This window comes from Heteronotia binoei, chromosome 6, assembly GCF_032191835.1.
Source record: "Heteronotia binoei isolate CCM8104 ecotype False Entrance Well chromosome 6, APGP_CSIRO_Hbin_v1, whole genome shotgun sequence".
NCBI lineage: Eukaryota > Metazoa > Chordata > Lepidosauria > Squamata > Gekkonidae > Heteronotia > Heteronotia binoei.
Window position 1 is genome coordinate 147,200,659 of NC_083228.1, and position 51,459 is coordinate 147,252,117.

At 49.9% G+C, this 51,459-nt stretch overlaps 3 protein-coding genes across 3 annotated transcripts; all 3 read right to left on the reverse strand.

Annotated features, from left to right (window-relative positions):
• Positions 1 to 11,014: 11,014 nt before the first annotated feature.
• Positions 11,015 to 17,515, reverse strand: LOC132574503 (oocyte zinc finger protein XlCOF6-like). The gene is made up of 3 exons (XM_060242862.1): positions 17,390 to 17,515; positions 15,127 to 15,201; positions 11,015 to 14,182 (listed from the first exon to the last, which is right to left on the reverse strand). Exons 1-3 carry the CDS (start codon positions 17,460 to 17,462, stop codon positions 12,564 to 12,566), a joined length of 1,767 nt encoding a protein of 588 aa, XP_060098845.1. The 5' UTR covers positions 17,463 to 17,515; the 3' UTR covers positions 11,015 to 12,563.
• Positions 17,516 to 17,647: 132 nt separating this feature from the next.
• Positions 17,648 to 25,012, reverse strand: LOC132574423 (zinc finger and SCAN domain-containing protein 30-like). The gene is made up of 4 exons (XM_060242778.1): positions 24,876 to 25,012; positions 23,216 to 23,696; positions 22,822 to 22,936; positions 17,648 to 17,802 (listed from the first exon to the last, which is right to left on the reverse strand). Exons 2-4 carry the CDS (start codon positions 23,636 to 23,638, stop codon positions 17,648 to 17,650), a joined length of 693 nt encoding a protein of 230 aa, XP_060098761.1. The 5' UTR covers positions 23,639 to 23,696; positions 24,876 to 25,012.
• An 8,282-nt stretch (positions 25,013 to 33,294) lies between these two features.
• On the reverse strand, positions 33,295 to 36,578 carry LOC132574424 (zinc finger protein 658B-like). The gene is made up of 3 exons (XM_060242780.1): positions 36,565 to 36,578; positions 33,966 to 35,394; positions 33,295 to 33,720 (listed from the first exon to the last, which is right to left on the reverse strand). Exons 1-3 carry the CDS (start codon positions 36,576 to 36,578, stop codon positions 33,418 to 33,420), a joined length of 1,746 nt encoding a protein of 581 aa, XP_060098763.1. The 3' UTR covers positions 33,295 to 33,417.
• Between the last annotated feature and the right edge of the window lie 14,881 nt (positions 36,579 to 51,459).

Here is a 51,459-nt window from a genome sequence, read left to right on the forward strand (position 1 = left end):
TCAACATTAAGTAATGCAATCGGTCTAAAATTTTTAATTTCATCGCAATCACCCTCTGTTTTCGGTATTAGGGCTATATTCGCATACCTCCAAGAGCATGGTATTTCTGCGGTTTGCCACACTTCCTCTATCATTTTTTTGAATTGGTAAATTAAGCTTTCCCTAAATGCAATATAGTACTCGGCGGGAAGACCGTCTGGGCCTGCCGCCTTATTCTTTTTTTGCTTGCACCAGGCTTCGTCCACCTCAAACATTGTAATTGGACTATTTAATATTCTTTTCTGTTCATCCATTAATTTGAAAAAAGATCTGTTCAGAAGATAGTCCCTCTGCTTTTTCTGGTCTATTTCTACCGAATTGTATAACTGAGCATGGAGAGATTTTGAACTCCCAAAAGCAACGCTCTCTGGGGAACACATAAGGAAAGGCAGTCCCATAGATAACGAGGCCCCTGACCATGTAGGGCTTAAAAGGTCAATACCAGCACCCTGAAAGGGATTCGGAACACGATAGGCAGCCAGTGCAGCTCTTTCAGCAGTGGTCGAATGTGCTCCTGTTGAGGGAGCCCCATTAACAACCGCACTGCAGCATTCTGCACTAGCTGCAATTTCTGGATCAGAGTCAAGGGCAGCCCCATGTCAAGGGCATTACAGTAGTCTATCCTTGAGGTGACCGTGGCCATGGACCACCATTGCTAAGTCGCTATGCTCCAGAAAAGGGGCCAACAGCCATACCCGCTGCAGATAGAATGCGGCGGATTTGGTAGTGGATGCTACCTAAGCCTCCATGGTCAGAGAGGACTCCAGGAGAACTGCCGGGCTCCTGACCTTCAGGGCCGGTATCAATGGCACCCCGTCAAAAGCCAGCAAAGAGATCTCCCTTCCCAGGCCACTGCAACTTAAGACAGAGAACCTCCATCTTTGTCAGATTCCGCTTCAGTTGACTCAGCCTGAGCTATGCTACCACGGTTTGTAATGCCAGGTCCCAATTGTCCAGGATGTAGATTCTAAGACCAGTTCACCGCTCTCACCTGCACCGTTTGAGTATCTGAGACAGAAGCTTAGATGGGAGCTGCAAGCAAGGAGGCAGAGTGCACGTCTCCTGGCCCACTGCCAGCTCCTTCCTGGCGAAAGCCTGCAGTCACTGCAGCAGGACTCCCAAGCAGCTGGCTGCTGACAAGGGCTTGTTAGGAAAGGCCTATAAAACCTACTGCTGGGAGCCTGCATGTTATGGAAGCGACACGTTATTCTACTAAACTCTGCAACCACAACTCCAAATCGAGCATTCTTTGTGTGACCTTGGACTGGCTTTGGACTTTGACTTTGTGACTCTCTACCTTGTGGATGACCCTTGGACCTCCAGGCTACACTCTCTGTCTTCCCCCTTCTGGAAATGACCCTTTGGTTTGTGCACTTTCAGTTTGTGGACTTCTGAAACAGAACTCTAGAATTTGTGTGAGCACCTAAGTGCATCTGGCTTGCTGTCTTGTGCCTGCTACACAACAGTCGCTCATTCTCACCTTTGCCTCTGGCCAGGACACCTTCTCTAGCTTGGTGATGGCCACAACACTGGTCTCAGCTGCCTCTCAGCAAGTACCTGGAGAGGCCTCAGAACGATGTGTTGCTGTTCAATACTTTGCATCATGCATCATCCCATGTGGAGCAATTCACATCTCTGGCACTTGTGGGAGATCCTCCTTACCCAGAGAGATGACGCTCAGATAGTTCTCCCGCATGACTTCCCTGTAGATAGTTTTCTGGTCTGGATCCAGCAGGTCCCATTCTGCTACAGTGAAACAGACAGACACCTCCTCAAAGGAAAAGGGGCACTGGAAGAAAAAGCAGATTCCCTCATCAGAGATTATGCTAGGCAGAGACTGCACTCCGGAAGGGAGCAGTCTGGGATGGAACAGGATGTATGTCTTGGCAGAGGTCGAGGGAGTGGTATTCAGAGCCTCTCTCACCTGGACCACTGTAGAAACTGCAGGAGCAAAAGTCCCCCTGAGAAAGGAGGGGGGAACCCAGGCTGACCCCTGCTCATTTCCCCTACCTGGACTGGAGGTGAAGCAGCTGTTTCCACACCTCCAAAAAGATGATGGCTCAACAGCATCTCTCCAGTGCCTGTTAGGAAGAGAAAGGAGGAAGGGTGTTTGCTGTGACTTCCTGTTCCATTTGCTTGTTTGTTCCTCGCTTCACACACTCCCTTCCCAGAAGCTGGAAACCTTGCCCCGTGTACACTCCACACAACCTTTTACTAAATTGTGGGAGAGGCAGAAGAGAAGTACCCATGAGCCTCAGGGGGTGATAAAAGCTGCCAACATGTTTCAGGCTTCTGTGGGACCTGAGATAGATAGATAGATAGATAGATGAATTTATTGTCATTGTTCTCAACAAAAAGAGAGCAACGAAATGAGGTGCTCTTCCACAAACATACCAACACATCAAACACACATATTCATAAACCATTTAAATACATCTGAAACCATTAAACCATTTAAACCATTAAAACCATTTAAATACATCTAAAACGGATAAACATTCATAAAACCATTAAAACCATTTAAACCATTAAATAAACATTCATAAAACCATTAAACATTCATAAAACCATTAAAACCATTTAAACCATTAAATACATCTAAAACAGATAATCCTTCATAACCCTGCATTTAACCTAACCACAGCACTTGGATAGAAACTGTCCTTAAATCTGTTTGTCCTAGCCTTCAACACTCTATATCGTCTACCTGACGGTAAGATCTCAAAAAGCAAATGGCCCAGATGTGTATGGTCCCTTAGGATCATTTGTTCCCTGTGAACTCTGAAGTTCCAAAGGACACAGCATCCCTGCTGGATCAGACCAAACGCCCAGGAATCCCCTTCTCCTGCCAGCTGGCAGTGGGCCCTTCAGTCTGGACTGGGGGTGGGAAAAGAGGGGAGTGGATATGAGATCACATTCACATCACGTGTCACCATCACATTCAGCCCAAAACCCAGAAGTCACTTGAGCGCTTCTGAAGAATCTAGGGTAATATCTGTTCCAAACTTCAACCTAAGGCCCTCCTCCAAATCTCCTGGGGTTTGAGGCGACAGCCGGTCATCCCTCCTGCAGAACCCGATTTCCTACAGTGACCTCCCAGGTGCCCCTATAAGAACAGGCACAGAAGCTGAATTTTCCCATGATTCTTGGCCCCCTACAAACTGGTTTTCAGTGCTCAGTGCTGCCAGAAGACAGAGGCTCCCTGTATTCATCCGGGTGAATAGCTCTGCCCACATTTATCTAACTTTAGTTTTCTTTTTTGAGCCACCCTGAGTTCCTACTATGGAAGGAAGGTGAGACTTGAATGTTCTAATTCATGGGAGGAACTGCCCTCTATAATTCTGTCTAATTCACAGTGAGTGGACATTCAGTGCTGTGTGTTATGTGCTGAATGTTTTAGCTGACCTGAACTCTCCGTCCATTACATCCACAGGGTTCCCCAAGTATAAGCAGAGCAAGGAGCCCTTACCACAAGAGTGGGCATCTTGGGCACCCTCCTGGGCCTGCGCCATCTGCCCTTCCTCCAAGGAACCTCGTTCTGCCTCAGGGAATGGAGCTTCTCTCTCCAAGGATGGTCCCCACATCTGAAAGAGCAGCGAGTGAGAAGGGGAAGAGATGGAACGGAAAAGAGACCAAGCAATGGATCCTTCCCCACTCCCAGACTCTGCACTCTTCCATCAGCAGACCCAGTGAGACATCTGGAGTGATAAGAAATTTTCTAGTAGAGGAGGCTGCTGAAGGAGGCTGTTAAATCTCCCATTTGAATGATTAACACTTGGACAAATATCTATCAGGAAAACTTTAGAATTAGCTCCAATATCCTTGCTTGAATTGGACACCGCTGGAAGAAACCCCCTCACCTGCTCTGCCTGCCTCTTCTCCTCGGCCTGACTCAGGAGGAAGCCTTCGGCCAAGGCCACCGCCTGGGAACTGGTCTCCGGCCCACATTCCCTGACCCAGCGCTGCATTTCCTGGGGCAGGAGGGCTAGGAACCTCTCCAGGATCACCAGGTCCACCATCTGCTTCTTGGAGTTCCTCTCTGGCTTCAGCCAGTGGCTGCAGAGTCGGTGGAGCCGGCTGCAAACCTCTCGGGGCCCATCAGCCTCACGGTACTGGAACTGCCGGAAGTGTTGGCCATGCACCTCTGAGATCTCCGTGACCTGAGAAGGTGTCTCTGGCACGGGGCTTTCCCAGCCTTCACCACCACCCCCAGCTTGGGTGGGAGGGGGGCCTTTGCTTGCTGTCTTGCCAGCTGCAGCTCCTTCTGGGTCCTGCTCTTCCATCTCCCTCCCCTTCTCTTGAGTCACCTCTGACTGGATAGAGATGCCTTTCGTCACTTGACTGTAAAGAAATACAGAGACAGTCACATGTCACAAGGAAAGCGAATGAGAATTGACCTGGTAGATCAGAAATAAAATGATCTTGTGGTTTGTAGACCTGGTTTAATATAATTTTGTTATATGAGATAATAAGGTGTTTTAGATATGCCTGCTTCATTCTTTGGAAAAGTTAACTGTCTCTGTTGGGCTCTTTAAGGATGTTACAAGCTTAGCCTCTCATTCCATAAGTTCAGTCTGTCCAAGGGGCTAATTCTTAAGTGAAGCTGAGGCCCCAAAAGCACCAGAGGGACTGGTGAGCCCCCTTAATCGTTGTCTGCATCTCTTCAATAGACCTGAAGGGTTAGGCTAAAGCACCTCTTTCAAAAGCCATGGGTGTCCCCCTTTGAACTGTGGGGTTCTCCTGTTAGATCTCCAGCAAACATGTCTTTTGGGGAGCTGAAAACCAGCTCCTCATGGCTCTCGTCACAACTAGACGGAAACTCTCAAGGCAGTTTGCAGGTCTGGGTATCATGATAACGTAACCACAGGGGCTCAGTTAATTACTCACAACATTCCACAGTTAAGAAGACACATTTACATATCCATCTCCAATTCTGATATTTGTGTCTCTATGATTCTCCCCAGAATTAAATTCAAACAAATGGTGACCAGGTATACTGAGCTTGCTATCCCGGTTCAGTCCTTGAAACTCTCTTAAGCATCTTCATTAGGTTGTATGCCAGTTTGCTGGTCAGCGGGAACGGGCCATTTCCAGCAACCACTCTGGTTTGGGATTCAACCCAGGCAGGGCCCAGAATAGCCCCCTCTTCACCTTCCCAACCCTCCCCCCACCCGCCCACACACCAGGGGGGCACTGACGGGTGACCCCTCAAGCCTGAAGTGTCAGAAGGACCCAGGCCCATAAAGGCTTCCGTGGAGGAGGGGGGGATCGAACCCGGCTCTCCCAGATAAGAGTCCCTGCATTAACCACAGGACCCCCCACTGGCTCTCAGCTGGTCCCGGGCAGTTCAGGTGTGCGGGGAAAGCGGGCGGGGGGGCGGGGGGTGCAGCAGAAGACGGGCGGGAGGAAGGGGAAGGAGTCCGGGGAATGGCCGGGGGGCCCTCGACGCTCTTGGCCGCAGCAGCATCCAGGGGGCTCCAGGCGCGCCTCCTCCCCCCCCCCCCCCCGTCTCCCTTGGGTGCTGCAAGGCCCCCTTCCCCACCTGGCCGCCTCGCCTTCCCCTCTCCGGCCCTGGTGGCTCTCAGAGCTGCTGCAGCCTTTGCAACCGGGGGAGGGTCGCAGGAGGCCCGGCTGCTGCTCTTCCCTTCGGCCCCTCCTGCCCCACCGGCGCAGCCCCCCACCCCCGGCAGCAGAGCTTGCGCGTCCTCCGTTCCAGGGCTCCCTTTGCAAAGGCCGGGCCTGGGCATGCACGCCTTCCTCCCCTCCCCTTCCTGGTTTCCGGGCTAGGAAAGGGGCTCCAGCGCCCCCTGGGTCCGGCCTCTGCTCTGCCGGGACTGCAGCTCTCCCGGACGCCTCTCCGTGGGGCGGGACCGCTTTGGGTTGCAGAACAACAACAAAATAATCCTGCCGCTTTTGCAGGGAGAGCTCAGCCTTGCAGCCTTCCTGCCTCGTTGCAGACGCCTGGGAGGGGCCTCCTTGCACCGGGGGCAGAAGGAAGGAGGGTTCTTCTCTTGCAAAACGGGGGGGGGGGGGGGAGCACGATCAGGCTTTGAAATGGAGGGGGGGGATGAGGGCCTCTGGGATGCCCCCGCAAGCATCACATCCCTGCCCAGAATCCTAGGCAGGCAGCCCGGCAGCTGTTTTCCCCTTGCATTCTGAGAAATGCCTTCCACTAAATCAGAGCCCCCCCCCCCTTCCTCCCCATCCATCCAGGCCAGTGTCCACTCAACCTGGCAGGGCCCCCCCAGGACCTCACGAGTCTTTCACATCACTTCCTCCCCCCAGCCTGGACAGGAGACCTTCTGCACGCCCAGCGGATGCTCTGCCCCTGAGCCACAGCCCCCCCTCTCCTAATCCCAGCTTTCCTTTCAGCCTACAGACGGTGCTAGTCCTCAGTGCTCTCAGGCAGCTGCCCAGCCCTGGGGCCCATCACAGCCAGTGTTGTCTGCTCAGACCGGCAGCGGCTCCGCAGGGTCTCAGGCCGAGGTCTTTCTCATCACCCACTGCCTGCTCTGTTTAACTGGAGCTGCCAGGATTGAACCAAGCATGCTCTACTACCACTGAGCCATGAGCCTCTGGGCCACGGAAGCAGGAAGGGGCGCTCTGCCTCATGCTGAAGGACCATTCATCTCTCAAGTGCCCATCGTTGTGACTGGCAGCTGCTCTCTTGCATGTTCCTGACCTTTAAAACTGGCGACAGGACTGGGGCTCTTGTGCAGGCTAATCAGATTCTCTGTTGCTGAGCCCCCCCTCCCCCAAGTGATTCCTGTCTATAACATTGACAAGATCACCTCATTACTTGACCGAATGGGCCAGAGGGCAACAGGAAATGACCTCCTGCGTCCTTTGCAGGGAAGTCTTTGTGTCTGGGGCTTGCTGGTCTCCCCACTGCCGTTTGGAGCACTGTCTCCTTTCCTCGAAGGCTGGAAGTGGACTGGAAAAGTCTCAGCTGATGTGGTGAACAGGACTGGCAAAGGTGGAATTTTTTATTTTAAAAAATCCTCTCCATAAGTGGGTGTGGGAATATGCAGACTGGCCTACTTCACAGGGTTGTTCTGGTTGCTTTTTTCACCAAGCCTCCCAGTGGAGCACTGAGACTTACAAGCACAGGCTGCATTGGAGGGGGGGGGGGCTCTCTTTACCCTTAGTGGAGCGACAGTCCCTTTCATAAGCAGGTAATTGGCCTCAGCAATTCACGCATGGTCAAATCCTTAAGAAATCTAGGAAGGCCCATGTTCAGTGGCAGCTTTCCTCCTTGATTCTTGTTTGGGGGCCGCAAAGAGGGCTGCCTGGTCCTAATTTTGCAAACAAACAAGAAATAAGGCTGAACAATCACAAATAAAACACTTTGTGATGTTATAAATTCACAACACGATGCCAAACACTTCAGAGCTAAAATATATTATTTCACTTCAAATGAAAATTGAATCAATGTGCGTAAAATATGCAGAAATGGGATGATCCTAAAGTGTTTATACCAGTTCACAGATAAACTGAAGATGTGATGACATGCACCCTTGGATGATACTTCTGCATGTTTCAACAGAATCTCTCCTGGTCACGGAAACAGGAAGGGGCGCTCTGCCTTATGCTGAAGGACCATTCATCTCAAAAGTGCCCGTCATTCTGATCGGCAGCCACTCTCTTGCATGTACCTGACCTTTGAAACAGGCGACTGGGGCTCTTCTGCAGGCAAATCAGAGTCTCTGTTGCTGAACCCCCCCCCAAGTTGGGTTTTCTCTCCCACCCCCAAAGCGATCCCTATTTACAAGGCTGCCTCATTACGTGAGGGCAGAGGGCAACAGGAGCTGACCTGCGTCCTTCGCAGGGAAGTCTTTGTGTCTTCTATGTATGTGAGTGTTGGAACATGCAGACTGGCCTACTTCACAGGGGTGTTCTAGTTTTTTTTTTTTACAAGCCTCCCAGTGGGGCACTGAGACATAGTAGCACAGGCTGCATTAGGGGGAGGGGGGCCTCTCTGTACCCTTACAATGGAGCGGCAGTCACTTGGGTCGTAAGGAAATAGGACTCAGGTAATTCACGTGTGGTCCAATCTTTATGGAAGCTGGGAAGGCCCATGTCTCAGGGGCAGCTTTCTACCTTAATTCGGATTTGGGGGCAGAAAAGAGGGCTGCCTGGTCCTAATCTTGTAAACAAAAAGGAATGAAAGCTGACAAAGCACAAACAAAACACTGTGCAGTGTTATAAATTCACAACATGGCGCTGAACACTTCAGTGCTGGAATATATTATTTCACTTCAAATCCAAATGGAATCAGTATGTGCTAAATACACATAAATGGGATAGTTTTAGCCACGGCCATCCTATCCAGTCCATACCAATTTTCACCTGAAATTCTTACAGTTCTACCATGATACTCAACATCCAACTGGAGTAATCCTTATGTGTTTCTGCCAGTTTGCACATAGAGTGGAATTCAGCAATGTGATGTACTCATTGTCAAAACAAAATGTGACAACATGGACCTGAGGTTGACACTTTTGCATGTTTCACGAGAATCTCTCTTCTTCTGGTCACCTTAGTTGATGCAAAACTTAGGTTATGCCAGACAGACCCGATTGGCAAACGGTCCTTCCCTGGCAGCGAGGCCTCAGTGGGTGGGGCACAGGTGTGAGGGGAACGGCAGGGGCTTCCCTCAGATGGGCACCCCCCCCAGGAGCCTTCCAGCCCCACACACCCCTCCTCCCCCCTTCAGCAGGAAAGGACCACAAGCAGCTGCAAGCAACCACCAAACCAGGGAGAGCCCCAAATAGATCCCCCCACAGCTTCCCAAGCACCCCCCACACCCCAGGAAGGGCACAGAAAGGTGACCAATCAACTCTTGAGGCAAATTCAAGCTTCTATTTAAACAAGGTGGGAAGAAATCAACAGAGGAGGGAAAACAACCGCTCGGGAGGAGCCCTTTTAGCAGACTGAGCAGGGAGACATTATCTCCATGGCAACCCTGGACAGGCCTCCTCCCCGGGCACTGCTTCGCTACCTGCAGCCCAGGCTCCCAGGATGCAACGGGCTTCCCTGGCTTGGGGGGACAACATGCCTTGAACCAGCCTGCATGCAAGTCAACCGGGTAGGGTTGCCAACTCTGGGTTAGGGGATTCCTGGAGATTTCAGGGGTGGAGCTTGAAGAGGACAGGGTTTTTGGGGGGAGGAAGTGTTCATTGCTGGGTGCAGTGGGGAAGAACGAAGGCTCCCAGAGTAGTGACCAGCAGCTTTTACTCAGTCATTCAGCATAACTATATCCAAGTAAAACTGGCATGGAAGCCCCAGGCCGTGGCCTGATTACATACAGTGAGACCCCACCCTGCTCCCACCCACAGGAAGCCCCCTCTAGGTGGCCCCAGGCAGCCTGGCCAACCCTGGTTCTCACGGATGGAGAAGCTCACAAAGTCCCTAATGCTTCAGGCAAGGACATAAGACCACCTCGGAAGTTCTGGGATGGATGGAGGCTCACCCGCTGAAACTTCATCCCCCGCTCACGGTTACTAGCTTTCCTCCCTGGTTTTCGTGTTATGTGTGTTTATATGTTTTTACTATTAAATTTTTACAAAATTATCTTATGTGTATACATCAGGGGTGGCCAACAGTAGCTCTCCAGATGTTTTTTGGCCTACAACTCCCATCAGCCTTAGCCAGTATGGCCAATGGCTGGAGCTGATGGGAGTTGTAGACAAAAAACATCTGGAGAGCTACCGTTGGCCACCCCTGGTATACATCACCTCGAATGTAGTTTTAATGCTGAACTGCTTTAACGGTTTGATGTTTGCCACCTTGGAGATACTGCTGGGGTGAAAAGATGGCCAAGAAGGGTTGCCATTGCTAAGAATTCTGAAGGTTTGCTCTCATTGCAAATTGCATAATGGCATTGTAAAGCTTGTAGAACAGTGAAACAGGGCATCAAGTACAACCTTCTCACGTTCCATATATGCCTTGCTGCACTGAACTACTTCAACATCTACTGAGAAGAAGAATTGGAGCTTGGGGCTCTGTTTAAGAACCAACCTTTGCCATAGCCTGGACTTTTCATTTCAAAATTTGGCATTAATTTCTTGGTTGTGAGACTTTCAGATACGGGGGCATGGTCAGTGTTCTATTTCTATTTTTGTGATTCATTTCACCTTATCTTGTTCTATATTTATAAAGCACATATAAGTTTTTGTATCATTATTGAGGCTGGTTTTTCGCAGAGGTCTATCTGCCCTTTTCCTGCACCACCTGGAGGTTGGCAACACTGACTATATGGGAGGGGAGTCTTGCGTAAGCTGTCCCTTCTGTGCCTCATTGTCTGCTCCCTTTCCCCACCTCTCCATGTTCACCTGAGTAGGGCAGATAGGTGCCACCTGCCAATGGGCAAAATCAACAACTCACCACACACGTGCATTCTCTGTTGTGGCCCCGCCTTCTGCAATGGCCTGCCTGGGGAAGGCTCCACTCACCTGGCTCTCTGCAAATTATGCACATCTGGATCATTTCCCGCCTTGCTTGTTCATCATGTGGGATGAAGAGGGTTGCCCAGTCTGAGGCAGCTTTTCCTCACAGGCCCCCCCCCCCCAATCTTTCCCCATCCAGGCACCCCCCAATCTGGCTTCTGAAGGCCCCGTCCTCCAGCTCTCCTGCAAGCAAAGCCAGATCCCACAAGGAGGACATTGGAGGACTTCCTGTATTCTCCCTAGGAAATGCACACTGTTTTGTCTGCTTCTTAAGCTTTTACTAGGTGTTGTACACAGGAGCAAATAAAAGAACTATTTCCATGACTATTTATTTTCAAATGAAGGAAGAGATTCAAGGTGCCTTTTAAGTGCCAACCTGGCCCAGACAATCTGCTCTCGGGTTCCAGAGGTATAGCATTTTGCTGTGGTTGCTCAGACACCTGGTCAGCCAACAGAAAGCCAGTCAGGAAATCAAAAGGAAGTGAAAAATTAGCCCAAAGAAGACAGGGACCATTCAAGCAATGTTTAAAAAAAAAAAAATTAAATCTAATCCAATACAAGGGAAAATGTAATAAAAATACAAATCTAAATACAAAGATCCAATTTATACAATTCAATGCATAAACAATTTACCAAAACAGTACACAATATACTAGATATTAAGAACTGAGAAATAGCCTATAATTAATTCTATTCGGCAAAAAGAAATTTTCCCAAAGAATTCCAAATCTGGGGCCCAAAGTAAATCCTAATCTATAGCCAAATCAGGATGTTTATTGAAGAACGTTTCAGGAGGTCTGCTCCTCTGCCAGGGATTTTGAATGGCAGGCCTCTTGGAGAGGTCTAACAGATGTGAGTCCAAATAATGAACAAGAAGGAGCATTCCATGAACAACACAAAGGGATTAGGGTTGTAGAACCAATCAGAAATCTAAAATCACAGCTGAAGCAAAGGCTTGGTCTTAAGATGACACATTAAATAATATATGATACAAGATTTGCTTCGTAGGATCCTAGGTTCACTGCCCTAAACACAGTAGCACAGACCACAGTCCCTAATATTTTCTCCAAGTTAACTTTGTGAGTCATTTTAGACATTTGGGAGTCTCCTGCCCGGGTAGAAAAGCTCTCTTGATCCACTCAGTTTTCAATAGTTTCTTGACCTTCGGCAGGCCGCTCTGCAACAGCTGTATGTGCAGTTGCTGATTTTGCCCATTTGCAGGCTGGCAGCTGCGGACGACCTCACCCAGAGGAGCGGAGCTGTTGTGGGGGCACAGAGTGGGAGAGGCAGTCTGGCAATTACAAGTGTCCAAGGCCAGGAAGGGCTTTCTGGGTAATAGCCAACACTTTATATTGAGCCCAATAACAGTGGAGAGGTTGTAGAATGGGAATCCTAGATATGCTCCATATAAGCTCCCATAATAGCTGAGCTGTGAGATTTTACCCCATCTGGGGTTTCTGAATTCACAAAGTCTGATTTACTAGCAACAAATAATAATCTCTTTAATGAGCTCTGACTTTTCCTTAGCAGTCCTCTGATACATAAAGAAACGCTTAATCTAGCGTTGCCAACTGCCTGGAGGTAAAAAGTGGTGTCCCTTTAACAGCATGTGGGACAGTGGGATGTGTTTGAGGTCTCCAAACATGGCTAAATCTCCTGCCATAGTCTGACCATTTTTAACATACCATCCTGTTTAGCGTAAAATTTCTGTGTACATTTAAGCTTTCTAGAAAAGCTCTTTTGATAGGCTAAGCCGTTACACAGTTTCTCCTTGTGTGGATTCTTAAGATGCTGTTGAAGATATCCACGCCAAGTGAATCTCTTTGCATTCAAAGAAGTTTTCCCCATGTGGGTTCTCTGGTGCAGCTGAAGAGAGCCACTCCAACTGAATCTCTTTCCACAATCTGAGCATGTAAAAGATTTCCCCAGTGTGGATTCTTTGATGCAGTTCAAGATGGCCACTCCAACTTAATCACTTTCCACACTCTCAGCATTCAAAAGGTTTCTCACGTGCGGGTCCTCTGATGCCGTTGAAAATGGCCACTCCGACTGAATCTCTTTCCAAACTCTGAGCATTTAAAAGATTTTCCCCGTGTGGGTTCTCTGATGCCGTTGAAGACTACGACTGAAACTGAATCTCTTCCCACACTCTGAGCATTCAAAAGGTTTCTCCCCTGTGTGGGTTCTCTGATGTAGTTTTAGAGTGCCACTGTGACTGAATCTTTTTCCACACTCTGAACATTCAAAAGGTTTCTTCCCTGTGTGGGTTCTCTGGTGCACTTGAAGATGGCTAATCTGACTGAATCTCCTTCCACACTCTGAGCATTCAAAAGGTTTCTCCCCTGTGTGAGTTCTGTGATGCTGTTGAAGATGGTCACTCCGACTGAATCTCTTTCCACACTCTGAGCATTCAAAAGGTTTCTCCCCTGTGTGCATTCTCTGATGCTGTTTTAGAGTACCTCTGTCACTAATTTTTTTTCCACATTCTGAACATTCAAAAGGTTTCTCCCCTGTGTGGGTTCTCTGATGCAGATGAAGATGGCTACTATTACTAAATCTCTTTCCACACTCTGAGCATTTAAAAGGTTTCTCCCCTGTGTGGGTTCTCTGATGCCGTTTTAGAGTGCCTCTCTCACTAAATTTTTTTCCACATTCTGAACATTCAAAAGGTTTCTCCCCTGTGTGGGTTCTCTGATGCAGATGAAGATGGCTACTATTACTAAATCTCTTTCCACACTCTGAGCATTCAAAAGGTTTCTCCCCTGTGTGAGTTCTCTGATGCTGTTGAAGATGGCCACTCCAACTGAATCTCTTTCCACACTCTGAGCATTCAAAAGGTTTCTCCCCTGTGTGCGTTCTCTGATGCTGTTTTAGAGTGCCTCTCACACTAAAATTTTTTCCACATTCTGAACATTCAAAAGGTTTCTCCCTTGTGTGGGTCCTCTGATGCAGTTGAAGATTGCTACTATGACTGAATCTCCTCCCACATTCTGAGCATTCAAAAGGTTTATCCCCTGTGTGAGTTCTCTGATGCCGTTGAAGATTGCTACTATGACTGAATCTCTTCCCACACTCTGAGCATTCAAAAGGTTTCTCCCCTGTGTGAGTTCTCTGATGCCGTTGAAGAAGGCCACTGCAACTGAATCTCTTTCCACACTCTGAGCATTCAAAAGGTTTCTCCCCTGTGTGCGTTCTCTGATGCCGTTGAAGATTGCCGCTCTGACTGAATCTCTTTCCACACTCTGAGCATTCAAAAGCTTTCTCCCATGTGTGAGTTCTCTGATGCCGTTGAAGATGGCCACTGTGACTGAATCTCTTCCCACAGTCCAAACATTCAAAAGGTTTCTCCCTTGTTTGGGTTCTCTGATGCAGTTTTAGAGTGCTACTGTGACTGAATCTTTTTCCATGGTTTGAACATTCAAAATGTTTCTTGCCTCTGTGTACTCTTTGGTGCACTAGGAGCTGTGATCTATTTCTGAAGTACTTGCTACACTGAGTGGATGTACATGTCTTAATTATTCTCTTCTTTGGAAAATGTACATTAAAACTTTTTCCTTCTCTCTTCTCATCCATACTGCTGCCTTCTTTTCTCTTAGGTCTGCCTCGATTTCTACTGTTTTCTTTCAAGTCTTGAACTCGATCTGGCAGCTGCTGCTCAAATTCCTCGCCCTCCTCGTTTCTCTGATCATCCCCTGCTGGAATAAAGAGAGAGATCCCTTTAACAAATGGGAGGGCAGGTAAGGTTCAAAAACATCTCTGTGACTGCAGCCTCCTCCAGCTTCCCTGATCTTAACCACCTCCCCCCTTTCCCCAGAATGTCTAGCATTTAAGGATACCTCATCCCCCCAAGAGCCACGACTGAGCTTGCAATGCCAATTCCCTCCCACACACACACACTCCAGCCTCATCTAGCCAGAATCCACGCAGGGTTCCTGAATGCCATGAATTTCCAACAACACAGAAAGATTTATTGAAGATGGTGCTTGGCAATTGAAAAGAATAACAAGTGATTTAAAAATATCAAAGCAGACAGTATAAGCCAGCACTCTTAGGCAGACTTCCAGGTTAATTCAGATCTGACCCTTGGCTGGCTGGCAGGGAATCCCAGGGGAAGTGGAGACTCATCTAGCAGTCCCTCTTGCTTCAATCCAGGAACCCCCCCCCCCCCCCCAGGGAACAAGGCAAAACTGTGGGATTTTATCAGAAAGGACCAGGAACTCCCAGAGGCGATCAAAGGGCTTTTCCCGGATGACTCACTGCAACAATGAACACGCTGTTGTTTCGCACAGCAGCACGGGAAAGAAAGCTTTGAGATCAAACTCCTGTAGCTAGAAGGGAGGGGCCCTGTGAACAGAGCACTGGATTCTCCCCCAGCCAGCGGTGCTGTAATGCTGAGTGAAACAGAGAAACCTATTTGCACAGCCTGAAATAGCATGCTGAAGGACGAAAAGCTTATTATACAGCTGTTGCTCAGAAGGAGTTCCTAACCCTCCAAATTCCAGTCCCCTGGCGGCCTCACTCCCTCCTTACCCAGTGGGCTGCATGATTGTACCAAATCTTCATCAGAAAGAAGTGAATCAAAAAACCCCCATGGCTACTCCTTGCCTGTTCCCTGGACATAGCCGTGCAGGATACTCACTCTCAGCCAGCTCATTTGGGAAGGAAATCTGTTCTTGGGATCCCCTTGCGAAACTCTCCAGCCTCCAGAGTTTGCCTGGGGAAGAAAATAAAAGGCGAGCACAGACAAAAGCTAAAAGGGAGCCCGGCTCCCTCCCTTCACCCAGGCTCCCCACCCACACTCCCTGTGAACGCAGAAGGAGGGGACACCTCAGGCCTTCTTCTGAGGGACTACATGACCTGTCAGTGCAGCAAATTTATTCCCCTTTGCCTAGGGAACGGGCTGTGCTGCTGCCCCCATTGCCTTGGGGGGTAAATGAATGTATTGAAGCTAAAGTAGAGTGGAGTAGAGCAGCAAACTCTAGTAGAGCAGCAGTAGTGGTGGCGGGGAATATCCTTCTATATCCTCCTTAAAATGTGGTGCCCAAAACTGAAAAGAGGAAGCTAGCCAGCAAAAGCAGCCCTGTGCATCCTCCCCCAACATTCCCATCGCAATTACGGAAAAGAGAGAGGCCCTAGGCGCCCACAAGTACATGGCAAGCCATTTGACATCGGCAGCTTCAATTCCAACCAATAGTCCTTCAACTTTACAGGAATCCACGGTCCAGCAGCTCCTGAGGAAACCACGTAGTGTTCCAAATCCCAAGTAGTCTAGTACAGCAGATAAATCTTGCACACAGCAGTCTGGAACACAGTGATGAGGTAGTGCTTTATATCCGCCCGTTTCACTAGAAGCTTTGACCAGCTTTCATACAGAGCATGGCAAGATTCCGATATTTTTGCACACCATTAAGCTACAAACTCCAAGGTCTTGCCAATTGTGCAGTTGAGAGAGCCTACAAGCTCTCCCTCCCCCCTTCCTCCCCAAGGGAGGAGCCTCAGCCAATGGAGAAAATTGGGGCTTTGATCTGTAGCTCCTGTGCAACTGAGCAAGCCTGGCAAGGCAAGCTGTGATGCAAAAGGAAGCAAGAGATGGGGAGAAGGAAGCAGATGACAGCCAGTTGCTCGGGGGCCTGATAGGAGCCCTCTGACGCCCTGAATCAGCCCCCAGGCCGCATGTTTCACACCCCTGATTTAGGCTATAGTTGGAATACTTATGTAGTAACAAGGAAAGGAAAGGAAAGGTCCCCTATGAAAGCACCAGTCATTTCCGACTCTGGGGTGACGTTGCTTTCACAACTAGAGGTACTATCTAATACCAGGTATTTCATGTGTAAGATAGAACAGTGAGCTTTTCATTATTTTCTGTTGCTGAGCTGTAGAAACGGCACTGTTTAGTGGTGTCTCGGTTTTACATCCTTCATAAATCTTTCTATGTTTTAGAAGGGCCAGAATTAGGAAAAGAGAAATCAGAATCTAGCCCCTTCCAGAGTCTTTCTGAGCATCTCTGTTCTGAGCCAGCCTGAGCTCAGCATGAAATCCTCAGGGGAGGAGGATTCCTCAGGAGAAGGGGAGTCACGCATGGCTGGCTCTGAGTCAGCAAAAGCAGGATACAGGCTGATGAGCTGCAGGCTGATGAAGACTCACCACCAGCAGTTGATCCAGAGCCACCACCCAGCCCTGATGTATCAGGGGAGGGTCACATGATTAAGAAAGGCTGAGGGACTTGGAAATCATCAGTCTGGAGAAGAGGAGGCTGAGGGGGGACATGATTGCTCTCTTGAAGTATTTCAAGGGCTGTCACTTAGAGGAAGGTGGAGAGCTGTTCTTGTTGGCAGCAGAGGAAAGGACTTGCAATAACAGGTTTAAATCAAGAGAGGGAACATACATGCTGGATATTAAGGGAAACTTTTTAACAGCAAGAGTTGTTCAACGGTGGAATTGGTGGGAGCCTGCATGTTGTGGAAGCAACAAGTCATCCTCTTAGGCTTTGTGACCACAACACCTGACCTTTTCTTTGTTTGATCTTGGACTCTGACTTCAGCTTTGTGACTCTCAAGCTTGTGCAGGACCCTTGGACCTCCAGGCTACACTCTCTGGTTTACCCCTTCTGGTAATGACCCTTTGGCTTGTGCACTTTTGGTCTGTGGACTTCTGAGACTAATTTCTGGAATCTGTGTGAGCACCTGAACATGTCTGGCTTGCTGGCTCTCATCCCCACCCTTGCCTCTGGCCAGGACACCATCTCTGGTTAGGGGTGATGGCCACAACACTGGCCTCAGTTGCCCCCAGACACGTATTTGAAGAGGCCTCAAAATGATGCATTGCTGTGCAATAGTTTGATTCATGCATCATCCCAGGGGTAGCAATTCACACCTTTCGCACTTGTGGAAGATCCTCCTTACCCAGAGAGATTACGCTCAGATAGTTCTCCTGCATGACTTCCCTGTAGAGAGTTTTCTGGCCCGGATCCAGCATGTCCCATTCTGCTGGGGTGAAACAGATGGACACCTCCTCAAAGGAAAAGGGGCACTGGAAGAAAAAGCAGATTCCCTCATCAGGGATGATGCCAGGCAGAGACTGCACCCTGGAAGGGAGTAGTCTGGGATGGAACAGGGTGCATGTCTTGGCATAGGTCGAGGGAATGGTATTCAGAGCCTCTCTCACCTGGACCACTGTAGAAACTGCAGGAGTAAAAGACCCCCTGAGAAAGTAGGAGGGAACCCAGGCTGTTCCCTGCTCATTTCCCCTACCTGGACTGAAGCAGCTGTTTCCACACCTCCAAAAAGATGGTGGCTCAGCAGCATCTCTCCACTGCCTGTTAGGAAGAGAAAGGAAGAAGGGTGTTTGTTGTGACTTCCTATTCCAGTTGCTTGTTTGTTCCTCGTTTCACACACTCCCTTCCCTTGCCCTGTGTACACTCAACACAACCTTTTACTATATTGTGGAAGAGACAGACGAGAAGCACACATGAGCCTCAGGGCTGCCAACATATTCCAGGCTTCTGTGAGACTTGAAATGTGCCCTGTGAACTCTGGAGTTCCAAAGGTCACAGCATCCCTGCTGGATCAGACCAAATGGCTAGGAATCCCCTTCTCCTGCCAGCTGGCAGTGGGCCCTTCAGTCTGCACTGGGGGTGGAAAAAGTGGGGGGTGGAAATGACACCACTTTACTTGAGCGCTTCTGGAGAATCCAGGGTAGTATCCGTGCCAAGCTTCATCCCAAGGTCCTCCCCAAATCTCCTGGGATGCCAGGCCAGATCTGGTCATCCCTTCTGCAGCACCCGATTCCCTACAGTGGCTTGCCAGGTGCCCCTATAAGAGAGGGCCCACGAGGTAAATTTCCACATGGTTATTTGGCTCTTATGAACTGGTTTTCAGTGCTGCCCCAGAAGGCAGAGGCTCCCTGTATTCTCCCGGATGAATAGCTCCGCCCAGTTTTGTCTAACTTTACTTCTCTTTTTTGAGCCCCCCTGAGTTCCTCCTATGGAAGGAAGGCGAGACATGAATGTTCTAATTAATGGGAGGAACTGCCCTCTATAATTCTTTCTAATCCCCTTTCAGAAGAATCACAGTCAGTGGACATTCAGTGAAATGTGCAGAAGTACTGAATTCTTTTCCTGACCTGAAACCTCCACTCATCACATTCGTAAGAACAAAAGAGAAGCCATGTTGGATCAGGCCAATGGCTCATCCAGTCCAACACTCTGTATACACACACACACACACACTGTAGCTAATAGCCACTGATAAACCTCTGCTCCATATTTTTATCTAATCCCCTCTTGAAGGTGGCTGTGCTTGTAGCCACCACCACCTCCTGTGGCAGTGAATTCCACATGTTAATAACCCTTTGGGTGAAGAAGTACTTCCTTTTATCCATTTTAACCTGACTGCTCAGCAATTTCATTGAATTCCCACGAGGTCTTGTATTGTGAGAAAGGGAGAAAAGTACTTCTTTTTCTACTTTCTCCATCCCATGCATTATATTGTAAACCTCTATTATGTCACCCCGCAGTCGACGTTTCTCCAAGCTAAAGAACCCCAAGCATTTTAACCTTTCTTCATAGGGAAAGTGTTCCAACCCTTTAATCATTCTACTTGCCCTTTTCTGGACTTATGATACTGGCTGATTTGTTTTCAATTCCCTTCCTAATAATTCCCAGCACGGCATTGGCCTTTTTTATTGCAATCGCACACTGTTTTGACATTTTCAGTGAGTTATCTACCACAACCCCAAGATCTCTCTCTTGATCAGTCTCTGCCAGTTCACACCCCATCAACTTGTATTTGTAGCTGGGATTCTTGGCCCCAATGTGCATTACTTTGCACTTGGCCACATTGAACCTCATCTACCACGTTGATGCCCACTCACCCAGCCTCAACAGATCCCTTTGGAGTGCTTCAAAATTCTGTCTGGTTCTCACCACCCTGAACAATTTAGTGTCATCTGCAAACTTGGCTACTTCACTGCTCACTCCCAACTCCAAATCATTTATGAACAAGTTAAAGAGCATGGGACCCAGTACTGAGCCCTGCGGCATCCCACTGCTTACCGTCCTCCACTGCGAAGACTGCCCATTTATACTCACTTTCTGCTTCCTATTAATTAGCCAGTTTTTGATCCACAAGAGGACCTGTCCTTTTACTCCATGACACTTGAGCTTTCTAAGGAGCCTTTGATGAGGAACTTTATCAAAAGCTTTCTGGAAGTCAAGGTAAACGATATCTATCGGGTCTCCTTTGTCCACATGTTTGTTCACCCCCTCAAAGAAATGTAACAGGTTAGTGAGGAAAGATCCTCCCTCACAGAACCCATGCTGAGTCTTCCTCAATAACCCGTGTTCATCAATGTGCCTACTCATTCTGTCCTTGCTACCAACTTTCCCGGTACTGAAGTCAGACTGACTGGCCTGTAATTTCCCGGATCTCCTCTGGAACCCTTTTTAAAGATGGGGGTGACATTTGCTACCTTCCAGTCCTCAGCAACGGAGGCAGATTTCAATGAAAGATTACATATTTTTGTCAGGAGATCCACAAATTCAACTCTGAGTTCTTTCAGAACTCTTGGATGTATGCCATCCGGACCTGGTGACCTATTAGTTTTTAATTCATCTATCAGTTGTAGGACCTCCTCTCTTGTCACCTCAATCTGACTCAGGTCTTTCAACACCCCTTCCAAAATTAGTGGTTCTGGAGCGGGCAAAGACTTCTCTTCCACAGTGAAGACGGAGGCAAAAAATTCATTCAGCTTCTCAGCCATTTCCCTATCCTCCTTCAGTAATCCTTTTACCCCTTGGTCATCCAAGGGCCCCACTGCCTCCCTGACTGGTTTCCTGCTTCTAATATACTTTAAGAAATTTTTATTGTTGGTAGTTATGTTTTTTGCAATATGCTCCTCATAGTCCCTTTTTGCCTGCCTGATCACAGTCTTGCATTTGATTTGCCGCAGCCTGTGTTCCCTTTTATTAATCTCACTTGGACTAGCTTTCCACTGCTTAAAGGTGTCCTTCTTACCTTTTACAGCTTCCATTACTTTGTTTGTTAACCATGTAGGCCTTTTCTTATACCTGTTTGTGCCTTTCCTAACTTGTGGTATATATTTTATCTGAGCTTCTAGGATTGTAGTTTTTTTTTAAAAAACTTAAATTTTTATTTTTTATAGAATAAAGACCGTACAACATATTAAAACACAGTCAAGTACAGGAAATAAGTACTCATGTTTACATTTAAGCAGTATGAACATAAATAGTAAAAAAAAAAGGGGGGGTGAATTACGCACTCTCCCTCAGATCGACCACATGCTTCTTAAACAGCATTTAAATAGGACTGTATATATATATATATATATATATATATAAAAGATAGAATGCCAGCAGGGGGGTGGGGGCATTCCAGTGTTTTGCACTGAGTGTCACATGTATGACTATCTGCCCACAGGACAGAAGTCTTGGGTGTGTGCTCGATGCAAGGAGCTCTTGGTCCTCAGGAATGAGTTCGTACCCTTGAGGCCGAGGTGACTGCCCTGGAGAAGCGAAGACAGTCAGTTAGGCACTTGGGGAAGACTCTCGGCGTATTAGATGAGCCCCACTCTGAACGTAGCAGCCCCGTTGCTGCCAGAGAGCGTGAGGGTCGAGAGGGAACAGGGCACCGGGCTGATGATAAGGGGAATGCGCCCTCAGAAGGGACCTCTTCTTCAGTTGGTGAGCGGGAACCTTTTGCGCCAAGGAACCATCCCTGGGCAGGGAGAGAGGGGGGTCTTGGTAGTTGGTGGTTCGATCCTTAGGCAAGTAGACAGCTGGGTGGCAAAACCACATACTGACCGTACGGTGACTTGCCTGCCTGGTGCGAAGGTAGCGGACATTACGCGTGTAGTAGATAGGCTGATAGACAGTGCTGGGGAGGAGCCTGTGGTCATGGTGCATGTTGGCACCAACGATGTGGGGAAATGCAGTCGTGAGGTCCTGGAGGAAAAATTTAGGCTGCTAGGCAGGAGACTTAAGGGCAGGACCTCCAAGGTAGCCTTCTCAGAAGTGCTACCTGTTCCACGTGCAGGGCTGGAGAGACAGGCACAAATTAGAAGTCTCAATGTGTGGATGAGACGATGGTGTAGGGAGGAAGGGTTTAAGTTTGTTAGGCACTGGGATGCTTTCTGGAACAAGCGGGAGCTGTACAAAAGAGACAGTCTCCACTTGTCCCCGGATGGAACCAGGCTGCTGGCGCTTAAAATCAAAAAGGTGGCAGAGCAGTTTTTAAACTAAATCTTGGGGGAAAGCCGACAGGAGATGAAATGTCTGGTTCGGGTCTACTCATCTCAAAGAGATGAAGGGTTAGCTGTTACTTTTCTACCAGGTAATGGATCAGAGTTGTCCACTGAGATGGTGACAAACAGTATGGACTGTCTGCCAAAGTCTCGAGGCAGCAGGAGGAAGGTTGCGGGCCTAGCTTGCCTGGGAAATTATAGATGTTTGTACGCAAATGCTGGAGGTGTTCGAAGTAAAATTGGTGAGTTGGAATGTTTTGTGTTGGGAGAAAACATAGACGTTGTGGGAATTCCAGAAACTTGGTGGAATGAGGAGAATCAGTGGGTCACGGTGATTCCTGGATAAGTTATATCGGAAGGATAGGGAGGGAAGGGTTGGAGGTGGGGTGGCTTTGTATGTCAGAGAGGATATACGGTCCAGTGAATTCCACATTTTAATCACCCTTTGGGTGAAGAAGTACTTCCTTTTATGCGTTCTAACCCGACTGCTCAGCAATTTCATCGAATGCTGACGAGTTCTTGTATTGTGAGAAATGGAGAAAAGGACTTATTTCTCTACTTTCTCCATACTATGCATAATCTTGTACACCTCTATCATTTCACCCCGCAGTCGACGTTTCTCCAAGCTAAAGAGTCCCAAGCGTTTCATCACCATCGTCTCATCCACACATTGAGACTTCTAATTTGTGCCTGTCTCTCCAACCCTGCACATGGAACAGGTAGCACTTCTTTTTCCATCCCATGCATGATCTTGTAAACCTCTCTCTATTGTAAACCTCTCTCCCCGCAGTCGACGTTTCTCCAAGCTAAAGAGCCCCAAGCGGTTTAACCTTTCTTCATAGGGAAAGTGTTCCAAACCTTTAATCATTCTAGTTGCCCTTTTCTGCACTTTTTCCAACGCTATAATATCCTTTTTGAGGTGCGGTGACTAGAATTGTACACAGTATTCAAAATGAGACCGCACCATCGATTTATACAGGGGCATTATGATACTGGCTGATTTGTTTTCAGTTCCCTTCCTAATAATTCCCAGCATGGGGTGCCCCAGTCATATACAGGCAAAATGAGTCCTTACCAAAAGAGAGGGCGTCTTGGGCACCCTCCTGAGCCTGCGCCCTCTGCCCTTCCTCCAAGGAACCTCGTTCTGCCTCAGGGAATGGAGCTTCTCTCTCCATGGATGGTCCCCACATCTGAAAGAGCAGCGAGTGAGAAGGGGAAGAGATGGAACGGAGAAGAGACCAAGGAAGGGATCCTGCCCCACTCCCAGACTCTGCACTCTTCTGTCAGCAGAACCCAGTGAGATATCTGGGGAGAGATAAGAAATTCTCTAGCAGAGGAGGCTGCTGAAGGAGGCTGTTAAAGCTCCCATTCAGATGATTAACACCTGGGCAAATATCTCTCAGGGAAACTTTAGAATTAGCTCCAATCTCCTTGCTTGAATTGGACACAGCTGGAGGAAACCCCCTCACCTGCTCTGCCTGCCTCTTCTCCTCGGCCTGACTCAGGAGGAAACCTTCGGCCAAGGCCACCGCCTGGGAACTGGTCTCCGGCCCACATTCCCTCACCCAGCGCTGCATTTCCTGGGGCAGGAGGGCTAGGAACCTCTCCAGGATCACCAGGTCCACCATCTGCTTCTTGGAGTTCCTCTCTGGCTTCAGCCAGTGGCTGCAGAGTCGATGGAGCCGGCTGCAAACCTCTCGGGGCCCACCAGCCTCACGGTACTGGAACTGCCGGAAGTGTTGGCCATGCACCTCTGAGATCTCCATGACCTGAGAAGGTGTCTCTGGCACGGGGCTTTCCCAGCCTTCACCACCACTCCCAGCTTGGGTGGGAGGGGGGCCTTTGCTTGCTGTCTTGCCAGCTGCAGCTCCTTCTGGGTCCTGCTCTTCCATCTCCCTCCCCTTCTCTTGGGTCACCTCCGACTGGATAGAGATGCCTTTCGTCACTTGACTGTAAAAAGATACAGAGACAGTCACATGTCACAAAAAAGCAAATGAGAATTGCCCTGGTGGATAACCACCTAAAAGTGGTTACTGTGGTTTAGAAACATGGTTTAAAATAATTTTGTTGTATGACATAGCAAGCTATTTTAGAGATGCTTCCTGAGTCCTCTGGGAAAGTTAATGGTCTCTGTTTGGCTGCTAAAGGGCGTTACTAGCTTCGTCTCCCACTACATGGGTTCAGCCTGTCCAAGGGGCTAATTCTTAAGTTAAACTGAGGCCCCAAAAGGACCAGGGGGACTGGTGACCCCTTAACTGTTGTCTGTCTCTCTGCAATAGACCTGAGGTCCTAGGCAAGAGCACCTCTTTCAAAAGCCATGGGGGTCCCCCTTTGAACTGCGGAGTTCACCTGTTAGATCTCCAGCAAACACGTCTTTTGGGGAGGCTGAAAACCAGCTCCTCATGGCTCTTGTCACAACTAGAAGGAGACTCTCAAGGCAGTTGCAGGGGCTACTCACGTAACCACAGGGGCTCAGTTAATTACTCTCAACATTCCACAGTTAAGAAGATACATTTACATATCCATCTCCAATTCTGATATTTACTTCTCTATGATTCCCCCCAGAATTAAATCCAAACAAATCGTGACCAGGTAAAATGAGCTTGCTATCCCTGTTTGGTCCTTGCATCTCTTAAGCATCTTCATTACCTTGTTTGATAGTTTCTGGTCGGTGAGAAAGGGCCATAACTTGCCACCGGCCACTCTGGTTTGGGGTTCAATCCAGGCAGGGCCCAGAATAGCCCCCCTCTTCACCTTTCTCCCCCCCCCCACACCCGCACACCAGTGGGGGACCTGACAGGGGACCCCTCCATCCTGAAGTGTGAGAAGGACCCAGGCCCATAAAGGCTTCCCTGGAGGAGGGGGGAATCGAACCGGCTCTCCCAGATAAGAGTCCCTGCATTCACCGCACAACACCCCACCGGCTCTCAGCTGGTCCCGGGCAGTTCAGGTGTGCGGGAAAGGGGGCGGGGGGGGGGTGCAGCAGAAGACGTGCGGGAGGAAGGGGATGGAGTCTGGGGAATGGCCGGGGGGCCCTCGGCGCTCTTGGCCGCAGCAGCACCCAGGGGGCTCCAGGCGCGCCTCCTCCTCCCCCCGTCTCCCTTGGGTGCTGCAAGGCCCCTTCCCTACCTGGCCGCCTCGCCTTCCCCTCTCCGGCCCTCGTGGCGCTCGGAGCTGCTGCAGCCTTTGCAACCGGGGGAGGGTCGCAGGAGGCCCGGCTGCTGCTCTTCCCTTCGGCCCCTCCTGCCCCACCGGCGCAGCCCCCCACCCCCCCCACCCCGGCAGCAGAGCTTGCACGTCTTCCGTTCCGGCGCTCCCTTTGCAAAAGCCGGGCCCGGGCATGCACGCCTTCCTTCCCTTCCCTTCCCTTCCTGGTTTGCGGGCTAGGAAAGGGGCTCCAGCGCCCTCTGGGTCCGGCCTCTGCTCTGCCGGGATTGCAGCTCTCCCGGACGCCTCTCCGTGGGGCGGGACCGCTTTGGGTTGCAGAACGAAAAAAAAAATCCTGCCCCTTTTGCAGGAAGAGCTCAGCCTTGCAGCCTTCCTGCCTCGTTGCAGACGCCTGGGAGGGGCCTTCTTGCTCCGGGGGCAGAAGGAAGGAGGGTTCTTCTCTTGCAAACGAGGGGGGAGGATCAGTCTTTGAAATGGTGGAGGGGCGGGGGGGGGGGCATGAGCCCTCTGGGATGCCCCCGCAAGCATCACATCCCTGCCCAGAATCCTAGGCAGGCAGCCCGGCAGCAGTTTCCCCCTTGCGTTCTGGGAACTGCATTCCACATTCTGGGAGCTGCCTTCCACTACATCAGAGCGCCCCCCCCCCCCTCCCGTCCATCCAGGCCAGAATTGTCCACTCAACCTGGCAGGGCCTCTGCAGGACCTCAGGAGTCCTTCACATCACTCACCCCCAATAGGGTCTTTTAACTGGAGGTTGGACAGGAGACCTTCTGCTCGCCAAGCGGATGCTCTGCCCCTGAGCCACAACCCCCGCTCCCCTAATCCCACAGGAGAGCCAGTTTGGTGTAGTGATTAAGTGCGCGGACTCTTATCTGGGAGAACCGGGTTTGATTGCCCACTTCTCCACTTGCACCTGCTAGCATGGCCTTGGGTCAGCCATAGCTCTGGCAGAGGTTGTCCTTGAAAGGGCAGCTGCTGTGAGAGCCCTCTCCAGCCCCACCCACCTCACAGGGTGTCTGTTGTGGGGGGGCGAGGGAAAGGAGATTGAAGGCCACTCTGAGCCTTTGTCCTTGAAAGGGCAGCTTATTGGAGAGCTCTCTCAGCCCCACCCTCCTCACAGGGTGTCTGTTGTGGGGGAGGAAGGGAAAGGAGATTGTGATCTGTTCTGAGACTCTTTGGAGTGGAGGGTGGGATATAAATCCAATATCTTCTTCTTCTTCTTTCCTCAGCCTACAGACAGTGCTAGTCCTCAGTGCTCTCAGGCAGCCGCCCAGCCCTGGGGCCCATCACAGTCAGTGTTGTCTGCTCAGACCAGCAGCAGCTCTCCAGGGTCTCAGGCCGAGGTCTTTCACATCACCCACTGCCTGCTCTGTTTAACTGGAGGTGCCAGGATTGAACCAGGCATGCTCTGCTACCACTGAGCCATGAGCCTCTGGGCCGTGGAAGGAGGAAGGGGCGCTCTGCCTTATGCTGAAGGACCATTCATCTCTCAAGAGTGCCCATTGTTGTGACTGGCAGCCGCTCTCCTGCATGTACCTGACCTTTTAAACTGGTGATTGGACTGGGGCTCTTCTGCAGGCGAATAAGAGTCTCTGTTCCTGAGCCTCCCCCCCCCAAGTGGGTTTTCTCCCCCACCCCCAAAGTGATCCCTGTTTACAAGGCTGCCTCATTACTTGACAGAATGGGCCGGAGGGCAACGGGAGCTGACCTCCTGTGTCGTTCGCAGGGAAGTCTTTGTGTCTTGGGCTTCCTGGTCTCCCCACTGCAGTTTGAAGCCCCGTCTCCTTTCCTCCAAGGCAGGAAGTGGGCTGGGAAAGTCTCAGCTGATGAGGTGAACAGGACTGGGAAGGGTGGAATTTTTTATTTTAAAAAATCTTCTACGTGTGTGGGTGTTGGAACATGTGGACTGGCCTACCTCACAGGGTTCTGTTTTTTCCCCCAAAGCCTCCCAGTGGAGCTCTGAGACTTACAAGCAGAGGCTGCATGGGCGGGGGGGGGGGGCTCTCTTTACCCTTGCAGTGGAGTGGCAGTCACTTGAGTCGTAAGGAAATAGGGCTCAGGTAATTCACGTGTGGTCCAATCTTTATGGAACCTAGGAAGGCCCATGTCTCAGGGGCAGCTTTCCGCCTTAATTCGGGTTTGGGGGCAGAAAAGAGGGCTGCCTGGTCCTAATTTTGTGAACAAAAAGGAATGAAGGCTGAAAAAGCACAAACAAAACACTGTGCAGTGTTATAAATTCACAACATGGCGCTGAACACTTCAGTGCTGGAATATATTATTTCACTTCAAATCAAAATCAAATCAGTATGTGCTGAATACACATAAATGGGATGGTTTCAGCCACAGCCACCCTATCCAGTCCATACCAATTTTCACCTGAAATTCTTACAGTTTTACCATGATGCTCAACATCCAACTGGAGTAATCCTTATGTGTTTCTGCCAGTTCGCACACAGAGTGGAATTCAGCAATGTGATGTACTCATTGTCAAAACTGAAAATGTGACAACATGGACCTGACACTTTTGCATGTTTCAAGAGAATCTCTCTTCTTCTGGTCACCTTAGTTGATGCAAAACGTAGGCTATGCCAGACAGACCCGATTGGCAAATGGTCCTTCCCTGCAAACAAGGCCTCAGTGGGTGGGGCACAGGTGTGAGGGGAACGGCAGGGGCTTCCCTCAGATGGGCACCCCCCTTCCAGGAGCCTTCCAGCCCCACACACCCCTCCTCCCCCCTTCAGCAGGAAAGGGCCACAAGCAGCTGGAAGCAACCATCAAACCAGGGAGAGCCCCAAATAGCCCCCTCCTCCCCTTCCCAAGCACCCCCACACACCCCAGGAAGGGCACTGACAGGTGACCAATGAAGCTTTTGAGGCAAATTAAAGCTTCAATTTAAACAAGGTGGAAAGAAACCAACAGAGAGAGGTGGGAAAATAACTGCTTCATATTGAATCTGTATGTGCTGAATACACATAAATGGGATGGTTTCAGCCACAGCCACCCTATCCAGTCCATACCAATTTTCACCTGAAATTCCTACAGTTCTACCATGATGCTCAACATCCAACTGGAGTAATCCTTATGTGTTTCTGCCAGTTTCCTCATAGAGTGGAATTCAAGAATGCGATGTACTCATTGTCAAAACTGAAAATGTGACAACGTGGACCTGAGGTTGACACTTTTGCATGTTTCACGAGAATCTCTCTTCTTCTGGTCACCTTAGTAGATGCAAAACTTAGGTTATGCCAGACAGACCTGATTGGCAAACGGTCCTTCCCTGGCAGCGAGGCCTCAGTGGGTGGGGCACAGGTGTGAGGGGAATGGCAGGGGCTTCCCTCAGATGGGCACCCCCCCAGGAGCCTTTCAGCCCCACACACCCCTCCTCCCCCCTTCAGCAGGAAAGGGCCACAAGCAGCTGGACGCAACCACCAAACCAGGGAGAGCCCCAAATAGCCCCCTCCTTCCCTTCCCAAGCACCCCTCCACACCCCAGAAGGGCACTGACAGGTGACCAATCAAGCTCTTAAGGCAAATTCAAGCTTCTCTTAAACAAGGAGGGAAGAAACCAACAGAGAGGAAGAGGAAGAAATAACTCCTTGGGAGGATCCGTTTTAGCAGACTGAGCAGGGAGACATTATTTCCATGGCAACCCTGGACAGGCCTCCTCCCCGGGCACTGCTTCGCTACCTGCAGCCCAGGCTCCCAGGGGGCAACGGGCTTCCCTGGCTTGGGGGGACAACATGCCTTGAACCAGCCTGCATGCAAACCAACCAGGTAGGGTTGCCAACTCTGGGTTAGGGGATTCCTGGAGATTTCAGGAGTGAACCTTTAGGGTTTTTTGGGGGGGAGGAAGTGTTCAATGCTGGGTTCAGTGGGGAAGAACGAGGGCTCCCAGAGTAGTGACCAGCAGCTTTTACTCAGTCATTCAGCATAACTATATCCTAGTAAAACTGGCATGGAAGCCCCAGGCTGTGGCCTGATTACATACAGTGAGACCCCACCCTGCTCCCACCCACAGGAAGCCCCCTCTAGGTGGCCCCAGGCAGCCTGGCCAACCCTGGTTCTCACGGATGGAGAAGCTCAAAAAGTCCCTAATGCTTCAGGCAAGGACATAAGACCACCTCAGAAGTTCTGGGATGGATGGAGGCTCACCCGCTGAAACTTCATCCCCCGCTCACGGTTAAGAACATAAGAGAAGCCATGTTGGATCAGGCCAATGGCCCTTCCAGTCCAACACTCTGTGTCACACAGTGGCCAAATACACACACACACACACTGTGGTTAATAGCCACTGATGGACCTCTGCTCCATATTTTTATCTAACCCCCTCTTGAAGCTGGCTATGCTTGTAGCTGCCACCACCTCCTGTTACCGGCTTTCCTCTCTGGTTTTGGTGTTATGTGTGTTTATGTTTTTACTACTGAATCTTTACAAAATTATCTTATGTGTATACATCACCTTGAATGTAGTTTTAATGCTGAACTGCTTTAACGGTTTGATGTTTGCCACCTTGGAGATATTGCTGGGGTGGAAAGATGGCCAAGAAGGGTTGCCATTGCTAACAATTCTGAAGCTTTGCTCTCATTGCAAATTGTATAATGGCACAGTAAAGCTTGTAGAACAGTGAAACAGGGCATCAAGTGCAACCCTGTCACGTTCCATATATGCCTTGCTGCACTGAGCTACTGCAACATCTACTGAGAAGAATTGGAGCTCGGGGCTCTGTTTAAGAACCAACCTTTGCCATAGCCTGGACTTTTCATTTGAAAATTTGGCATTAATTTGTCGGTTATGAGATTTTGACTTTGGTCAGTGTTCTATTTTTGTGATTGATTTCACCTTATTTTGAAATTTTGTTCTATATTTATAAAGCACTTATAAGTTTTGTATTATTATTGAGGCTGGTTTTTTGTGGAGGTATATTTGCGTTTTTCCTGCACCACCTGGAGGTTGGCAACCCTGACTATATGGGAGGGGAGTCTTGTTCCCTTTTCTCACCTCTCCAGGTTCATCTGAGTTGGGCCTCCACTATGTTCCACCCTGCCAATGGGCAAAATCCAACAACTCACCACACATGTGCCTTCTCTGTTGTGGCCCCGCTTTCTGCAATGGCCTGCCTGGGGAAGACGGGAAGGCTTCCACTCACCTGGCTTTCTGCAAATTATGCACATCTGGATCATTTCCCACCCTCCTTGTTCATCAATTTCCTCCCTGCCCTTCCACTCTTTCTTCATCCAGGCACACCCCAGCCTGTCTTCTCAAGCGCCTGTCCTCCAGCTCTCCTAAAAGCAAAGCCAGATCCCACAAGGAGGACGTTGGACGACTTTTGGAGAGTGTTTCTCTCCTCCTTGTATCTTCTCTAGGAACTGCACACTGTCTTGTCTGCTTCTTAACCTTTTACCAGCTGCTGGGCACAGAAGCAAATAAAAGAACTATTTCCATGACTATTTGTTTTCAAATGAAGGAAGAGATTCAAGGTGCCTTTTAAGCGCTAACCTGGTCCAGAAAATCTGCTCTCAGGTTCCATAGGTATACAATTTTGCTGTGGCTGCTCAGACACCTTGTCAGTCAAAAGAAAGCAAGGCAGAAATCAAAGGGAGTGAAAAATTAGCCCAGAGAAGACAGAGAACATTCAAGCAATGCTTTTTTAAAAATTAAATCTAATCCAATACAAAGGAAGCATGGGGAAAATAAGTAATAAAAATATAAAACTAAATACAAAGATCCAATTTATACAATTCGATGCATAAACAATTCACCAAAACAGTACTTAAAATGCTAGGTATTAAGAACTGAGAAATAGCCTATAATTAATTCTATTAGGCAAAAAGAAATTTTCCCAAAGAACTCCAAATCCGGGGCCCAAAGTAAATCCTAATCTATAGCCAAATCAGGATTATTTTTGAAGAATGCTTCAGGAGGTCTGCTTGTCTGCCAGGGCTTTTGAATGACAGGCCTCTTGGAAAGGACTAACAGATGTGAGTCCAAATAATCAACAAGAAGGAGCATTCCATGAACAACACAAAGGGATCAGTGTGGAAGAACCAATCAGAAATCTAAAATCACAGCAGAAGCAAAGGCTTGGTCTTAAGATGACACATTAAATAATATATGATACAAAATTTGCTTCGTAGGATCCTAGGTTCATTATTCTGAACACAGTAGCATGGACCACAGTCCCTTTAACTTTGTGAGTCATATTAGACAGGTGGAGTCTCCTGCCCGGGTAGAAAAGCTGTCTCGATCCACTCGGTTTTGAATAGTTTCTTGACCTCCGGCAGGTCACTGCGCAACAGGTGTATGGGCAGTTGCTGATTATGCCCATTTGCAGGCTGGCAGCTGCGGAAGACCTCACCCAGAGGAGCGGAGCTGTTGTGGGGGCACAGAGGGGGAGAGGCAGTCTTGCAATTATAAGTGTCCAGGGCCATGAAGGGCTTTCTGGGTAAGTCAACACTTTATTTTGAGCCCAATAACAGTGGAGAGGCTGTAGAATGTGAATCCTAGATATGCTCCATATAAGCTCCCATAATAGCCGAGCTGTGAGATTTTACACCAGCTGGAGTTTCTGAATTCACAAAGTCTGATTTACTAGCAAGAAATAATAATCTCTTTAATGAGCTCAGACTTTTCCTCAGCAGTCTTCTGATTCATAAAGAAACACTTAATCTAGGGTTGCCAACTGCATGTGGGACAGTGGGATGTGTTTCAGGTCTCCAAACATGGCTAAATCTCCTGCCATAGTCTGACCATTTTTTACATTTCGTCCTGTTTAGCGTAAAATTTCTGTTTACATTCAAGCTTTCTAGAAAAGCTCTTTTGATAGGCTAAGCCGTTACACAGTACTCCTTGTGTGGATTCTTAAGATGCTGTCAAAGATATCCATGCCAAGTGAATCTCTTTCCACACTCGGAGCATTCAAAGAAGTTTTCTCCATGTGGGTTCTCTGGTGCAGCTGAAGAGAGCCACTCCAACTGAGACTCTTTCCACAATCGGAGCATGAAAAAGATTTCTCCCTGTGTGGATTCTTTGATGCAGTTCAAGATGGCCACTCTGACTAAATCATTTTCCACACACTCAACATTCAAAAGATTTCTCCCCTGTGTGGGTTCTCACATGCAGTTTTAGAGTGCCACTTCGACTGAATCTCTTTCCACACTGTGAGCATTCAAAAGGTTTCTCCCCTGTGTGGGTACTCTGATGCAGCTGAAGATAGCTACTATGACTGAATCTCTTTCCAGACTCTGAGCATTCAAAAGGTTTCTCCCCTGTGTGGGTTCTCTGATGTAGTTTTACACTGCCACGAGACCAAATCTCTTCCCACACTCTGAACATTCAAAAAGTTTCTCCTCTGAGTGGGTTCTCTGATGCAGTTTAAGATAGCTACTATGATTGAATCTCTTTCCAGACTCTGAGCATTCAAAAGGTTTCTCCCCTGTGTGGGTTCTCTGATGCAGTTGAAGATCGCCACTGTGACTGAATCTCTTCCCACAGTCCAAACATTCAAAAGGTTTCTCCCCTGTGTGGGTTCTCTGATGCAGTTGAAGATGGCTAGTATGACTGAATCTCTTTCTACACTCTGAGCATTCAAAAGGTTTCTCCCCTGTGTGGGTTCTCTGATGCTGTTTTAGAGTGCCACTGAGACCGAATCTCTTTCCACACTCTGAGCATTCAAAAGGTTTCTCCCCGGTGTGGATTCTCTTATGCAGTTGAAGATGGGCACTCTGACGGAATCTCTTTCCACACTTTGAACATTTAAAAGATTTCTCCCCTGTGTGAGTTCTCTGATGCAGTTGAAGATGGCCTCTCTGACGGAATCTCTTTCCACACTATGAACATTTAAAAGGTTTCTCCCCTGTGTGAGTTCTCTGATGCAGTTGAAGATTGCCACTCTGAATCTCTTCCCACAGTTCAGACATTCAAAAGGTTTCTCCCCTGTGTGGGTTCTCTGATGTAGTTTTAGAGTGCCACTGTGACTGAATCTCATCCCACACTCTGAGCATTTAAAAGGTTTCTCCCCTGTGTGGATTCTCTGATGCTGTTAAAGATGGCCACTCTGACGGAATCTCTTTCCACACTCTAAGCATTCAAAAGGTTTCTCACCTGTGTGCGTTCTCTGATGCTGTTTTAGAGTGCCTCTCTCACTAGATTTTTTTCCACATTCTGAACATTCAAAAGGTTTCTCCCCTGTGTGGGTTCTCTGATGCAGTTGAAGATTGCTATTCTGACTGAATCTCTTCCCACACTCTGAGCATTCAAAAGGTATCTCCCCTGTGTGGGTTCTCTGATGTAGTTTTAGAGTGCCACTGAGACCAAATCTCTTCCCACACTCTGAACATTCCAATGGTTTCTCCCCTATGTGGGTTCTCTGATGCTGTTGAAGATGGATAGTCAGAATGAATCTCTTCCCACACTCTGAGCATTCAAAAGGTTTCTCCCCTGTGTGGGTTCTCTGATGCAGCTGAAGATGGCTAGTATGACTGAATCTCTTTCTACACTCTGAGCATTCAAAAGGTTTCTCCCGTGTGGGTTCTCTGATGCTGTTTTAGAGTGCCACTGAGACCGAATCTCTTTCCACACTCTGAGCATTCAAAAGGTTTCTCCCCGGTGTGGATTCTCTGATGCAGTTGAAGATGGGCACTCTGACGGAATCTCTTTCCACACTTTGAACATTTAAAAGGTTTCTCCCCTGTGTGAGTTCTCTGATGCAGTTGAAGATGGCCTCTCTGACGGAATCTCTTTCCACACTGTGAACATTCAAAAGGTTTCTCCCCGGTGTGAGTTCTCTGATGCAGTTGAAGATCACCACTCTGAATCTCTTCCCACAGTCCAAACATTCAAAAGGTTTCTCCCCTGTGTGAGTTCTCTGATGTAATTTTAGAGTGCCACTGAGACCTAATCTCTTCCCACACTCTGAACATTCGAATGGTTTCATCCCTGTGTGGGTTCTGTGATGCAGTTGAAGATGGCTAGTATGACTGAATCTCTTTCCACACACTCAACATTCAAAAGGTTTCTTCCCTGTGTGGGTTCTCTGATGCCGTTGAAGACAGACACTCTGAGTGAATCTCTTTCCACATTCTGAACATTCAAAAGGTTTCTCCCCTGTGTGGGTTCTCTGATGCACTTTTAGAGAACTACTGCAACTGAATCTCTTCCCACACTCTGAGCATTCAAAAGGTTTCTCCCCTGTGTGGGTTCTCTGATGCCGCTGAAGACAGCCACTCTGACTGAATCTCTTTCCACACTCTGAACATTCAAAAGGTTTTTCCCTTGTGTGGGTTCTCTGATGCAGTTTTAGAGTACAACTGAGACCAAATCTCTTCCCACACTCTGAACATTCAAAAGGCTTCTCCCCTGTGTGGGTTCCCTGATGCAGAAGAAGATGGCCACTCTGTCTGAATCTCTTTCCACACTCTGAGCATTTAAAAGGTTTCTCCCCTGTGTGGGTTCTCTGATGCAGTTGAAGATGGCGACTATTACTGAATCTCTTTCCACACTCTGAGCATTCAAAAGGTTTCTCCCCTGTGTGGGTTCTCTGATGTAGTTTTAGAGTGCCACCATGACTGAATCTCGTCCCACACTCTGAGCATTTAAAAGGTTTCTCCCCTGTATGGATTCTCTGATGCTGTTGAAGATGGCCACTCTGACGGAATCTCTTTCCACACTCTGAGCATTCAAAAGGTTTCTCCCCTGTGTGCGTTCTCTGATGCTGTTTTAGAGTGCCTCTCTCACTAAATTTTTTTCCACATTCTGAACATTCAAAAGGTTTCTCCCTTGTGTGGGTTCTCTGATGCAGTTGAAGATTGCTATTCTGACTGAATCTCTTCCCACACTCTGAGCATTCAAAAGGTTTCTCCCCTGTGTGGGTTCTCTGATGTACTTTTAGAGCGCCACCATGACTGAATCTCATCCCACACTCTGAGCATTTAAAAGGTTTCTCCCCTGTGTGGGTTCTCTGATGTAGTTTTAGAGTGCCACTGAGGCCATATCTCTTCCCACACTCTGAACATTCAAATGGTTTCTCCCCTGTGTGAGTTCTCTGATGCCGTTGAAGATGGACACTCTGACTGAATCTCTTCCCACACTCTGAGCATTCAAATGGTTTCTCCCCCGTGTGGGTTCTCTGATGCAGTTGAAGATGGCTAGTATGACTGAATCTCTTTCTACACTCTGAGCATTCAAAAGGTTTCTCGCCTGTGTGGGCTCTCTGATGCTGTTTTAGAGTGCCACTGAGACCGAATCTCTTTCCACACTCTGAACATTCAAAAGGTTTCTCCCCTGTGTGGATTCTTTGATGCAGTTGAAGATGGCCACTCTGACTGAATCTCTTTCCACACTCTGAGCATTCAAAAGGTTTCTCCCCTGTGTGCGTTCTCTGATGCAGTTGAAGAGTGCCACTCTGACGGAATCTCTTTCCACATTGTGAACATTCAAAAGGTTTCTCCCCTGTGTGTGTTCTCTGATGCAGTTGAAGAGTGCCACTGTGACGGAATCTTTTTCCATGCTTTGAACATTCAAAAGATTTCTTGCCTCTGTTTACTCTTTGGTGCACAAGTAGCTGTGATCTATTTTTGAAGTACTTGCTACACTGAGTGGATGTACATGTCTTAATTATTCTCTTCTTTGGAAAATGTGCATTAAGCTTTTTTCCTTTTCTCTTCTCATCCATACAGCTGCCTTTCTTTCTCTTAGGTCTTCCTTGATTTCGACTGTTTTTTTCCAAGTCTTCAACTCCATCTGGCAACTGCTGCTCAAATTCTTCGCCCTCCTCGTTTCTCTGATCATCCTCTGCTGGAATAAAGAGAGAGATCTCTGTAACACCTGGGAGGGCAGGTAAGGTCCAAAAACTTCTTTGTGACTGCAGACGGAAATGGCTCTTCAACCTCCTCCAGCTTCCCTGATCTTTACCACCTCCCCCCTTTCCCCAGAATGTCTAGCATTTAAGAATATCTCATCCCCTCACGAGCCACCGCTGAGCATGCAATGCCAATTCCCTTACACACACACTTCAGCCTCATCTAGCCAGAAGCCATGCAGGGTTCCTGAATGCCATGAATTTCCATGGTTCCTAAATGCCATGATTGATTGATGATGGTGCTTGGCAACTGAAAAGAATAATAAGTGATTTAAAAATATCAAAGGAGAAAGTATAACCTAGCATACTTACTTCTATTGCTCAGGCAGACTTACAGGTTAATTCAGATCCTAGCCTTGGCTGGCTGGCGGGCAATCCCAGGGGAAGTGGAGACTCATCCATCAGTGCCTCTTGCTGCAATCCAGGAACCCCCACCCCCCCAGGGAACAAGGCAAAAGTGTGGGGTTTTATCAGGAAGGACCAGGAACTCTCAGAGCAGATCTAAGGGCTTTTCCCAGATGACTTATTGAAAAAATGAACACGCTGCTGTTCCACATGGCAACACGGGAAAGAAAGCTTTTAGACCAAACTCCTGTAGTTAGAAGGGAGGGGCCCTGTGAACAGGACACTGGATTCTCACCCAGCCAGCGGTGTTGTAATGCTGAGTGAAACAGAGAAACTTATTTGCACAACGTGAAATAGCACACTGGAGGACTAGAAGATCATAGAGTTCTTGCTCAGAAGGAGTTCCTAACTCTCCAAATCTCAGTCCCCAGAAGGCCTCACTCCCTCTTACTCAGCGGGCTGCATGACTGTACCAAACTAAATCTTGATCAGAGAGAAGAGAATCAGAAAACCCCATGGCTACTCCTTGCCTGTTCCCTGAACATAACCATCTCAGCCAGCTCATTTGGGAAGGAAACCTGTTCTTGGGATCTCCTTGAGAAACTCTCCAGCCTTTCTTGGGATGTGAGGACGTTGACTTTCTCCACCAAAGCCTCTCTAACACTTCTGTCTTCTTTGGGGGGAAGGATTGGGGGGGGGGGGGAGAGAAATCTACATATTTTTGAGGGGTGGGGTGGGGCAAAAGTAAAAAATTGCACCCCTTAAATTTTTCCATTATGTATATGTATATGATCAATGTTTTTGATCTAGATACATAATGAACAACTCCAGAGGCGCTGGCCACTGGACAGATGAGGGGGGAGGAAAACAAGTCCAAAGGCTTAAACTAAATTTTAGGAGACAAATGACGCGTCCTAAGTTGGCTGCTTACTAAGAAGCACGAAAATATGGTTTTAAAAACGGAATACTTTTTTCTATCAGCATTACTCTGAGAAGGAGATCAGATCAGAGTTTCAAGTGGACACACTGGCAAGGGGGAAATGAGTGAAGTTGCCTCTACCTGCCTCTTCCGAGTCTACTGGTGGAACACAGAGAAGGGCAGAGTTTGCCAGGGGAAGAAAATAAAGGGCGAGCACAGACAAAAGCTAAAAGGGAGCTCGGTTCCGCACCGTCACCCACGCTCTCCACCTTCTCCCACCCAGCTGTGATGAATGGGTGAAATCCTCTGACCTGAAAGCTCCACAATTACTCAAGCAATTTTACCTACTGCACCCAGACAAACCCCGAGCAAGAGCTTAGGGGGGGCAGTATGTCAGAACATGTTTCATTGAAGTTATATATTTGCTGTCTGAATATGTTATATGCTGCCTACTACAGATGCTATATGCTGCCTACAGAGCAAGGACATCACCAGGAGGGGGATGTAACCATCAACTGTGAAAGATAAGCGGGCATGTGAAAGTGTTACTTGCAGGGTCAAACTGCAGCTTTATTATGGGAAATAGTTTAAAGCACAAATCCTTTGAAGTGTGTTCATAAATGCCAATGGTTTGAGCTATGTGTTATCAGTTCCAATGAATCCATGCATAGAGTAACATTGTAGTTATCAATAAAGTCAACTTAGTTTTCAACAAAGACGAGTCTGATCATTTTGAAACTTCAATGAACCCTTTGCTGACAGCCCTCTGAGGGCCTGAATCAGCCCCCAGGCTGCATGTTCACACCCCTGATTTAGGCTATAGTTGGAATACTTATGTAGTAACAAGGAAAGGAAAGGTCCCCTATGCAAGCACCAGTCGTTTCCGACTCTGGGGTGACATTGCTTTCACAACTAGAGGTACTATTTAATAACAGATATTTCATGTGTAAGATAGAACAGTGAGCTTTTCATGATTTTCTGTTGCTGAGCTTTATAAACTGCACTGTTTAATTATGTCCGGTTTTACATCCTTCATAAATCTTTCTATGTTTTAGAAGGGCCAGCATTAGGAAAAGAGAAATCAGAATCTAGCCCCTTCCAGAGCCTTTCTGAGGATCTCTGTTCTGGGCCAGCCTGAGCTTAGCATGAAATCCTCAGTGGGGGAGGACTCCTCAGGAGAAGGGGAGTCACGCATGGCTGGCTCTGAGTCAGCAGAAGCAGGAAACAGGCTGATGAGCTGCAGGCTGATGAAGACTCACCACCAGCAGCTGATCCAGAGCCACCCCCCAGCCCTGATGCAGCAGCTGAGGCTGAAGTAACTAAGAGAGGCTGAGGGACTTAGGAATCTTCAGTCTGGAGAAGAGGAGGTTGAGGGGGGACATGATTGCTCTCGTGAAGTATTTCAAGGGCTGTCACTTAGAGCAAGGTGGGGAGTTGTTCATGTTGGCAGCAGAGGAAAGGACTTATAATAACAGGTCTAAATTAAGAGAGGGAACGTACATGCTGGATATAAGGGGAAACTTTTTAACAGCAAGAGTTGTTCAACGGTGGAATTGGTGGGAGCCTGCATGCTGTGGAAGCAACAAGTCATCCTCTTAGATGTCAAGTATGCTCTTGATTTTGGTCAGGCCTACGCTCAATATTTGGTTCAGGAGAGAAGCATCCTGGGTCAAGCCATACTGTATTCCAATGCTGCCAGCTTGAGCTCTCCTCACCCCCTCCCCTTTCTTTTGTTATATAGTTTTGCTTTGAAATGGGAATATGTGAAAGAGTTTATCGGGCCTTCTCAGACTGGGCATCGGGGGAGGTTGGAGCCAAGAGACGCTCAAGGCCAAAGCAGGCCTGAGAAAGAAATTGTAACATCAATGTGTGAATGTGCCCTGCATAGTACCCCTCCCTCAAGAATCCCTTTGAAGTATACCTTATATGATTGCATTCTACTGTATGATCTTTAGTCTTTCAATCTTACTATAGTTGAGAACCATGATATCAATAAACAAGTTACTTTGTTACAACAAAGACTCGTTATTGAATCTGCCGACTTGACATTTTGAAAGACTCCCCTTCGAAGCTCAACTGTTCCGGCAACTTTAAAACCTGATGGCCGAAAAGATTCCGGACAACGGGGAGTTTCCCAGAGAAGACGGGGAGACCGAGACGCTGTGGCACATCCTTGACTCCAGGAGAACCGCGGCGTCCCCTCCCCAGTTCCAGTTGGTGATCACACCCCAGCAGTATCAACCGAGAACCTCAACCACCACCATGGACGAGGCACCGATCCGCCGGGAGGCCATCATGACCCGACACACACGGAGGGTCCGAATGGCCGAACCAGAGGCCATCAAGCCGGGGGAGGTGGACAGCATCATCGTCTTCCAGGTGCCGGAGGACGAGAGCGAGGGTGCGGAGTGCATCGAGGGCGGCGGAGGTGAACCGAGGCCGAAAGACATGCACGATGAGGACTACTAAATGTTCCGTTCGATGGTGCGCCATGAGGTCGACGGAGCAATGCCGGGCCTGAAGGACGAGATGCAGACCCTAACGGCCCAACTGAGGAGAGCGCTCGGGGTGACTGGGTCCCGAAGACCACCAGCGGTCCAACCAACAACCCGAGGCCGCCCGAGCCAACCGGCGCAGGAGGCAGCCCCCGCAAGAGGCGCGGCTCCCACGATTCCACCGGCCCCTCGCGACGGAGGAAGGGGGCGAGAACTGGACGCCACCTTCAACAGGGACCCCGAGGAGGTGAAATACTTCGCCATCCAATTGAACAGCTACATGTATTATTGGGGGAACTCCTTCCCTGATGAGTTCAGCAGAGTGGACTAACTGGGGTCGAAGCTATGGGGGGCGGCCAAGAGGTGGTATGTGAGCCTGTGCGAGGCGATGAGCCCTGATCTGGACTATGTGCATACTTTTCTGCAATCCCTGCTGACCCAGTATGAAGACCCCCTTCAGGAGACCCGCGCACTGGCGGCACTCCGTGACATGCAACAGGGGGCCCGATCCATTCGCGAGTACGCGGCCGAGTTCAGAGCAAATGCGGCCAAGGTTCGGGGTTGGAGCGAGCTGATGAAGATTGAGCATTTCACCTGGGGGCTCAACGCTAGCATTCTGGACCGGGCTCTCACTCAAGCCCGCCCGGACACCCTGGTGGGATGGATCCAGCTGGCGGGGGAAGTAGAGACCAACTTGAAGAGGGTGGCGATGCAACGCCATCACCAGTCGGGTAAGGGCCAGCCCAAAGCAACCCCGGTGAAAGCAGAAAGCTAGAAGTCCAAGAAGCTCACAGGGGGGGTGCCGGTAGGACCCTGCAGGTGCTTCAGGTGCGGGGACCCGAACCACCTCGCCTCCAACTGCCCACAACCCCCGGTCACCCGAGCCCCCCAGGCGGGCCCCAAGCCCGGGACCCCGGGACCCAAGAAGGCGACCAGCCGCCCTAAGGATGCGGTGAAGAGCAGCGCGGTGATGGCTGAGGAGCCGCTGGATGAGGAGGTGCTGCTGTCAGCAGAGCTAGCTGACCTAGCCTGGGCGGACAAACCGGCGGGAAACGAGACCGGCCTGCTCTGAACGGTGCCAACCAGCAGGTCAAGCGGGAAGAGGCACCATTGACGGTGAGAGTAACGGGACGCTTATATTTTGTTACGGTGAAGTTGCTGAACCCCAAGCTGAAAAGGTTCCTGCAAATCCGGGCCCTAGTGGACTCGGGGTGCAACCGAGAGCTAATTTCCCCCAAGGTAGTGGAGGCGTTGGGGCTTGAGAGCTCACAGCTACCGCACCCGATGCTGTTTGAGCAGATAGACGGGTCCGTAATGTGCAGGAAACCGTGTACTTTAGCAACCCAGCCCTGCCCCTTGGGAATCGAGGAACATTGGGACCAAGAGATCTTTGTTATTGCCCCCTCGTGCTCCTATCCCATAGTGCTGGGTGTGGGCTGGTTGGAGAAGCACGAGCCCAGCATCCGATGGAGGGCCCAAACCATCCGGTTCCTAGACCCCCTGTGCAAAGGCCACCTATGGGACCCGGTATGGGGGCCACGCGCTGCTAGGGCCAAGGAAAGGGCATGTGTGTCGGTGGAGGAGGCGCACCCCGTCCCGAGCGTCTACTGCGACCTGATGGGGGTATTTAGTGAGCGCAAGGCCAACCATCTACCCCCCCCATCGGAGCACGGACTGTGCCATAGAACTGATCCCGGGAGAGAGCTTGCTGAAGGCTAAACTGTACCAGATGGGGTGGGCAGAGAAAAAGGCACTGCGCAAATTCTTAGATCAAAATCTGGAGCGGGGTTTCATTAGACCGGCGACGGCCCCCCATGCCGCCCCAGTACTGTTCCGAAAGAAGGACGGCTCACTTAGACTTTGCACGGATTTTCGCGGGATAAACGCGATTTCCATGTCAAACGCCTACCCCATCCCCCTCATCTGGGACCTACTGAACACAGTTTAAGGGGGGAGAATTTTCACTAAGCTGGACTTGAGAGATGCGTACTTCCGAGTGCGCATCAAGGAGGGGGATGAGTGGAAAACGGCTTTCAACACCCCTATGGGACAGTTTGAATATTTGGTCATGCCTTTCGGGTTGCAAGGGGCTCCGGGAGTGTTCATGAACTTTATAAATGATGTGCTTGGAAAATTTTTGTACAAGGGGGTGGTGGTGTACCTGGATGACATCATTATTTACTCCCAGGATGAGCAATCACATGTGAAGTTGGTGAGAGAGGTGCTCAGCACCCTGCTGGAGCACCAGCTGTATGCCAAACTGTCTAAATGTGAATTTCACCGAAGCTAGACTATCTGGGGTTCCGGGTATCGGGGCAGGGGTTGGCAATGGACCCAGCCAAAGTGCAGGCAGTGTTAGAGTGGGCCCCCCCGAGGACACGTAGACAGCTCCAATCCTTCCTCGACTTCGCAAATTTCTACAGGGCCTTCATTGAGGGGTTCGCCCAGATTGCCCTGCCCCTAACTGAACTCCTAAAGACCAAAGGGAAGGGGCCGGAAGCCAAGTGACCGGGAGCCCGGCTACATTGGACCCCGAAGTGCCAAGAGGCTTTTGACCACTTAAAACGCTTGTGCACTAGTGAACCGGTCCTAAGCCACCCCGACGAGCAGCGGGCCTTCGTGGTGCAATGTGACGCCTCCGACGAGAAGGGGAAATTACGACCCTGTGCCTATATCTCCTGGAAGTTCTCGGGGGAACAAAGAAACTGGTCAGAGTGGGACAAAGAAGCCTTTGCAGTCATGTTTGCCCTAAAAACCTGGAGGTCTTGGCTCGAGGGAGCTAAGGTGCCGTTCGAGATTTGGACGGACCACAAGAACCTCGAAGCCCTAACGGGGAAAAGAAAACTGAGTGAAAAACAAATTCGGTGGGCGGGCTTCTTCTCTAAATTTGATTTCACCCTACGGCACATCCCGGGAACCAGGAATTTTCTGGCCGACGCCCTCTCCCGGCTCCCGCAACACAGAAGTCAGAGGGAAGAGGTGGTGGACTCCTTGATCCTGCCCTCGCAAGTGGCGGCCATGGTCACCACCCGATCACAGAAGAGGCGGGAGCTGGGAGGGATCAGTTGCGACCGAATTGCCGTGGAAACGGAAAGGGAGGGAGGAGCACGGCCGGAGGGGGTGCTAAAAGGAAAAGATGGACTCTGGTACAAGGGGGGAAAACTGTACGTCCCTGAGGGGCTAAGAAGGGAGGTCCTGCAGCTCTGCCACTCTTCCAAATTAGCCGGGCACTTCGGCTACGTAAAAACTCTGCACTTAGTCAACCGGCAGTTTTGGTGGCCGTCCCTCAAGAAGGACGTGTTGGAATACGTGGCTGGCTGCCCTGTTTGCATCATGGCCAAGCGGCGGGGGGGAACCGCCAGGGCTCCTGCAACCGATAGAGACGGCCAAACGACCATGGTCGGTAGTGTCTATGGACTTTATAGTAGAACTACCCCCCTCCCGGGGAAAAACGGTGATCCTCGTGGTGGTCGACACCTTCTCAAAACAGGCCCACTTCATCCCGTGTGCACAGCTACCCACGGCTAAGCAGTTAGCGGCCCTGTTCTTTGATCACATGGTGAAACTTCACTCGTTCCCTGACAAGGTCATTAGCGACCACGGGCCGCAGTTCGTTGCCACCTTCTGGCGGGAGTTTTGTAAGCTGGTGGGGATAGAGCAAGGCTTAAGCTCAGCCTATCACCCCCAGACGGACGACCAGACGGAGAGGGTGAACGGGGTTCTAGAGCAGTACTTGAGGTGCTTCATCAACCAGCGCCAGTCGGACTGGGCTGATCTTCTCCCCTTCGCTGAATATGGCTACAACAATAGTGTGCATAGCTCCACAAAAGCCTCCCCCTTCTCCACCGTGTTCGGATACGAGGGGAAGCCCATCCCCTTACTGCTTGGGGGGGAAACCCCGGGGACTCCCTCTGCGTTTGAACAATAGTGGCAGGGACCGAGCCGAAGCTGGCCAACCATCCAGGAAAACCTGGAGGCTGCTAAAGAGACTTACAAAAAATACTATGATAAATCCCATGTCCCCGCTTGTGATTTCAAAGTTGGGGACTCTGTGTTTCTGTCAACCAAGAACCTACCTCTCTCCAAGCCTTCCAGGAAACTGGCTTATAAATTCCTGGGGCCGTTCAAGATCAAAAGGGTCATTAATCAAGTGACTGTAGAGTTGGACCTGCCACCTGCTCTTGGTAAAATAAACCCTGTATTTCATTGCAGCCTGCTCCGTCGAGACCCCGGCTCTTCGATTTGGCATCCTCAACCACCAGGGCCCCTCCCAACGCCGAGGGGGAAACAGAGCCACGCAATCCACGAAGTCCGGGACTCTAAGATCAACCAGCTTCCCCCACTGCCCCAGGCTGTGGAGGGAGCTTAGGGGAGGCAGTATGTCAAGTCTGCTCTTGATTTTGGTCAGGCCTACAATCTTTAGTCTTTCAATCTTACTGTAGTCGAGAATCATGATATCAATAAACTAGTTACTTTGTTACAACAAAGACTCGTTATTGAATCTGCCGACTTGACATTAGATTTTGTTACCACAACACCTGACCTTTTCTGTGTTTGATCTTGGACTTTGACTTCAGCTTTGTGACTCTCAAGCTTGTGCAGGACCCTTGGACCTCCAGGCTACACTCTCTGGTTTACCCCTTCTGTTAACGACCCTTTGGCTTGTGCACTTTTGGTCTGTGGACTTCTGAGACTGAACTCTGGAATCTGAGCACCTGAACATGTCTGCCTTGCTGGCTCTCATCCCCATCCTTGCCTCTGGCCAGGACACCATCTCTGGTTAGGGGTGATGGCCACAACACTGGCCTCAGTTGCCCCTCGGCAAGTATCTGGAGAGGCCTCAAAATGATGCATTGCTGTGCAATAGTTTGATTCATGCATCATCCCAAAGGTAGCAATTCACACCTTTGGCACTTGTGGAAGATCCTCCTTACCCAGAGAGATTACACTCCAATAGTTCTCCCGCATGACTTCCCTGTAGAGGGTTTTCTGGTCCGGATCCAGCAGGCCCCATTCTGCTTGGGTGAAACAGACAGACACCTCCTCAAAGGAAAAGGGGCACTGGAAGAAAAAGCAGATTTCGTCATCAGAGATGATGCCAGGCAGAGACTGCTCATTGGAAGGGAGTAGTCTGGGATGGAACGGGATGTATGTCTTGGCACAGGTCAAGGGAGTGGTATCAGAGCCTCTCTCACCTGGACCACTCTAGAAACCGCAGGAGTAAAAGACCCCCTGATAAAGTAGGAGGGAACACAGGCTGTCCCCTGCTCATTTTCCCTACCTGGACTGGAGGTAAAGCAGCTGTTTCCACACCTCTGGAAAGATGATGGCTCAGCAGAACTTCTCCAGTGCCTGTTAGGAAGAGAAAGGAGGAAGGGTGTTTGTTGTGACTTCCTCTTCCACTTGCTTGTTTGTTCCTCCCTTCGCACACTCCCTTCCCAGGAGTTGGAAACCTTGCCTTGTGTACACTCAACACAACCTTTCACTAAACTGTGGGAGAGACAGAAGAGAAGCACCCATGAGCCTCAGGGGGTGATAAAAGCTTCTGTGAGACCTGAAATGTTCCCTGTGAACTCTGGAGTTCCAAAGGTCACAGCATCCCTGCTGGATCAGACCAAACGCCCAGGAATCCCCTTCTCCGGCCAGCTGGGCTCTTGAGTCTAGAATGGGGGTGGAAATGACATCACATGACATGTCACCCTCACATTCAGCTGAATCCAGGATAGTATCAGAGAATCCAGGATAGTATCAGAGCCAAGCTTCACCCCAAGGCCCTCCCCCAAATCTCTGGGGTTTGAGGAAACAGCCGGTCATCCCTCCTGCAGCACCCTATTCCCTTCAGTGGCCTGCCAGGTGCCCCTATAAGAGAGGGTCCACAAGCTAATATTCCACATGGTTATTTGGCTCTTATGAAATGATTTTCAGTGCTCAGTGCTGCCCCAGAAGGCAGAGGCTCTCAGTATTCAACCGGATGAATAGCTCTGCCCAGTTTTGTCTAACTTTACTTCTCTTTTTTGAGCCCCCCTGAGCCCCTCCTATGGAAGGAAGGTGAGACATGAATGTTCTAATTAATGGGAGGAACTGCCCTCTATAATTCTTTCTAATCCCCTTTCAAAAGAATCACAGTCAGTGGACATTTAGTGACATGTGCAGAAGTACTGAATTTTTTTCCTGACCTGAACTCTCCACCCATCACATTCATGGGGTGCCCCAGTCATATATAGGCAAAATGAGTCCTTACCCCAAAAGAGGGCATCTTGGGCACCCTCCTGGGCCTGCGCCCTCTGCCCTTCCTCCAAGGAACCTCGTTCTGCCTCAGGGAATGGAGCTTCTCTCTCCAAGGATGGTCCCCACATCTGAAAGAGCAGCGAGTGAGAAGGGGAAGAGATGGAACGGAGAAGAGACCAAGCAAGGGATCCTGCCCCACTCCCAGATTCTGCGCTCTTCCATCAGCAGACCCAGTGAGTTGTCTGGAGAGAGAAGAAATTCTCTAGTAGAAGAGGCTGCTGAAAGAGGCTGTGAAAGCTCCCATTCAGATGATTAACACTTGGGCCAATATCTCTCAGGGAAACTTTAGGATGAGGTCTGATATTATTGCTTGAATTGGACATAGGTGGAGGAAACCCCCTCACCTGCTCTGCCTGCCTCTTCTCCTCAGCCTGACTCAGGAGGAAGCCTTCGGCCAAGGCCACCGCCTGGGAACTGGTCTCCGGCCCACATTCCCTGACCCAGCGCTGCATTTCCTGGGGCAGGAGGGCTAGGAACCTCTCCAGGATCACCAGGTCCACCATCTGCTTCTTGGAGTTCCTCTCTGGCTTCAGCCAGTGGCTGCAGAGTCGATGGAGCCGGCTGCAAACCTCTCGGGGCCCGTCAGCCTCACGGTACTGCAACTGCCGGAAGTGTTGGCCATGCACCTCTGAGATCTCCGTGACTTGAGAAGGTGTCTCTGGCACGGGGCTTTCCCAGCCTTCACCACCACCCCCAGCTTGGGTGGGAGGGGGGCCTTTGCTTGCAGCTCCTCCTGGGTCCTGCTCTTCCATCTCCCTCCCCTTCACTTGGGTCACCTCCGACTGGATAGAGATGCCTTTAGTCACCTGAATGTAAAGAGATACAGAGACAGTCACATGTCACAAGGAAAGCGAATGAGAATTGCCCTGGTGGATCAGAAGTAAAGTGCTTCTTGCGGTTTGTAGACCTGGTTCAATATAATTTTGTTATATGACATACTAAGCTGTTTTAGATCTGCCTGCTTTGTACTTTGGAAAAGTTAACTGTCTCTGTTGGGCTGTTTAAGGATGTTACAAGCCTAGACTCTCATTCCATGGGTTCAGTCTACCTAGTCTGCTGGATAGAGATGCCTTTAGTCACTTGACTGTAAAGAGATACAGAGACATTCACATGTCACAAAAAAAGCAAATGAGAATTGCCCTGGTAGATCAGAAATAAAATGATCTTGTGGTTTATAGACCTGGTTTAAGAGAATTTTGTTATATGACATACTAAGCTATTTTAGATAAGCTTCCTTGGTTCTTTGCAAATCTTAACTGTCTCAGTTGGGCTTTTTAAGGATGTTACAAGCCTAGACTCTCATTCCATGGGTTCAGTCTACCCAGTCTACTGGATAGAGATGCCTTTAGTCACCTGACTGTAAAGAGATACAGAGACAGTCACATGTCACAAAAAAGCAAATGAGAATTGCCCTGGTAGATCAGAACTAAAGTGCTTCTTGTGGTTTATAAACATGGTTTAAAATAATTTTGTTGTAGGACATAGCAAGCTATTTTAGAGATGCTTCCTGAGTTCTCTGGGTAAGTTAATGGTCTCTGTTTGGCTGCTAAAGGGCGTTACAAGCTTAGCCTCTCTCTACATGGGTTCAGTCTGTCCAAGGGGCTAATTCTTAAGTTAAACTGAGGCCCCTAAAGGATAGGGGGACTGGTGACCCCTTAACTGTTGTCTGTATCTCTGCAATAGACCTGAGGTCCTAGGCGAGAGCAGCTCTTTCAAAAGCCATGGGGGTCCCCCTTTGAACTGCGGGGTTCACCTGTTAGATCTCCAGCAAAGATGTCTTTTGGGGAGGCTGAAAACCAGCTCCTCATGGCTCTTGTCACAACTAGAAGGAGACTCTCAAGGCAGCTGCAGGGGCTACTCACGTAACCACAGGGGCTCAGTTAATTACTCTCAATATTCCACAGTTACAAAGATACATTTACATATCCATCTCCAATTCTGATATTTACTTCTCTATGATTCTCCCCAGAATTAAATCCAAACAAATGGTGACCAGGTAAACTGAGCTTGCAATCCCTGTTTGGTCCTTGCATCTCTTAAGCATCTTCATTAGGTTTGCTGGTCAGTTGGAAAGGGCCGTAACTAACTGCAAGTGACCACTCTGGTTTGGGGTCAACCCAGGCAGGGCCCAGAATAGCCCCTCTCTTCATCTGCCCAGCCCCCCCACCCGCCCACACACCAAGGCGGGTCCTGACAGGTGACCCCTCAAGCCTGAAGTGCCAGAAGGACCCAGGCCCATAAAGGCTTCCGTGGAGGAGGGGGGGATCGAACCCAGCTCAACCAGATAAGAGTCCCTGCATTAACCGCACGACACCCCACTGGCTCTCAGCTGGTCCCGGGCAGTTCAGGTGTGCGGGGAAGGGGGGCGGGGGGGGGGGTGCAGCAGAAGACCTGCGGGAGGAAGGGGATGGAGTCTGGGGAATGGCCGGGGGGGGGCCCTCGACGCTCTTGGCCGCAGCAGCATCCAGGGGGCTCCAGGCGCGCCTCCCCCCCCCCCCCGTCTCCCTTGGGTGCTGCAAGGCCCCCTTCCCCACCTGGCCGCCTCGCCTTCCCCTCCTCCAGCCCTCGTGGCGCTCGGAGTTGCTGCAGCCTTTGCAACCGGGGGGAGGGTCGCAGGAGGCCCGGCTGCTGCTCTTCCCTTCGGCCCCACCGGCGCAGCAGAGCTTGCGCATCTTCCGTTCCGGCGCTCCCTTTGCAAAGGCCGGGCCCGGGCATGCACGCCTTCCTCCCCTCCCCTTCCCGGATTCCGGGCTAGGAAAGGGGCTCCAGCGCCCCCTGGGTCCGGCCTCTGCTCTGCCGGGACTGCAGCTCTCCCGGACGCCTCTCCGTGGGGCGGGACCGCTTTGGGTTGCAGAATAAAAAAAAATATCCTGCCCCTTTTGCAGGGAGAGCTCAGCCTTGCAGCCTTCCTGCCTCGTTGCAGACGCCTGGGAGGGGCCTCCTTGCATGGGGGGGGGGGGGCAGAAGGAAGGAGGTTTCTTCTCTTGCAAACAAGGGGGGAGGATCAGTCTTTGAAATGGTGGAGGGGGGGGGAATGAGCCCTCTGGGATGCCCCCGCAAGCATCACTTCCGTGGCCAGAATCCTAGGCAGGCAGCACAGCAGCTGTTTTCCCCTTGCGTTCTGGGAACTGCCTTCCACTAAATGAGAGCCCCCCCCCCTCCCCCGTCTCCATCCAGGTCAGTATTGTCCACTCAGACTGGCAGGCCTCTGCGGGACCTCAGGAGTCCTTCACATCACTTCTTCCCCTGGTCTTTGAACTGGAGGTTGGACAGGAGACCTTCTGCACGCCCAGCGGATGCTCTGCCTCTGAGCCACAGCCCCCCCCCCCCCCGCTCCCCTAATCCCAGCTTTCCTTTCAGCCTGCAGAGGGTGCTAGTCCTCAGTGCTCTCAGGCAGCCGCCCACCCCGGGGGCCCATCACAGTCAGTGTTGTCTGCTCAGACCAGCAGCAGCTCTCCAGGGTCTCAGGCAAAGGTCTTTCGTATCACCCACTGCCTGGTCTGTTTAACTGGAGGTGCCAGGATTGAACCAGGCATGCTCTGCTACCACTGAGCCATGAACCTCTGGGCCATGGAAGGAGGAAGAGGGGCTCTGCCTCATGCTGAAGGACCACTTATCTCTCAAGTGCCCATCGTTGTGACTGGGAGCTGCTCTCTTGCATGTACCTGACCTTTTAAACTGGCGACTGGACTGGGGCTCTTCCACAGGCTAATAAGAGTCTCTGTTGCTGAGCCCCCCCCCTCCCAAAGTGGGTTTTCTCCCCCACCCCCAAAGCTATCCCTATTTACAAGGCTGCCTCATTATGTGACCGAATGGGCCAGAGGGCAACAGGAGCTGACCTCCTGCGTCCTTCGTAGGGAAGTCTTTGTGTCTTCTATGTATGTGGGTGGTGGAACATGCAGACTGGCCTACCTCACAGGGTTGTTCTGGTTGTTTTTTCCCCCAAGCCTCCCAGTGGAGCACTGAGACTTACAAGCACAGGCTGCATGGGCGGGGGGGGGCTCTCTTTACCCTTACAATGGAGTGGCAGTCACCTGAGTCATAAGGAAATAGGGCTCAGGTAATTCATGTGTGCTCCAGTTTTATGGAAGCTAGGAAGTCCATGTCTCTGGGGCAGCTTTCCGCCTTAATTCGGGTTTGGGGGCAGAAAAGAGGGCTGCCTGGTCCTAATCTTGTAAACAAAAAGGAATGAAGGCTGAAGAAGCACAAAAAAAACACTGTGCAGTGTTATAAATGCACAACATGGCGCTGAACACTTCAGTGCTGGAATATATTATTTCACTTCAAATCAAAATCAAATCAGTATGTGCTGACTACACATAAATGGGATGGTTTTAGCCACGGCCACCCTATCCAGTCCATACCAATTTTCATCTGCAATTCTTACAGTTCTACCATGATGCTCAACATCCATCTGGAGTAATCCTTATGTGTTTCTGCCAGTTCGCACATAGAGTGGAATTCAACAATTTGATGCACTCATCGTCAAAAGTGAAAATGTGACGTGGACCTGAGGTTGACACTTTTGCACGTTTCAAGAGAATCTCTCTTCTTCTGGTCACCTTAGTTGATCTAAAACTTAGGTTATGCCAGACAGACCCGATTGGCAAACGGTCCCTCCCTGCCAACGAGGCCTCAGTGGGTGGGGCACAGGTGTGAGGGGAACGACAGGGGCTTCCCTCAGATGGGCACCCCCCCAGGAGCCTTTCAGCCCCACACAACCCTCCTCCCCCCTTCAGCAGGAAAGGGCCACAAGCATCTGCAAGCAACCCCCAAACCAGGGACAGCCCCAAATAGCCCCCCTCACCTTCCCAATGACCCCCCACACCCCAGGAAGGGCACTGACAGGTGACCGATGAAGCTTTTGAGGCAAATTAAAGCTTCTCTTAAATAAGGTGGGAAGAAACCAACAGAGAGAGGAGGGAAAACAACCGCTCGGGAGGAGCCCTTTTAGCAGACTGAGCAGGGAGACATTATTTCCATGGCAACCCTGGACAGGCCTCCCCGGGCACTGCTTCGCTACCTGCAGCCCAGGCTCCCAGGAGGCAATGGGCTTCCCTGGCTTGGGGGGACGAAATGCCTTGAACCAGCCTGCATGCAAGTCAACCAGGAAATACCTTCCCTGGGCTCTTCCCAGGTACGTGCACGGAGGATCATTGCCTCCTCTCACCTCCACCCCCTGCTCACCCAGGCAGGGTTGCCAACTCTGGGTTAGGGGATTCCTGGAGAATTCAGGGGTGGAGCTTGGGGAGGGGGGGACCTCAGCAGTTTTGGGGTGGATGAAGGCTCCCCCACTGGAACGTAATCCCCTGCTCCGCCACTGGCTTTTCTCCCCCGTTTTGGTGCAGAAACCAACTCAGAGAGGAGAAAAAAGCCCCCTGGATGGATGGAAGTGGATTGAGAAAGGGGGGGGGTCCTCTCCTGCTGGCTGCTGCAGCCCCTCTTGCTCCTCGCTCAGCTCCCAGGAGGAGAGAGGCCTTCCCTTGACAGCAGGGCCTTATATGCTTTCTCCCTAGGCCCCCCCCCCGGGGTGGTGATTGGCCTTCCCTTCCCTCCAGTTCCACTGCAGTCCAATCACAGGGCTCAGAGGGGGCCTGGGAAATGTAGGCCTCTTGTCAACTTTTCAGCAGGCCTCAGAGGCCTC

Excerpts from the sequence above, each read along its gene's own strand:
- LOC132574423 (XM_060242778.1), bottom strand. The coding sequence starts at position 23,638 with ATGGAAGAGCAGGACCCAGAAGGAGCTGCAGCTGGCAAGACAGCAAGC. Across the intron at positions 22,937-23,215 it reads AGAAGAGGCAGGCAGAGCAG|ATGTGGGGACCATCCATGGA; the intron begins GTGAGGGGGTTT and ends CTGCTCTTTCAG. Across the intron at positions 17,803-22,821 it reads CCAAGACGCCCTCTCTTTTG|GCAGTGGAGAGATGCTGCTG; the intron begins GTAAGGACTCAT and ends TCTTCCTAACAG.
- LOC132574503 (XM_060242862.1), bottom strand. The coding sequence starts at position 17,462 with ATGCTGGATCCGGGCCAGAAAACTCTCTACAGGGAAGTCATGCAGGAG. Across the intron at positions 15,202-17,389 it reads TCTGAGCGTAATCTCTCTGG|GCAAACTCTGGAGGCTGGAG; the intron begins GTAAGGAGGATC and ends TTTCTTCCCCAG. Across the intron at positions 14,183-15,126 it reads CCCAAATGAGCTGGCTGAGA|CAGGGGATGATCAGAGAAAC; the intron begins GTGAGTATCCTG and ends TCTTTATTCCAG.
- LOC132574424 (XM_060242780.1), bottom strand. Across the intron at positions 33,721-33,965 it reads GAAAGAGATTCACTCAGAGT|AGTGGTGATCTTCAACTGCA; the intron begins GTCTGTCTTCAA and ends GAAGAGATTCAG.